Source organism: Ictalurus furcatus, chromosome 6 (genome assembly GCF_023375685.1).
Source record: "Ictalurus furcatus strain D&B chromosome 6, Billie_1.0, whole genome shotgun sequence".
NCBI classification, from domain to species: Eukaryota; Metazoa; Chordata; class Actinopteri; order Siluriformes; family Ictaluridae; genus Ictalurus; species Ictalurus furcatus.
Window position 1 is genome coordinate 33446422 of NC_071260.1, and position 54708 is coordinate 33501129.

General features: G+C 40.2%; 3 protein-coding genes across 6 annotated transcripts; all 3 read left to right on the forward strand.

Annotated features, from left to right (window-relative positions):
* The first annotated feature begins 2215 nt into the window (after nt 1–2215).
* Nucleotides 2216–17359, forward strand: LOC128609272 (histone-lysine N-methyltransferase PRDM9-like). Of its 4 annotated transcripts, none has more exons than XM_053627782.1 (8): nt 2216–2729; nt 3355–3433; nt 3639–3804; nt 4317–4588; nt 5694–5761; nt 5891–6081; nt 7264–7772; nt 7951–9296. In XM_053627782.1, exons 2-8 carry the CDS (start codon nt 3365–3367, stop codon nt 9091–9093), a joined length of 2418 nt encoding a protein of 805 aa, XP_053483757.1. In that variant the 5' UTR covers nt 2216–2729; nt 3355–3364; the 3' UTR covers nt 9094–9296. The 4 variants fall into 4 exon arrangements, with proteins under 4 accessions (XP_053483757.1, XP_053483758.1, XP_053483759.1 ...); XM_053627783.1 differs by having other exon boundaries at nt 7288–7772; nt 7951–9295; XM_053627784.1 differs by lacking the exons at nt 7264–7772; nt 7951–9296 and adding an exon at nt 13514–17359.
* A 5237-nt stretch (nt 17360–22596) lies between these two features.
* LOC128609278 (E3 ubiquitin-protein ligase TRIM35-like) lies at nt 22597–25777 on the forward strand. Its single transcript, XM_053627798.1, has 6 exons — nt 22597–23252; nt 23409–23504; nt 23597–23827; nt 23956–23978; nt 24065–24183; nt 24756–25777. Exons 1-6 carry the CDS (start codon nt 22857–22859, stop codon nt 25298–25300), a joined length of 1410 nt encoding a protein of 469 aa, XP_053483773.1. The 5' UTR covers nt 22597–22856; the 3' UTR covers nt 25301–25777.
* A 4648-nt stretch (nt 25778–30425) lies between these two features.
* On the forward strand, nt 30426–49499 carry LOC128609274 (zinc finger protein ZFP2-like). The gene is made up of 8 exons (XM_053627792.1): nt 30426–30967; nt 31405–31465; nt 32481–32592; nt 32724–32846; nt 37908–38179; nt 41980–42047; nt 42211–42401; nt 47788–49499. Exons 2-8 carry the CDS (start codon nt 31415–31417, stop codon nt 48876–48878), a joined length of 1908 nt encoding a protein of 635 aa, XP_053483767.1. The 5' UTR covers nt 30426–30967; nt 31405–31414; the 3' UTR covers nt 48879–49499.
* Nucleotides 49500–54708: the final 5209 nt, after the last annotated feature.

Below are 54708 nucleotides of genomic sequence, written 5' to 3' on the forward strand. Positions count from 1 at the left end.
CCATGAGGGGTATCAGTCTGAACAGTTTCATCTTGTCCAGTTCCTTGTTTTTTGTCATTGTTGTAGTGCTCATCAGGGTCACTTGTGATTGTTCTAGGATATGGTCCTGTATGTTTCCCTTGTCATAACCAGAATGTAGAATGTCGGAAATAGAAAGTAACACAGGTCAATGATGCCAGTGATCTCCAATGTCTCCCAACTTCACCAAGGCCATGTAGAAAATTAGTCTGACATCTTTGTAGAACCATCTGTGTTTCCATCCTCCTGAGATTTTCCTGGAAGCCTGCTTATCGGTGTTACTACACAGTATGTCCACAGCATCGGGAGATAAGAATAGCTGGAAAAGGTCCAAAGGAGTGTGGTTGTCTGTACTTAGTTGAACACCAGCTGGCTGTGCAAGCAGGAATCACATCTACATCATCCGTGTTCCAGGCCAAAGCAGGTTGACATCCTTCTACGGGCAATGAACAATGTCAATTTTTGGAAGGCTCAGAAGGCATGTGTGGTCTGCTCTTCAACACCATCAGATCAATGAAAAACTTATTATATACAGTAGTTCCTAACTGCTATTTGGTACTATACTTAGACACAAAAATAAAAAATAACCTTAGACATTACAGGCATACAGTCTTGGCACAATGAATTGCCTTTTTACACACACACACACAAATGCAGTGAGAACAATTCATGCATAAAATATAAATGGTAACCTAATGACTAGCAATATCTAATTCGTGACCTACTGTATGTATCTCCATTTACATCTGACCTAGGGAATTGGCTTACTGAGACACATAAGCAACTGTTGTTGGTCATAACAATTGAGATCTACATCCAGAAATGGCATGATGGTTATTATGAACATTTTTATAATACAAATTCATCCATGGTTTAAGTATGTAGATCCACATGTAACATACACATGCCATGAGACATCAGATACTTTGATCAGCCTTGAGATTAAGGAAATTTACCATGTGATACCCTTCAGTAGACTTTCCTTTAAAAACAAATTCACTGTTATCATTCCATGAAGAAACTTCACTGGATTTGGATATATTTTCTATAATATGAGAAGCATTTTGTTTGTTCCTTGAAGAAATGTTAGCAAGCACATCTTGTACAATTTCATCTTTGGGCAGTTGTGGACCTTCAATCACTGGTGCTTCTGTTTTGCTTTCTGGTATTTTAGGTAGGGACAGGGTCAGTCGAGGCATTTCCTGGTCTCCTAATTTGACCAAGTTTTAAAAAATTTTGCAGGGCCGATGTGTAGAGTTTTGCCTCATAATCTCATAATCTCACAATCATTCAGATCAGTCCTTGACAAAATGTGCTGTATTGCCTCATCTAAGTTGTTTTCAGCAGTGTTTTGATTCTGTTTAAGCTTTTACAAGTTGATCAAGCTGATGTTGCGGGACTAAATATATTTTCTCTGCAGTCTTGTTACAGTTGTTAATGGGATGTGATTAAGCTTCTTATAAAAGGAACGTTACACTGAACAAAGGCAGAATAAATCCTCCAGATTGATTAATAGTTTTCCTTTTTGTTTTAAAACCCAGTACTATTTTGTCATCAGTAATATATATTCCCTTTGAACATGTCTAAAGCTGGGTCATATGCTCAGTATGAAATCTGTGGGTGCATCACATAATGTGTACAATAATATCCATTCTCCTTCAATAATATCCATTCTCCTTCAAAAAGCACAACAATATCCATTCTCCTTCAAGGTGGAGACCAGTATAATAATTTCAACAAGATTTTTTTTTCAACTGAAGATGGTTGGCAGAAGAAGATAAACTGTAAAAAGTCAGTAGGATCGCTGGGCAAAGTTGTGTTCTCTCTGTCTGTTCTCTCAGTTTTCAATGGAGTTCTTCTGGCGTTTGCGCTTTCAGGTCAACAAGTAAATATGCATAAGGTCTAGCATTGTAATTGTACTTGCTGTTACACAGATATATTTGATGGGCTAGTACGCTGAGCTTGTCTCTCGGATTTTTTAGGGTTAAAGGTTAATGTCCTGCTTGCTTTTATTGGGAAAAAAAAAAACAGGCTCTGAATCAGAGAGATGATGCTGCAATTTATGTGGTGGGTGTATTTCCATCCTGGTGCCTATCCCCGGGAACTTGGGGCACAAGGCAGGGAACACCCTGGATGGGGTGCCAATCCATCACAGCTCACATCATCCACACATTCCAGACAATTTGGAAATGCCAATCAGCCTACAACGCATGTCTTTGGACTGGGGAGGAAACCAGAGAACCAGATAAAATCCCCAAAGCAAAGGGAGAACATGCAAGCTCCACACACACAGGGCAGAGGCAGGATTTGAGCCCTCCTCAAATCCTGGAGGTGTAAGACAAACGTGCTAACCATTAAGCCACTGTGACGCCTGGGGGAAAATTGTTTATGACACAAAGAAGTTAGAAAAGTCTACGTACTATACATTAAAAGGGCAGTTGAAACCTAGCATCGAAAGGCACCACCATTTTCCAGTCCAGGTGGTGGCGGTATCGCACCCAGTAGCTGCTTCACCAACCACCATTGACGAAGTAAAAGACGCTGCAGGTTTCTAGGCTGAACCGCTGAGTTACTCGACCGAGCCAATCATTTCTACATTAAATAATTTCTAACAGAGTTTTACAGTTAGATTGGATCCAGTCAGAAATCAAAGCTCGTCGTTGTGTCTGTGGTTGAGGATTTAAATCTCCGGCCTGCTTTAAAACCCCGAGGTAAGGTAAACAGAAGCTGTGTGTCCGAATCCCAAATGGATCTCTACTTCACTGGTTAAGTGCACTACATAGGGAATGAAATAATGACGTGTGCACCCTATCTAGTGCACTATTTATCTAACGAGGAGAGATTCTCTTTTATTCGGCCATAGCGAGGTGTTTTATTGTGTTTGTGCTAACCTGTTTATTTGTATAATTAAAGTATTTAAATAACCGTAACTTGTTCTACATAATCTTGGGTCAGTCTATCTAGTGATAAAGCAGTTAGTGTAAACTCTTTACTTTAGCTTACTGACATGGCAGTTAAAATTACTTTATTTCTGTGTGTGTGTGTGTCTGAATATATATATATATATATATATATATATATATATATATATATATATATATATATATATATATATTAGTGTGTGTGTGTGTACATACATTGTGTGTATGTATATATTTATATAAATGTACAATTAAGAACGGAAAAATGTGTGTGAATGGCTTTATTTTTTTCCCTTTAATTTCCTCTTTCATTAATCAAAAGATATTGTTTCCAATTGTATATTTAGTGTAGTTATTGTTATTATTATTATTATTATTATTATTATTATTATTATTATTATTGATCTCTTTCCAGACCTGTTATAATGAGTTCAGCAGGAGACAGACCGCACTCCTCCAGAACGTCTCAGGCTGATGATCCTGATCCTTCGCAGGTAAAACTCAACGATGTGTCTAACAGTCTCAGGATTTATGTGAGAAATCAAACTTTGCCTTTTATAGCTTTCTGCTTTGCATCATTGCTAGTCTGCAACCTGTCCTCCTTAATCACTCATAACTCATTAAATAAATCTAAGGCTAAGGTTTTCAGAGGATAAGTCATAGTATACGAATAAGTGTTCTTGCAATTGTTTCATCTAGCTGTGTAAGGATGTGAAAACAGAGAATTCAGATAGAGAGATGGAGGTCTGGGTGAAGAAAGAGGAAACGCTGGAGCTGAACATGTACAACCATGGAGACGATTTCGACAACACGCCTGAAGTTATCGCCATTAAAGAGGAAGACGCTGACAATGAAGACTACCTCTGTAAGATAATCGCACCACTCTGGAGCTGAGTAACACTCTCTGATTATTCTGCACTACACGTTATCTAGTGCACTAAATGTACATTAGAGAGCCATTTTGGATGTAGCCCCTGTGAATGGTGTTTAATGTGTAAAGACACGTTTTTATAGTGTACTGATGTATGAATTTGTTAGTTGATCAACGGTAAATACTTTTCACTACAGTTTATTAGCTTGTGCAGCTGATGGACTGGACTACAGACCTGACATCCTCATTTTGTAAAACAATTGTACAATAAAGTAATGAATCAGGAGAGGGTGTGAATTACAGTGGGTTTTATCACAGCAGGAAGTGCTCTCTGAACTCTGTGATAAAAGTCTTTATAACACATACCATTAAGTGGCTTATTGCTTTTATAAAATGTCCACAAAAACAACGTGATAAAATCCAGTGTCTAGTAAATAATATTAAACACTGGGTGTGGGGAACCATTTCGGGCATCATTTCTCTCCTCTCATTTTCTCTCCTTCCAGACTGTGAGGTTTGCAAGTCCTACTTCTTCAACAAGTGTGAGGTTCACGGTCCAGCGCTCTTCATCACTGATACCCCTGTTCCCATGGGGGTCCCTGACCGAGCCAGACAAACTCTTCCTCCTGGTCTAGAGATTCGTAAGTCTGGTATTTCTGACGCAGGCCTGGGAGTGTTTAATAAAGGAGAGACTATTCCAGTTGGTGCACACTTCGGACCCTACCAAGCAGAGCTGGTAGACGGAGAAGAAGCTATGAATAGTGGCTGCTCATGGGTGGTGAGTTTTTATAAATATTATAAGGTCAATTGTTTTGGGTAGTGTGCAGTAGATTACTGAAAACTTTGGGGACAATTTTGCTACATACTGTGCTTCTCTCGCCGGTTTACTTCAGCTGAGTGCATAGCGTGTCATGCTCCCCATTTTACTATTTAATCGTATAATCCATTTCATTGGAGCCACAAAAAAAAAATTTAAGCAGAAGAATCCCTTCACTAGGTGAACATAATTATTTATACATTAATATCAAGTTGATATTAATTTCTTAGTTTTACTGATACCTGGAGGCGATTATACACACGCCTCGAACTGCAAATAACTTACTTGCACTTGAATTATTTCTCTCTCAAATCACTTTAAACTCTATCTGGAGGAAGGAGCTGAAAATATTGATTTAGCTTGTTGATTGATTGGCTTATGCAATATAACAATTATACTGTCTCTGTGTATTATTATTATTATTATTAAGTTGCCATCCAGTGATGTTTGCTCTGATGATATATTACCAGACCTGCCAACATTTACACGTTTTGCACAGGAGCTCTGCAATTTAACATCAGAGTATGCAAGCATGAGTTACGGTGGATATAAAAAGTCTGCACACCCCTTTTAAAATGGCATGTTTTTGCAATTCTTTGTAAAAATAAATAAATAAAAAATTTAAACCAAGATCAATGTCCATTCTAAAAATACAGGAAGAGCCAATGAATTTTCAAGTTTTCAATTAAATTTTCAAGTTCATTGAATTTTAACAGACACAGAATTGACCACCGACAGGATTTCATTCCTATATTTAATTTTCATATTTTTCTTGAATTTTCATTGTTTTCCGGTGTATCTAGCTAACCTTCTGGAGTGGTTTAGGCTATCTCTTAGGTGAGGCAGGTCTACTGTTAATCCCAATGGCCATTTGGACCCCAGCCACTGGTTAATGTTTATCTTATATCATCCCTAAACTTGGAAGTGCCATTTTTAATGAACACAAGAAACATACCTTTTGATTTACACTCTCTTAGGTTGTAACAAGACAGGAGTGCTTAGACAGAACAAAGGTGGAAATATGTTTGAATTAAAGGATAAAATTTAAATGTGTAATTTTTTTCAGATATACAGAAGTGGTCAGTGTGAGGAATACATAGATGCCAAGAGAGAGATGCATGGTAACTGGATGAGGTGAGCTAGTGGTTTGGACTTTGTTTTTGCATTTCTTTATTTGTTGGAAATTTGTCACTGTTCTCTCACTCCATATCTTGGACTTCTGAGGTTAGCTGAACACATTCTTCCTCTTTGCCATTCTCTTAGGTATGTGAATTGTTCTCGTAATGGACAAGAGCAGAATCTCATGGCCTTTAAGTATCGAGGTGGGATTCTGTACCGTTGCTGTCGACCCATCAACCCAGGACAGGAGCTGTTGGTGTGGTATGAAGAGGAGTATGCCAAAGATTTTGGCCATACATTTGACTACCTCCGGAATAAACAATGCTCTACAAATGGTAAAGTCTAACAGTAGTGATTTTATGATAAATATTTTTGAGTTAAACAAACTTTATGATTTAAAATCTCAAAGAATTGTCAGGTCACTGTCTTTTTGAGCTGGGTTGTGGACCTGGGTGTTCTCTTGTGCATGTGCACATATGTCCAGACTTTTACCATGATTCTGGAGATGTAGTATTATGTACCCCATGTAAACATCTCTACAGTTCCTTTTCTCTACTTGTTCAGAGCTATCCCATGCAGCTCGTGACTTTGGTTGGAGCTACATCTTTCTGTTCTCCAAAGCTGTGATAGATTCTCATCACTTTTTCTCAACACTTTTGCAGTGTCCGAGATCATTATGCTGTTGTTTGGTATCTTATTAGTGGCTTGCTCATCACTACTGGCACTACAGAAATGGAGAGTTTGCTTCCATCCCTTGCGTGCCCTCCCACCGATCTACGCGCATGCAGCCACTGTTTGAACCTCCTAGTGCAAAAGGACCTCCATCAGATTTGTACCAATTATCTCATATTGACTCCCAGAACCCCATGGTGATAGCGAAGCTAAGCATATGCAAACTTGTCAACAAAGACTAGCAGGCCTAGACCTTGATGCTGAGGCTGCCCAAATCATAGCTCATTGCTGGTAAACACACAGAGGAAAAAAAGCCCAAGAAACATCTTGAAACTATGTCTGAGAGTGTATAAAAATTGACTACAGATAAGGCTAAACTCAAATCTGAGTAGAGTAAACACAAGGGAGTAAAGTAAGGACGATATACCGGCTTAGTCGTCTATGCCAAATACCCGTAAGGCCTATATAGCAGCTTTACAGTGTAAACGTAATCCCCGTAAGGCTGGTATACCAGCATTACTCTGCTATGATTCCTTACTTATTTAATTATTATTTTTTGACCCAGAAGGTTGATAACGTCATTACGCCGTCATTACGATGAAGCCGATCCAAGCATGAATGTTGTTGATAAACTTATGGTGTAATAGTAGAAGTTAACTAAAAATGCCAAAGCGAAAAGCTAAAGTTACACCTAAAGTGAACACAGGTACATCTAAAAGAGTGGAAAGAAAAGAAAAGGTACACAGTTACACAGGCGAGAGCAGGGATTCTAGATAGTGACAGTAGTGGAAGTTCAGGCGATGTTGAAACCGAAACTGATAGTGATGCAAACTCTCATGATTCAGACCCTGATCCGTCTTCATCTTCAGCATCAACCAGTGCGACTGACACGGCAGGGGTTTGGAGTCATACCGTGACCCTGATGGATTCAACTTTCAAACCAAATGAGGCACCTGGTCCTCGTGCTGCAGCCGCAAACTGTACCGCTGACACTACTGCACTGGAATACTTTACACTTTTCTGGGACGACGACATATGGCAGTTGATTGTTGACAAGACCAATTTGAATGCATTACATGTTGAGACTGTGAAACCTGTAGACTACTATGCCAGACAGTGGCAACCACTGACAGTACCAGAGCTGAAGGCTTTTGTTGGACTGCGATTGGCGATGGAATATGCTGTCATCAAGCGGCGTTACGAACAGTATTTTAGTTACAAGACTGGATATGTGTTCAAAACGCCAGGATTTCGCAACGTGATGTGCCGAGACCGCTTTCTTGCCATTTGGAAATTTCTCCATGTCGTTGATGAACATGATCCAAGCATCGACAAGCAGGACAAGTTGTACAAAGTAAGTAAACACCAGAAATAAGTGTTTCAGTGCATGTTTTTATAATAAAAGTAATTATGAAGTAATTATTACAGGAATAATAATAATAAATTACTTGTCAAAATAAAAAACTAGGGGTTTTTTTTATCCATTATTCATTTTTGTGGTCACTATATTGTATTCATCCATTATGTTTCAGATTCTTCCACTGTTGAACAACATAATCAAGAAGTCCCAGGAGAACTACAACCCAGCTCAGGATCTTTCACTCGATGAAGGTGTGATACCTGCAAAGAACCGACTTGCCATCAAGCAGTGCATTGCCAGTAAACCCGTCAAGTGGGGCATCAAGAGCTTTCTCCTGTGCGAGAGTAAAACTGGTTATGTTTACAACATCGAGATTTATTCCGGTAAGACACGGGGGACATTCATTACAGAACTTGGAGCCACTGGCAGCGTCGTTGCTCGGCTAGTCAGTTGTGTTGAGGGTCAAAACTATCAACTGTATATGGACCGTTTTTATAATTCACCAAGTCTGTCAAAATATCTGATGACCAAGAAGATTCACAGCTGTGGAACTATAGTGACCAAACGAAAGGGATTTCCAAAGGGTGTAATAAGAAAGAACAAAGATATGAAACGTGGTGACTACGACTACTTGAGTCTGGATGGATTGTCAGTTATTGTTTGGTGTGATCGCAAGCCATTGTATTTCATTACCACCTTCCATGATCCACAGCTAACTACAACTGTAAATCGGAAGAGTAAAGATGGAACGGTGCAGCATGTACCATGCCCGAAAATGGTTGCAAGTTACACACAGAACATGGGAGGCTGCGACAGAAATGACCAGATGACGAAACTCTACGGATCAATGAAGCACTATTGCTGGCCACGCAGAATGTTGCTCAAATGTCTTACTTGGGCATCATACAACGCGTATGTGATTCGCAGCTACTACAAACCGAATGCACCAGGCAAGAGACTTTACACGTTCTACGATTTCATTGATGAACTTGTCCTGGGTCTGATAGGTGACTACCGTTCGCCGACTCTCTTCAGGCGCCGTTCAGCAACTTCATCAAGTCTTCCACGCCTGCTCAATGTTGGCCAACATACACCAGAGCGCCCTACTGGAGCCACTGGCAACAACAGATGCATTGTGTGTCGTGAGAAGGCTAGACACTTCGCCAAGAAAAATCCTTCCGTTGAAAAGAAGAACAACCCCCACAAGGAATCAAAAACTGTTTTTCGTTGTCGGGAATGCGACCAATTTCTGTGCATTCGTGAAAACAGTACCTGCTGGTCTGATTATCACCAGAAAGTTGACTTTTGGTGCTAAAATGCATTTATTCAAAGGCATTGACCACGTTGATGCTTGTATTATTATAAGTTGTTTCAAGGCCTAAAAATGTTAAAATTAAAATGTTGATTTTGGGGCCAATTTTGGCCCGGGAGCTCAGGGTTGGCATGCTGTTTCTATGGGGAATATAGGGTTGTGGGACATAATACTGTGGTAACTAAGGGGTAAGAGGGTTAATCCATGGCAGCTAAAAACAAAACATTGTTTACCTTTAATTGTAAAAGCCCATTCAAACCAATGTTGAGAATAAAGGTGGATTGTGATGCTAAAGAAGGCATTTGCCAAATTGTTAAAAACAGTAAACCATGCCGCTTCAGATGGATCTTATAAAAGGATAGTGACTGGGTTTGATACAACAGGGGCAGGAGAATGTACAGTACTATTCTACTAATCTTAGATCTTGCACAATACATTAGCTTTTCTGGACTCTAGATGCATGGATGGTGTGAAGTGCTCAGGCATTGGTGTCGTCCGTGGGGCTGCAGAGGGCATGCTGGGGGCTTCCAGAGCAGCTTAGATCCCCTTCTGCAGTCAGGGAACTCCGTGGGTGCAGCCAGGGGGCGCAATCCTCCATCGCGTCCGAATCTTCTGAAAGAAACATGTCATCACAATGGGTACTAACCCATCCTCAGCTTCTTTGCTAAAGGGGTACTGAGCTTTGTACAGTGCCCTCCACTAATATTGGCACCTTTGGTAAATATGAGCAAAGACAGCTGTGAAAAATTGTCTTTATTGTTTAACCTTTTGATCTTTTGTTAAAAAAAAAATCACAAAATTGTTGGCACCCCTATGAAATTAATTTGGGAAAAATATATTTTAAGTATATTCCCATTAATATATATATATATATATATATATATATATATATATATATATATATATATATATATATATATATATAAAAATAATACACCTGGGTGACTAGGAATAGGAAATTGTTCGACCATGATTCCTTTTTCATAGGGGTATAAATATAAATAACAATGGGTAAGACCAAGTAATATGGCTGTGATGTACGGCAAAAGGTTGTTGAGCTTCACAAAATGGGAAATGGCTGTAAGAAAATAGCACAAGCATTGAAAATGCTCATGTCTGCTATCAGAGCAATAATTAAGAAGTTCCAGTCAACTGGAAATATTATGAATCAACCTGGAATTGGACGTGTGTCTATATCGTCTCAACGCACTGTGAAGAGGACGGTTCAAGTAGCCAAAAATTCTCCAAGGTTCACAGCTGGAGAATTGCAGAAGTTTTTTGTGTCTTGGGGTCAGAAAGTCTCCAAAACTACAATCAGAAGTCACCTACTTCAAAGTTTTTTGGAAGAGTTTCAAGAAAAAAGCCTCTACTCTCATCCAAAAACAAACTCAAGCGTCTTGCAAGACACTACTGGAACTTCAAATGGGATCGGGTTCTATTGTCACATGAAACCAAAAAAGAGCTTTTTGGCAGGAAACACCAGAGGTGGTTTTGGTGCACACAGAGAGGTAGCCATATGGAAATGTACCTTATGCCCACAGTTAAATGATGGTGGCTCTTTAATGTTTTGGGGCTGTTTTTCTGCCAGAGGACCTGGACATATTGTTAGGATACATGGCATACTGGACTCTACCAAATATCAACAAATATTAAATGAAAACCTGACTGCCTCTGCCAGAAAGCTTCAAATGGGCCGTGGTTGGATCTTCCAGCAGGATAATGATCCAAAACATCCATCAAAATCAACACAAATATAGTTCACTGACCACAAAATCAAGGTCTGCCATGTCCATCCCAGTCCCCTGACCTGAACCCCATAGAAAACCTGTGGGGTGAACTGAAGAGGAGAGTCCAGCGTGGACCTCGGAATTTGAAGGATCTGTATGGAGGAATGGTCTCGGATCCCTTGCTCATATTATTCAACCTCATCCGGCATTATAGGAGAAGACTCCGCTATTATCTTTGCAAAGGGAGCTAGCACAAAGTATTGACTAAAAGGGTGCCCCAAGGTAAGCCCACTGCACACTCAAAAAAAAAAAAAAATCTAGATATGTGGAACAGTGTGATTAACATACAAGGCTGTGCTTTATTGGTTGGGGGTCAGAGTGACTACAGCTGCTGCACTCTTGGGTCCTGATTACACATCATAGGTAGTTAAAACATCATGTGAGTGGAGTTCCATCCACAAACAATTCTACAATAGGACGTTGGTCATGTGTGATTGATAGTGGGAGCATTTGTTAGTCAGGTTGTGTGTAAGTGTGGGCTTCTACCTTTCCCACCTGAGTATCATCTGCAGGTGGATGGGGCCACATATACATTTGTGGCATTTGGCAGGCATCCTGAGGCCTTATCCAGAGCGACTTACATTTATCCCATTTATACAATTGAGCAGTTGCTGAAGCCCAGCAGTGGAAGCTTGTCTGTGTTGGGATTTGAACTTATGACCTTTTGATCAGTAGTCCACTGTATTAACCACTGAGCTACCACTGCCCGGTTGATTGTTTTGACTAGCGTGACAGAAAAGGGAATCATATCTAACTTGTTTGGCATACTTGTTCAGTTCCTCCTCGCCCCTTACCACCACAATGCTGCAGGCCACCTTATTAATTTAGTCTTCCCCTAATGTGATTCACTGGACCCACAGTAGGACCCCCTGTAGTATGCTGATGGTTGGACGCAGCCTGGTAATACATAATGCACTGCCAACACAACATAGGACTGGGTGGGAAAAAAAGTGGAAGGTTTTAGACTGGCCAAGTCAATCACCAGACCTTAACCCAATTAAGCATTTATTTCACATCCTGACCAGAAGACTGATGGGAAAAAACCCCCAAATCAAACAACTGAAAGATGCTACAGTACAAACCTTGCTTGCAATAAGTGTTAGGCAGAAGGCCCAATCCCATCTGGCTTGCCGCAACACATTCTTTGATTTCTTAAGTGCATTCAACACCATCCAAACTCTTTTGCTGAGTGAGAAGATGGGTAGAATGCAGGTTGACACTTCTATGATTTCCTGGGTCAGAGATAACCTCCTAGGCAGACCTCAGTTTGTGCAGCACAGGAGCTGCCTGCCTGAACTACTACTGAGCAGCACCGGAGCACCACTGTGCTATCCCCCTTCCTCTTCCCCTTGTACACCACAGACTTACAGAAAAAATCAGACCTCTGTCACCTGTAGAATTTCTCGATTGATTCTGAAGTGATTGGGTGCATCAGGGATGGACAGGAAGAAGAGTGTAGAGGGACCTGGTAGATAATTCTGGGTGCATGAAGACATGGTTTATGAAGGTTGAAGCCGAATGGCCTGCACAGAGCCCTGACCACAATCCTACCAAACATTTTTGGAATGAATTGGAACGCCAAAGGCACATCAGTTCCTGATCTCACAAATGCCCTTGTGGCTGAACGTGAGTGAGCTCAGGTGCCCACAAACCTTTGGCTATATAGTGTTCTTAATGCAAGGACTGAAGCATTACATTCTTCCGATTAAGTAAGAAAACATGACCGGGAAGCAATGTCTGGTAGCGACTGACGTAGGTGATTCACTGCTTCACTTGCTTCCATGCTAATTATTTGCCTGGGCTTGGTGATGACTGATTCATTCTCAAGGCGGTTCATGGTAGTGGGGACAGCTCCATGAACTGCACATATTCAAAAGATCTGTTCTTCAGCAAAGGCATGACCCACTGCCCCCTGCATTCTTTCCTGTCGCATCCATGCTGGTCATATTGAACAGATAGAGCATGATTAATGCTGCTGCTGTTTTGCAGTCACCAGAGCCTTCCCAGGTACTTCCTGTGACAGATCCCACTCAGGAAGGATACCCTGTCTCCGATGGCAAGTTAAGTGTGCTGTCAACACTCGGTTCACCTTTAACTATGCTGTTGGCTGTTGAGTCAGATATTGGCACAACAGAACCCTGTCAATGCATAGTTTTTATGTACACTTGTCATTGGCAAGTTTTCTGTCTGATTTGAAGCTAATCAGCTAAACACATTTATCTGTGGTCTTATTCACAGTATGGAACGTCAGGTTGGATTAGACTAGAAATGTCCATCACATTCCTCAGACCAGTTAAAGGCCTACATCAAGCATAATCACAGCGATAATGTTGCTCCACATTTTTCTCTTTGAGGATGTGAAGACTTCTTACGAGCGTTTGATCATCAGCCTGTTCATTATTACAGTTCTCCCAATTAAGTCTGGCCATGGAGTATGTTTGGTACTCTACCTGAGCTTAAAATACCTATAAGTAATAACTATAAGTGCTTCTTGTTCTTGATTTTGTTAATAACAACAATAATAATCATAATACATCTTGTTTTACTTTTTTACACTTATTTACAAAGGGATGGTTATATTTGTATAATTTGTTTCTAATGTTTTTCTATTTGTTTTTTTTCTTTCACTGCTCTAGAAGTAAACAAAGCTCCAGTTCAACTTTTCTCCTGCTCATTGTGTCCACTTTATTATACTTCTCAAACTTACCTCAACAAACACATCCAGAGCTACCACTACGAGGAGTACATGAGCAAGAAATCAGGAGAAAGTCGGATGCCAACAAACAGCCCCAGTAATCAGCAAACATCTGGTACTCTTAGTTCCAACACCTCTCAGAAAGAAATACAGAAGAAAATTCACATTTGCTCAGATGGTGGAAACGGTTTTACTCAGCAGAGTGCTCTTAAAACATATCAGTGCAGTCAAACCGGAGAGATGCTGTATCGCTGCTTGCAGTGTGACAAGAGTTTTAATAAAAAAAGTAATCTCAGAAAACACCAACGCATTCACACCGGAGAGAAGCCATATCACTGCTCACAATGTGAAAAGAGTTTTATTCAAAAAAGCGATCTCCGGCAACACCAGAGAATTCACACAGGAGAGAAGCCGTATCAGTGCTCACAGTGTGGGAAATGTTTTACTCATCAGAGTCATCTCCAACTACACCAGCGCATTCACACAGGAGAGAAACCGTATCACTGCTCACAGTGTGGAAAGCGTTTCAATCAAAAGAGCAACCTCCACGTCCATCAGCGTATTCACACGGGGGAGAAGCCGTATCACTGCTCACACTGTGGAAAGAGTTTTACTCTACAGAGTCATCTCCATGTTCACCAGCGTATTCACACGGGAGAGAAGCCGTATCACTGTTCACAGTGTGAGAAGAGCTTTACTCATCAGAGTCATCTCCAACGACATCAGCGCACTCACACAGGAGAGAAACCGTATCACTGCTCAGAGTGTGAGAAGAGTTTTAATCATCAGAGTCATCTCCAGCGACACCAGCGCACTCACACTGGAGAGAAGCCGTATCACTGTTCACAGTGTGGGAAGAGTTTCTCTCAACAAAGTACTCTCCAACTACACCAGCGCATTCACACTGGAGAGAAGCCGTATCACTGCTCACAATGTGGAAAGAGGTTTACTTATTCACTTACGTTTAAGACACACAAGTGCACTAACACAGACCCATTACATTATTTGAATTATGTGTCAAATTAAATATGACTATCATTACTTTTTTGGCTTAAAATGGTCCGTGTAAACTGTGTTTTTGCATTTTATTTATCTTCTTTCTGTGGAAGACAAAGCATATAATGTTATTTTAATGATTCATATTCTTATTTTAATATCTGCTTTTGATTTTAATTACCTTAACAAAAAAAGTATGAATTCTGTGACGGTAATTTAAGTCACTATAGTCCATAGTGCAGCATAACCCTGCATTCACACTAGCAAGGTACAGCATGTCAGGTGATGATTAATTTTCTGTGTATACATGTAACACGCAACCATGATTTGAGAAACAGTAGTGAATGACAAAGTGACAGCACAGCAAGTGCCATGTGAGTTGAGATTTTCTTAACTTGATGTAAATTACGTATGACAAATAAGTAACAAATTCAAATGTCTGATTGAATGATACCTCGGACCAAATGACGGACTCAAATGATTCCTTGGACCAATTGTATTGTGTGTGTGTGTGTGTGTGTGTGTGTGTGTGGGGCAGATTTTTTTTTACAACTGTTTTTACCTTATCATGTCATATATACCAGTCAACCATAACATTAAAACCACCTGCTTAATATTGTGTAGGTCCCCCTTGTGCTGCCAAAACATCTCTGACACATCGATGCATGGACTTCACAAGACCTCTGAAGGTGTGCTGTTGCATCTGGCACCAAGACGTTAGCAGCAGATCCTTTAGGTCCTGCAAGTTGTGAAGTTGGGCCTCAATGAATTGGATTTGTTTGTCCAGCTCATCCCACAGATGCTCAATCGGATTGAGATCTGGGGAATTTGGAGGCCGAGTCAACAACTTGGACTCTGTCATGTTCCTCAAACCGTTCCTGAACAATTTTTACAGTGTGTCGGGGAGCGTTATCCTGCTGAAAGATGATGCTGCCATTAGGGAATACTGTTACCATGAAGGGGTGTACTTGGTCTGCAACAATGTTTAGGTAGGTGATACGTGTCAAAGTAACATCGAAATGGAGACAGTATTTCGACAATGAATTGAAATTGGCATTTTATTTTCACAAATAATTGCAATTGTATGAAATATCAGAAGACAAGCAGTTGCTTGTTTTATAGGGCTCCATAACTGCCCTTATATTATTAAGCCCATGGGTCTGGGAGGTATTGGTGGAGAGACACTTCACAAAGTTTCTGGCTGCAGCATTTTAGAATGTCATGGCCCATGTTTGAGATGCTGTGTCAACTGATTGTCCTGATGTTGCACCCGGTTGTTCTTCCTTAGACCATTTTTGGTAAGTACTAACCACTGCATACTGGGTCGTTGGACCATTTTTGGTAAGTACTAACCACTGCATAATTCCCCACAAGACCTGTTGTTTTGGAGATGATCTGACCCAGTCATCTAGCCATCACAATTTGGCTCTTGTCAAAGTCGCTCAAATCCTTACACTTGCCCATTTTTCCTGCTTTCAGCACATCAACTTTGAGAATTGAATGCTCACTTACTGCCTAATATATCCCACCCCTGGACATGTGCCACTGCAGTGAGATACTTAGTGTTATTCACTTCACTTTTCAGCAGTTTTAATGTTATGGTTGATTGGTGTATGACTCATTAAATGAGTATAGAGAAAGCTTGGAAAGAAGTAGCAGAAATCATTGGTGACTCTGGAGTGTTTGTAGCTATGACTGTTAGATTGTGCTGCTAATAGCTAATACAAAGATTAGCATGTAACATATAAATCAAGCACCCAATATTCATATTGATTGTGTTATTTAATTTGTGTTTAATAAGTTAAAGATGTATAGATATATAGGCATATGGTAGTGCTTCTGGTAGCGAGTGGCTAGTACAGTTAGCTTGCATGGCTAACAATGCTATTATGAAGCCTGGAATATCAGACAACCTAAAAAGGTTTAACACTATTTTCACTTATCAGAGTTCTGTACAATTTAAAGACAAATACATTAGTAGTAAATCTTGTTCTGTAAGATATACATTTTGGCTACTACCCTATCTCCAAGAATGTGAACGCAGGGTAAGAATAAAGCAGAATCTCATACACCAGAAAGTTCCAATGTCACTAAACTGAAGATGCATGTGGGAATTTGCATAGATGTCAACTATATGCTGCCAATTCTGCTAGGTGTACAAGTGTAGGTGTGTCTGAATCATCCCAAACATTAGTCAAAAGGCTACCGAATTTTGGACATTGAAGTACATTTACTGGCCATGCATCAGGCCATCTGACTAAAAGTTCATTATGGTAATCTAAAGTTTATAATTGAAGTACATTCTTAAGAGAAAATATTCTGTTCTGTATTGGTATTTGTAACTGTGTATTGGTATCCTTAATGTGGTTTGCTAACATAGACACCTAGGTCAGGTCCTGTAATTGGATATGACCGTGTGTCCACTACGCAACAGTGGAAGTCAATGCTGAGTTGGAATTAAATGGTAATATTATGCTAGCCAACTTTTTGTTGGCTGGACATTTACTGTACTTAAGTACAATTACTGTACTTTTACTGTATTAACTGCACACTCATAATTGTATGTATATAGAGAATTGGTAATTGGGAGATAAAATGGGTGGAACCATGTAACCAACTGCCAATCGCTGAACCAGTAATAACCGTGACTTAACATCTCAAATTTAAACCCATCAGCACCAGTTGGAATTCCTTGGAGTTGCAATACTGGTTAGTTGAGCAGTCTAATCCAAAGCCATTTTACACATTAATTGTTATTTTGTCTTTGTACATTGTAAATAAACTAAGTATAAAGGTCTGGTTCTTTCCTTTCATTTCTAAAAGATGTTGCTTATAAGTTTAGCTAGCTAACTGGCACTACTTTCTTCAGCTAGCAGCTTTTTTGGCATGAAATGGCAGAAACTTTTGTCAACCTTATTTTAGAAAAGTCTTTTGATAATCATCAACAAGAGGGTACACCCAATTTAATTGGGTCCAGAAGACCTCAGAAAACAACTGTGATAGATGGCAGAAGAATTTCTCTGATGAAGAAAACCACTTCACAACAGTTTGCTGGATGAAGAATAAGTAGATGTAGCTGTGTCAAAGTTAGCATTCAAGAGAAGGCTTCACCAGAGTCAATACCACAAGATGTAATCTATGGGTAAGCCCCCAAAACAGGAAACCAGATTAGAGTCTTTTTAAAACATTTAAAAAATAATAATAAAAAAATGCCAGTCCAGTTTTGGATTAACATCTTGGGGCGGCTGTGGCTCAGGTGGTAGAGTGGGTCGTCCACCAGTCACAGGTTTGGTGGTTCGATTCCTGGTCCACATGCCGAGGTGTCCTTGGGCAAGACACTGAACCACAAGTTGCTCCCGATGGCAGGCTAGCGCCTTGCATGGCAGCTCTGCAACCATTAGTGTGACTGTGTGTGTGAATAGGAAAATCAGAAACAGTGCTGTATAAGTGCAGACAATTTACCATTTTTCTTATGGACACAATGAGACAAATATCAAATTGTACCTGAATGACACAAAGTATGGGAGATAAGCAGTTCCTACAGTCCATGCAGTTGAGGGCAACAGTTTATGTACACAGGATAAACATGCACTACATAGCCAAAAGTGAACACCAGAGTATCAACTCATAAGGCCCATTCCTTATGTAGTCCTCCCTTTGATGCTATCATATCCTTGACCCTCTGAATGCTTCCACAAGATTTTGGAAGTCCTCTTGCAGTGCTGTGCATTGTGGGTACAGTAATATCATGCAAGATGGCTGACCCAAAACGTGCTAACTTTCCTGTACATGTTTTTAAAATTACAAAAGAGAAATAGAGAACACAATAAAAAAAAAAAAAAGAAATCAAAGCACAACACAAACAAATGCAGTGGATAGGGAAAATAAAAATATGGTGAAAACAACTCCTGCAAAAGCAACATTGTTTATCTCTGGGACTTCACCGTATGATGATGGCTTCAGTGATGCTGAAGGCAGCTTTCCTCAAAGGTTAGTTTTCTCCCTCATATCACATGGTTTGATATACTTTTGAGCTATAAGATCAGCTACAATATATGTTAAGACATTTAAAGTTACATAAAATCAGGTACCCTCTGTAGAAACAAAACTAAAATTGTCTGGTCATGTGTGTTAGTAAGTGGATAAAGTATTTCTCTCAAGAACAAACAAAAACAACATCATGGAAAATTCAAGAGCTGTTCAAATCATGTAAGACAGAAGACAGTGTCACTACTGCTGGTACTCTGGGCTCTTTGACTAGTAACTGAAGCACTTGGTTGGTGTATTTCACTCAAATTACGATAAGATGGTTCTACATTTGGATGGGTTTGAGAGACCATTTCACTGGGGTAAAATGGTGTGTGCGTAGGTGGAATAGGGTGAGTTACAGCTGAGCTCATCACTTGACATAGTATCCTCATCATAACCTGTACACGGTGTCGCCTCTCTTCCATTTTGGAGCTTGTAATGCTCTCGTTCCAGCACCAATTCTCTCTGGTGCCGTAACTCTTCTTTCAGCAAAAAGGCTCATGGTCTTTCTTCTGCTGTTCGATGACTGATGAAATCACAGTGGTACTATAATTTACTGTAGAGAACTTTTCTTCTCTTCTTGGTTGGATTTGCTACCCTTTCTCTTTGCTTCAACTGGATGACTGCTTGTCTCATCATCGAGTTCTACTGCAGACACATGAATGCTTGAACTGGAACTTTCATCCATATTGCTGTTGTCATCATTCTCTAATGAAAGATGATAGGCACAACAGTTAGGGCAAAATACAGGTAATAAAATTTTAATTTGATAGAACTTTTTAATGTTACACATCTATTTCTAGGCTCCCTTTAAAGAATATTCCTGGTTAAAAAAGTTACATTTAATGGACACCATTTATGGCATATTATTACCACAAATTATTTTGATAGTTCATCCCCAAACTTTCATCCTCCTACTTCGTGGAGTGCCGACAGATGCGTCATGCTGCTCCTGATGTCTTCCAATGCCCAGGGTCTGTGAACTAGCATAGGGCCTCCTTCTCTGTCCACTTCTAGCATTGGGGCATTTACCACGGCGTGCATTGTCCCTTCTCTGTCCAGTTTTGTTGGTCTGAAGCCCTCAGGCAGCAATGTTGTTGGTATCTTCACTTGGGATCTTGTGTTTAATGCCACTGGTGAGGATAGGACAGCTGGAGCATAGTTCGGTGGGGGTTGGTGGCTCTGAAACTGCAGGTTCCTCCATCCTTACTGGCTGTGGGCGTCACGGTGGTGGTGGAGTCCAGGTCGGGATCGGCTTTCTGCAATTTAGAACACTGAGAAACAGATGAGGGCCCTGCCTGACATTGTTTCTCTCTTTTATGTGCCTCTCTCTTTTATGTGCCTCTCTCTGCCATTCAGCAAATGCCTTCCAGTCAGCCAAAAACTGCACTTCGCTCTTTGTTTTAGGGGTCCCCCCCATTCTTTAAAGCACATTCTTTAACCCATACATCAGATTGGTTCAAACATCCTTCCCCATAATTCACACGCGTAAATGTGATATTAGGATCAACATATGAGCACCCTGTACATACCATAGCATGTGTCACAGGATGTTGTTCCCATTTTTTTTTCTTTTTCTTTTTACAGCTTCTATAACTTTCAAAGTTTTATTCAATTTAACATGCTATGAAAATCAAGTGAATATGCATTCTCGTGCACAAACAGAAAAGGTTCAAATGTGTGCAAAATCTCTAGACATTCAATTAATCATATAACTTAGGTTCAATAGAGCAAACCTTAAGAATGTAAAAGTTTCTTTTGTAATGTAAAAGTTTACCTATGAGAGCGAGTCCACATACAGCAATTTGGTAGGACTTACAGTTTTCTCTTCCCTTATTTTTTTTATTATTATTTTTTTGTCTCAGTAGAATTTACTTATGCGTTAAATTTGCCAAATATATCATGTACCGCTGATATGATGGAATGAGTCAATGGAGCATGCCACTTGATAATAATCCGCTGTAAAAATACTGCTCCTCTTGCACGTCTTAATAAGTACTCTACTTATTTATTGCTCAAAAAGGACTCTTTCCTTTAACAAATATTTTTACCATTATTATCTCTCTCATATTCCAGTCACTATATATCTTAGTTTTGAAGCTGTGATCTAAGAAACACCAATCTCTTTGCCATCGCTGAGGCGAAGTTCCTGAAACTTCTTATAAGAAATCGCCTCCATGTAATTCTTCTCTCAATGTAATACATGCATTTCTAATATCATTGACTCCCTTCCATACAGACAGCAATACACAATGACTTTATAAAATTCTAATTTACCTTAAGGCTGTTTCTTGATGATTCCTACCGGTCAGTGGTAAGGCTGTGTCGGTCTTTCGCTCTGCACAATAAAGGGAGAACCGCCTGCGTGTCAACACTGACTTCAGGGTGAAACTTTTTCATGGCATCCTCCGGTTTACTTGTTGTCCAGAAAAGCTGAAATACTCGCGCAGCCCAGCCAGGAAATGCCAAATTGTCATGGAAATTAGACAACAGACTCGCAGACTCGTCCTCTGAAGGTAAAAAGGTTTATTACAGAAAGATGCTTAATACAGGATCGAATAAAGCAGGACAGAATAATGAGAGCGCTCTGAAGCCCTTGTACTAAACCACTACTATATATATGAAACCCAGAGCATGACAATTCTGTGTACCGATAAGAAGCAGTTTGAGGCAGTTCAAACAGGCTTTGTTTTAGGATCTTTGAAGCTGTTTAGTTGAACCTTGAACATAAGAACATGTTTGTGTCTCTGTAAGCAGATAAACATACTGTACTGATCTCAGTGACATGACGTGGCCTTCTTAGGTGTTATCCTCTTATGAGAATAAAACAGAACAAGAACAAAATTATTACAAAGTAAAAATGAGTAATTTTCCTCACACTTGTGAAGAACTTTTGGCCTCGACATTACCGAGCTAGCTAAGTTCCATTAGCCACTGACTGTCTGCACCTGTTAACCAGCATTAACTTTCACCAAATACATGAAGAAACACAGCTGTAACCCACCCTTCTAATGCTAATTACTACAGCTTGCCTTGTCCAAAACACTTGCTAAATGTAGTTAACGTTAACCCACTCTCTGTATTACATCATGATGAATAGTTGCAATGCTATGTTATTGTTAACTCTCAAAAATGGAATGGGAATATCTAAAGATACTTTGAGCTGTATGCTAAAGTAATATTACCTCAGGTGTGTCTAGGTTAGCATCACTCATCCCTACTGGTGACAGCATCCAGTTAGATAACCCTGATGCTGAGCCTCAGATAAGATACAGACCCAGAGAATTATAAAATAACCTCAGTCCATATTTTACAGCCAACATAAACACATGATACTAGTAGCGTAACACCAACACTGAGGAAGCAGTACATGATATTCAGGGGAAAGGGGTGCATTGATTCACCTGTCAGTGAAAATGACCAGCCACTATTCCAGCAGTTGGGTTACACAAAACTACCCAAAAACTAGCCAAGACTGAGAAAATAATCCAATTAAATGATCCAGAAGACTCAACCTAGCGTTTGGGTAGAAAAAATAACCAAAAATATTTTAGAGAGTAACAACAAACTAAATATAGTTAACTGGTGTTATATATTTATTTAATTGTCTTTAAGACAGACACACGTTGATAGATTTTATTTCAAATTTACTGTGAATTCGATTTTTTTTACATTGACTGTGACAGAAAGTGAGAAAGACCCATCAGCTCATCTTTCAAGAGGAGACTCAAACACCTTCACACCTGTCACATGACCATTGGCTTTTTATTCAGGGAAGAAAATTGCTCTTTTGGAATATTTTGCGTTCAAAATAGTACCAGAGAAAATCTTCATAATTAGAAAATTATTTATAATATTAACTTGTATTTTATATTAATATTATTACTAATAGCTAATTTAATTAGGCTACCTCTGCGTTTGAGGATAAGGTGCAGTAACCGGAAGAATGCCTTTAACAGGTGACTGTAACAGGTCATACCTGTCTCTCTAAAACTCCTCCCATTAAGGAAGTACAGAGTCCGAGAGGACTGCAGTCCTTTTGCAGTGTTCTGCTCTGGTGAGTTTAGTTTTATTCTCGGTTTATGGAGAATTCTGAGTCTCATTTTCAGCTCTGTGAAAGGAAGTGATTACTAACTGGACCTGCAAAGTCGTATATTAACTTTAAACAAACCTGAAATCAGGGTGTGATTACTTTTGATCAAAGTGAAAGTGAATCTGAACATTTGGACTGGAGAGAACAACAACAGCAGCAAAATAAAATGGCTTCTAAGTTTTCAGAGGAGGATTTCTCTTGTCCTGTGTGCCATGAAATCTTCACGGATCCTGTTCTCCTGCTCTGCAGTCACAGTGTGTGTAAAGTGTGTTTGCAGAAGTTTTGGGAGACCAAAGGATCCAGAGAATGTCCTGTTTGTAGGAGGAAGTCGTCTATGGATCCTCCCATAAATCTGGTCTTAAAGAACCTGTGTGAGACTTTCTTACAGGAGAGAAGTCAGAGATCTTCATCAGCGTCTGAAACAGTCTGCAGTCTGCACAGTGAGAAACTCAAACTCTTCTGTCTGGATGATCAACAGCCGGTGTGTGTGGTGTGTCAGACTTCAAAAATACACACCAACCATAAATTCTGCCCCATTGATGAGGCATTAACAGACTGTAAGGTAAATGTTCCTGTGAGGTCATGTGTCCCATGTGAACAAATGCTTTTATTCATAAGTATTACAATTATTTTGTAATTAATTTATTTCATTTATTTAATCTGATTTAAAATAATATCTAAACACAGAGTCTCCATGCAGTGTGTTGATTTGTTTCAGGAGGAGCTGAAAACTGCTCTGAAGACCCTACAGGAGAAACTGAAGATCTTTAAAGACTGTAAACTGAACTGGAGTCAGACTGCAGAACATATAAAGGTTAGAATCAATAAGATGGTTTTGATATTAGAATGATATTTTGCATCACTGCATAATCAGTTCTATTTCATTTGATTTCCTCTTCACTGCAGATTCAGGCCCAACACACAGAGCGGCAGATTAAGGAGGAGTTTGAGAAGCTTCACCAGGTTCTACGAGATGAAGAGGCAGCCAGGATAGCTGCACTGAGAGAGGAAGAGGAGCAGAAGAGTCAGATGATGAAGGAGAAGATTGAGAAGCTGAGCAGAGACATATCATCTCTTTCAGACACAATCAGAGGCGTAGAAGAGGAGATGAGAGCTGAAGACATCTCGTTCTTACAAGTGAGGATCATTTAGTCAGTGTTTATACTGTGAGAAAGTAAAACTTCTTTCCCTCATCAGAAACGTCACATTTCAGTGGTGTAAAAATGTCCATCAGATCCACTGATATTTGCTTTGTTGTTTTACAGAACTACAAGGCCACAGTGAAAAGGTGAGTGATGTGCTTCCTGTCTCTCTCGTTCTCTGTGTTTCTGACTCCAAACCCACAGCAGCACTGACTCCTGAATGTTTTTGCAGAGCTCAGTGCACACTGCAGCATCCAGAGGAGCTTTCAGGACCACTGATCCATGTGGCAAAACATCTGGACAACCTGAAGTTCAGAGTCTGGGAGAAGATGCAGGATGCTGTCCAATACAGTAAGAATCTTTCTTTCCCTCTTTCTGTGCTTTTGTTAATAACACTAAAGTGGTTTTTATAGTGATTTTGTGTTTGTTTTGGAATTATTATTATTATTATTATTATTATTATTATTATTAGACACATATGTGGTCACCTTTTGAACTTATGTAATGTAAGGGAACTTTTATTTTGAAAGGCTTCTGATGCGTCAGACTGTTCAGTGGTTGAAGCGCGAGTGTAAAAATGGATTGTTGCAGCGGCTTACAAAAGTTTTAGATTTACAATTCTTATAAAGATTGTTTACATTTGTAATTTAAATACACCCGGTTATATATGTTTATTCATTAATATTGCAATTACCGTTATCATTTCTTTTGTTTATGTTAATGTTAGTTAGTTTCATGCTAGTTCCATGCTAACGTAATGTTTAAGTTAGCTTAGCTTCATCAACACAAAATGTAAAAAGGGAATCTAATGAAATGGAAAAGCCACAACGTACAGTCACAATGGGTTTTCTTTTGTAGCTTTTTATTTCTTATTCGTGTGTGTGTGTGTGTGTGTGTGTGTGTGTGTGTGTGTGTGTTTTCAGCACCTGTAACTCTGGACCCCAACACTGCTCATCCTAAACTCATTGTATCTGATGATCTGACCAGTGTGAGATGCAGTGATGAGAAACAGAAGCTTCCTGATAATCCAGAGAGATTTGATGATTATTGCTGTATCCTGGGCTCTGAGGTCTTTAACTCAGGGACACACTGCTGGGACGTTGAAGTAGGAGACTGTACAGTGTGGGAAGTGGGTGTGATGACAGAATCTGCTCAGAGGAAGGGAGAGATAAACTCCAGAAGTGGAATCTGGTGTGTGTGGTATTTTGATGGTAAATATGGAGCATGTTCTACACTACAGTCAGAAACTCCTCTCTCAGTAACACAGAAGCTCCAGAGGATCAGAGTGCAGCTGGACTGGAACAGAGGAAAGCTGTCGTTCTCTGACCCTGTCACTAACACACACATACACACTTTCAAACACAGATTTACTGATAAATTACTGCCATATATAAGGGTTAGTTGTAATAAATCTCCTGTAAAGATCCTCCCACTTCAGTGCTCTGTAAGAGTGAATCAGATCAGTTAGCGCTGATAGTTTTATTCCAATTCATTAATGAAATATTGCTGATGAAAAGATTCATGTTCTTTGTGAAAGTGTTTTTACTGAAGCACTCAACACTTCATTATGGAATTTTTTTAAATGGTTATGACATGATTTCACCCTCACCTTATCAATTACATCAAAAATAATGTGAAAACTGGAAATTTATAATTGGATTTTCTTATTCTGAGTATTAATAATTAGACAATAAAGTAAATGCATTCGCATAAAAAAAACATAAGAATTTGACACAGCTACAGCAATTTGCTAGCTAGCTGACATTATCCAGCATTTCAATCAAAGTAATCACTGCACTCTATTCTTTCCATCTAGCTCTGAACCCTGCAGTGAGTTACCCGTCTAAATTGAGAAGTGCACTGTTTATGCTCCTCTTGCTCAGTAGATGGATAAGTGACTGGCTAACCTTACCAAGCTACTTAGAGTTTCCTGAAGTATTGATACTCTCGATACTGATGTTGTATCGAAAGAATCAATCCTCACATAAAAATATCGATACTAAGGTCTTTTCTTTTCCAGTGATTTTTTATTTATTTTGACAAAAATATTTAATATTACTATTTAATATTTATTTATTTCGTACAATTATTTATTTATTTATTTTTGCTTAAATGTACTTAAAATCTGTCCTAGATTTTAACACTCATGACTAATTACAGGCGTGTTGAGAACACAAATCACAAAATCTTTTAATTGTCATGAAAATGTATTCAGATTTAGCATATTAATGATGCATTCACCTCATAAATATTGATAGAATGAGTACTAATAATATGATAATCTCCAAATATTGATATATCTTAGTTATTAATTAAATTTGAAGTGGTTTTAAGTTAAAATGATGGCATACTGTTTTGAAATAATGAGTCATTTGCTTTTTCAACTAGTGTCTCCTTCACAGCTTTCTGATTTAATTTCTAGTATGAAATTCTCTTTCTGCTCTTCTGATGTTCTTCCTTCGCATATTTTTAAAGAGGCTTTTCCTGCTTTGAGTCCAGTCGTGACTGCTATTATTAATACCTCTCTAGTAAATGCGGTGGTGCAGGTCACTTTTAAACAAGCTATAGTACAACCGCTGTTAAAAATCATCATCTTGATCAGCATGTCATGAAAAACTACTGAGCCATTTCCAAACTATCTTCCATTTCAAAAGTCTGGGAAAAAGTGCCTTTAGTATTTTTGATTCATTTCGGTCCGGTTTCAGGGAACTTCACAGTACTGAATCTTACTCACTCTTGACTCTTGGCTCTTGCTGTATTTTAATCTTGCTTGATTTGAGAGCAGCATTTGACACAGTAAATCATGATATCCTTTTACAAAGACTTGGTCATGTAGTTGGTTTTCAGGGGTCTGTGCTGGAGTGGTTTGCCTCTTATCTCAAGGAGAGAACTTTTTCTGTTAATGTAGGGAAGTGTTTCTCATCCTGTGCTCAAATTTCCTATTGTGTTCCTCAGGGTTCCATTTTGGGTCCTCTGCTCTTTTCTCTATATTTGCTTCCTCTAGGTCATATATTATTGAGAGACACCACTTATCCTATTATTTCTATGCCAATGACACTCAGCTTAATATACCTGTGAAAAATAAGACCTGTTTGTTTGACTGCATGACATTAAGCGCTGGATGAACATGAACGTTTTACAGCTAAACAAAACCGAAATAACCGTCTTTGGTCCATCAGCTTTGTCCTCTGACAGGGTCAGACAGTTTGGTCCCCTCTCTTCTAATGTGTACGACTGTGCCAAGAACCTTGGTGTCATTTTTGACTCCACACTGTGCTTTGATAAGCAGATTAGTGCTGTAGTAAAAAGCAGTTTCTTTCAGTTAAGATCTGCTGCTAGAATCAAGATGATGCTCTCCAAGAGGGACCTCGAAACTGTTATTCATGCATTTATAACATCTAGGTTGGACTACTGTAATTCGCTCTATCTGGGTTTGCCTAGAACAACTGTTGATGGTTTGCAATTGGTACAAAATGCAGCAGCCAGATTACTGACTGTCAGTAAAAGACGTGAGCTCATTACACCTGTGCTCGCTTCTCTTCACTGGTTACCGGTCAAGTTCCGTGTTGATTTAAATATTTTGCTTTTTGCTTTTAAAGCTTTGCATGGACTTACTCTGCAGTATATTTGTGATCTTCTCACCCCTACACTGCTTCATGACCCCTTCAATCATCTAGTCAATTTCTACTCTCTCCTCACTCCCGTTCTCAGGCTAAAGGTGACCGGGCTTTCTCAGTGGCTGCTCCTGGGCTTTGGAATAGTCTTCCTCTTCACATTAGATCTTCCTCTTCTGTTTCTGTGTTTAAATCTTCTTTGAAGACTGTTTGTATTCTTTATGGTTTAATTGAGGGTGTAAATTTTTTGTTTACTCTTTTAATTTGTTTTAATTCTGTTTTATATTTCTTATACAACACTTTGGTTTCAACATCTGTTGTTTTAAATGTGCTTTATAGATCAATAAACTAAACTAAACTAATTAAATCAAAATAACGTGATAAAGTTCAAATATAACACTTTTCCCCCCCACTTTCAGTTCAGGTCCAGAAACAAATATACCATGGGATGAAATTAAAATCATAAACATCTGTTTAAATGTAGAATCTGGAATAGATTTAAATTTATTGATGTATTTTAAATAACTTTAAATAAAGTGAGACTTTGAAGACTGGTGTATTTACTGTATGCTGTTAATCCTGGGTGCAATGTTTAGCTGGATGTGTGTGTTGTATGTGAAACTGTGCAGTGGAGGAGAATACAAGCTCTAAATTTCCCCCCACCAGCAGTTTGTAGTTTTGAAAAGGTCAGATGGATTTACATGTTATTTGCAAAATTCAAAAACATTGAATGGCAGGAGGAGACTCATTAATATTCATGAGCGTATCTACTGTAGCTACGGAGCTCGTTCAACCATTAACTGGTGTGATAATTGAGAGAAACTGGGTGATGTGGAGAAGAGATACTGGAGCATCTTGATGTTTAGTTGAAACAGCTAAGCGTGAGAGTTAAACACAAGTGAGAATTATTGTTATAGTCTGACTGTGTATTAGCCATTTTTATATTTTGGATAATTGTAGAGGTTTATTTTTTTTCTCGTTTTTAAACAATATTCACTAAGATTGTGTGTTAAATCTGACTATTATCCCCACTATTATATCTCTCAGTAGCCCCATTATGTATAACAGGACTAGTCACATTGGGAGAATAATAAATGACTTAACATGGGGAAAAAAACCACACATTTTTGCAGGATAATCCACTGGAGAGATTTTTATCATCAATGTATTGTTATTTCATGTGCAGTGTGAATGACTTTATAAAGTGCTATCAAGTGATAAAGTGCTTGGTAAGTGAATAGTGATATCTGCCATTTGGCTCTGTGTTGAGGTTTCCATCATAGATATAAATACAGGCAAGGCAATCTACCTACTGGCATGTTTTTGGGAGGTGGGGGGTTTATTTGACTATATACACACTATAATTGTACACTTATTTTGATGTTAATTTAGTGTAATTATTCTAGCAGTTGTTATGTTATATTACTTCAGTGATACAGCAATCCAGTGCTATTTTACTGTGATGAGACTGTGATTTTGCAGTATTAAAATGTATTTGCTGCTGTAAAATTACTGTTTAAGTGCAGTAAATATTTTACAAAATAGTACTGTATATTTAATTAACTTTACTAGCAAATAAATTGCCTGTAACTTAGTATAACTTACTGTACATTTTACAGTACATGACTTTAGTGTAAACTCGCAGTAATCGCCTGTGTATTTATAGCAATACAGACATATTTTACATGTTTTAAATGGTCTGCACTTATATAGTGCCTTTTAACCTCAGCGGTTCTACAAAGCGCTTTACACTGTTTCTCATTCAATCATTCACACACCAATTACAGCAGAGCTGCCATGCAAGGCCCATCAGGAGCAACTTGGGGTTCAGTGTCTTGCCCAAGGACACTTCGGCATGTGGAGGTACGTGGGCCGGGAATCCTTGGCTCTAAAGATTCACCTGCTGACACAGTACAAAGTACACTACACTTTCACAACCTTCACCTTTTAGTGGTACATCAACAGTGGTACCAATATTATTTTGCGAGTACCAATCATCAGGTAAATACATTTGCATTAAAAAAACATAAGAATTTGACACCGCTACAGCTATTTGTTAGCTAGCTGACATTATCCAGCATTTGTATGAAAGTAATCACTGCTCTCTCTTCTTTCCATCTAGCTCTGAACCCTGCGGTGAGTTACCCGTCTAAATTGAGAAGTGCGCTGTTTATGCTCCTCTTGCTCTGTAGATGGAGTTTGTTTAAAAATAAGTGACTGGCTAACCTTACCAAGCTACTTGGAGTGTGAGCTAAGTGTTAGCACTAGGGGTGGGTGGATTGATCCTGAAATATCGATACTTTCGATACTGATGTTGTATCGAAAGGATCGATCCTCACATAAAAATATCAACACTAAGGTATGTTCTTTTCCAGTGATTTTATTTATTTAGATAAAAGTATTTAATATTAATATTTAATATTTGCTTATTTCATAAAAATATATATATATTTTATTTTTGCTTAAAATTGCTTAAAAAATCTGTCCTGGGTTCTACAGGCGTGTCAGGAACACAAAAATCACAATCTTTTAGTGGTCATGAAAATGTATTCAGATTTAGCATATTAATGATGCATTCACCTTATAAATCTTGACACACTGCTCTCCCCTATAGGAAAGTACATGTAAGTTCAAGTGCATGCTTTTAAAAGTATCAGTATACTGGTCCTGTATTTACTTGGTTTCGGATCGATACTAAATTTTGCTTTATCGCCCACACCTAGTTAGCACACAGTCAACAAATGGTTATGAAATTTAGCTGCTGTTAGCTGACTTGGTTTATTTCAACAGGGCATCTGTCCTATCTCTCTGTAGATCCTTCAAGGTGTCATGGAGGGGAGGGGTGTCTGAATCTGAGCAACTCACAACTTGAGTTCCCCATGCATCAGTTCTGGGTCCACTACTCTGCCTGCCTGTCTGACATCTCGAACTGGATGAAGCAACACCATCTTAAGCTCAATTTGGCAAAACTGGAGTTCCTCATAATCCCTGCCTGCTCCTCAATCAACCACAACCTCACCGTACAGCTAGGCTCAACCACACTCAAAACCTTGGGGTGACGTTCAATGACCACTTGAATTGTACAGACCATGTTTTAATAACTGCACGGTTCTGTAAGTTCATTCTCTATAACATCAATAAAATCAGACCATAACTCACTGATTACACCACAAAACTACTAGTCCAGGCTCATGTTATCTCAGATTTGGACTACTGCAACTCACTGAATAAAAGTATCTGCTAAATTAATACATGTAAACGTAAACTACCCTCCAGTCCACGTGGTGGCGGAAACGCGCCCAGTAGCTGCTTCTCCAACCGTCAGAAAATACCGAGGAATATAAAAGACACTGTAGGTTTTTCTCCTGAACAGCTGAGTTATTCTACTTGAGCTAATAATCTTCACATTAAATAATTTCTGACAGAGTTTTACAGTTAGATTGGATTCAGTCAGAAATCAAAGCTCGTCGTTGTGTCTGTGGTTGAGGATTTAAATCTCCGGCCTGCTTTAAAACCCCGAGGTAAGGTAAACAGTAGCTGTGTGTCCGAATCCCAAATGGATCTCTACTTCACTGGTTAAGTGCACTACATAGGGAATGAAATAATGACGTGTGCACCCTATCTAGTGCACTATTTATCTAACGAGGATAGATTTTTTTTACACTTAACGAGGTGTGTAAATGTAAGTTGCTAACCTATTTATTTGTGTGTTTAAAGTATTTTAATAACCTTATATTGTTCCAAATAAGTCACTCTGCTTACAATAAGATTACATAAAATTGCATAAACATGGTTTACTAAAATTTGATATATTAACCGAATTTCATGCATTTTTTTGAACAAAATACTTATAAGAACTTTCATTTTAATTACAATGTTTATCTTATTATTATTATTATTATTATTATTATTATTATTATTATTATTAGTATTAATGTTGTTATTGATTTATTTTTAGACCTGTTATAATGAGTTCAGCAGGAGACAGACAGCACTCCCTCAGAAAGTCTCACTCCCAGGTAATGCTTAATGATGTGTCTAACAGACTCAAGATTTAAATATTTAATGAAATTAAAATAGTTAATGAGGTAATTAAATATATCCATTGTTTTCACTGATGTCTATGCAATGTGCTTTTAAGTATGTGGCCATTTCTGATTCCCTAGCCTAGCTAAATACCTAATGGATCCGTCCAGTTATGAAGATGCACCTTCTTACCTGAAATTAAAAATATTTTATTTATTTAAAAAAAAAAAAATAAATTTCAAAGCCCAAAAGACTATCTTTTGGTTCAACTTTTTGGTTTTGATTTCCTCATGATTAACATCAGCCCTCCATAACCTACACCTTTCTTCAGCTAATATCTGCGTCTCAGTGACCTCAGAGCGTACTGTGTGTAGCCTAGTTTGTTTTTGTTTCGTGAAATCAGATATATTCTCAGTAGCCTCCATTTCCCTGTCTGTATTAAGCATTATATTTACAAGATGATCCACAGTTACAGCTCTCTCCATGTCAATGCATGAAGATGCACCAATCGTAAAACTGTATGAAAGCCCACCCTCTCGACTTTGATGGATGAAAGTGACAGTTCTCAGGGAGTATTTAATGATGGCTTGCTTGGCATCATTGAAACAAAATAAATATTTAAATAATTAAATAGCAAACAAACCATTTCAAGCCACGTTTAATCATTTATGCCCCAGTTTAAGTTTGATATTATTTATTAGTCACATTTAACTATGTATTTATTTATTTATTTTTAATTTTCAGTATTAATTGTTTAGTTAAGAAAGAAAAACCCCTTCGTAACTGGTAGTCTGCAAGCTGTCCTGCTAAACACGCAAGAATGTATGTTTAATGAGGAGTGAATAAGAAAGTGTAAAGCAATCCCCAGTCTACAAGGTTATAAACAAATTATAAACTGTGTTCCCACACCAACTAATGTATAGATAACTGTGAAATCTTCTTAGCTAATGATATTTATTCACTTTTTTATTCGATTATGTATAAGTGTTGCTGTTGTTTTATCTATAGCTGTGTGAGGACGTGAAAACAGAAACTTCAGATGGAGTGACATCAGTCTCCGTGGAACACGTCCCCGCTGTGGACCAGCAGAATGGAGGGGTCCATATGAAGCTCACACCTCGTCAGTCCAGTTGCCACACTGAGATATGAACTCTGTCTCATTTCTGATTGATATGTCAGTGTGTAAGAATCCGTGTGTGTGTGTGTGTGTGTGTGTGTGTGTGTGTGTGTGTGTGTGTGTGTGTGCTTTAGAAGTCTGTGTGAAGAAAGAGGAGATGCTGGAGCTGAACATCTGCGACAGTGGAAACGACCTGAACAACATTCCTGAAGTTTCCTCCATTAAAGAGGATGAAGCTGACGATAAAGACTACCTCTGTAAGACATGGGGCCACTCTGGAGCTCAGTAACACTCTCACTGATTATTCTACCCTACACACTATGTAGTTCACTAAATGTAGTTAGATACATAACTTTATTCATCCTAGAGGGAAATTCATCTATTACAGCAGCACATGGAGTTAGACGTATACTAAGAGTTATTTAACAATACATACACACACACATACATATGTGTGTGTGTGTGTGTGTGTGTGTGTGTGTGTGTGTATATATATATATATATATATATATATATATATATATATATATATATATATATATATATATATATATATATATATATATATATATATATATATATATATATATATATATATATATATATATCTCTCTCTCTCTCTCAAAATAAGAATAAATTTACATCGCTAGCCTGACGTCCCGGGGCTATTATGTTTTAAAGTCGGGCTACCAAAATGCATCACCGGGCTATCTGAAGTAGTGTAATCAAATTCACTCCTCGATTCACGTTATTCACTCTCTTGACTTGTTACTTTAAGGGAAAATACGATCGTGGAAGTTTTTGATCATGCTGATTTGTCCGCAGTGAAGTTTAGCTTCAAAACGTCTATCGAATACGCAGCGCAATTTCTCATAAATCTCCATGCCGGGGCTATTGTTTTAAGAGAAACACATTATCAATAAAAACAAAAACAAAGCCCCACTTTCATGTGAATGCTTCACCAGAATGTTTGAATCCATGTGCCAGCACACACACTGTCATATATTCTGCTATATAAACAGCACCATTGACACCATTTAATAAGTCTTTATTGGTCACAGCACAGTGAAATTCTTTTCTTCGCATACCCCAGCATGTTAATAAGTTGGGGTCAGACCACAGGGTCAGCCATGATACAGCACCCCTGGAACAGAGAGGTTTAAGGGCCTTGCTCAAGGACCCAGCAGTGGCAGCTTGGCAGTGCCGGGGCTTGAACTCCTGACCAGCATCAGTAACCAGAGCCTTATCCGCTAAGCCACTACTAGCCTCAAAAAACTCTATTATTATTATATTGAATTTATTGCCACACTTTAATATGTGTATTATTCCATCAGAGAATGAACACATTTAGTGTTGCCAGGCTTTTATTTGTGCTTAATGGATAAAACAACAAAGCTACTTTCTTGGGTTTATGGCTGCTATGAATTTGACCTGCCACAAGGTGACACTGTTTTCAACACTCCTAATGCTTAGAATATTTTACCTGAAAGATCAGAGAAAAGCTTCAAAGCTTGAAAAGTCTTTATTTTTCATCCCTCCTGCATCCAACTGCATGTTCTGATGTTTGGGAAAGACACTTGGTGCTGCCACCACCTGTAACGCCGTGTTGTTCTCACTTAATTTACTGCTGCTAAGTGATCGAGACTGCGTGCGCAGTGGAGAACATTGCGAAAATCGCTGACACTTTTGTGTGTGTGTGTGAGACAGTGTTAAGAGGAGCATGGATTTACGGTGGTATTTCAGTTCTTCTTGGCCTAAAAAAACAGGGCAGGGTGAAGAAGGAACAGACAAAGAAAAGCACACAGCCACAAAGTGAAAGAGAAAGAAAGCGTAGTTTTTTGGTGTCATGGACAAAAGAATTTCTGTGGCTGGAACATAAACAAGGTAAACGACACAATGTTCTGTCGAGTGTGTTGCCAATTCCCCACTATTTCTGACTCGACGAATGTCACTGGAACCAGTAATTTTAGGAACGACCTCGTCAGAACCCATGACAAATCCCTGCATCACAAAAAGTGCATTGGTGCCCAGTCTGCATCAGCATCTTTCCCAGAACGAATGCCAATTGCAAAAACATACTAAAACTGAACCAAGCACAACAAGAAGTCCTGAAAAAAAAATTCAGAACAGCATACTATGGTAATTACAGTTGGCAAAATTTATCAGTCTTTTTAAACTTCAAACAGCATATGGCCTAGACTTTGGTTCCATTTAAGACAATGACCATGCTTGCTGAGAGTTTATTGGAGAATAAACCTCAAGAGACCAGATTTAAAAGGAAGTTCAAGAAAGCAAGTTCTTATCCATTCTTGCAGATGGCGGTACAGACACTGGTATCATCGAACAGGAGTTGGTTCAGTCAGGTATGAGAGAAATAATAGTGACATTTCCACATACATGATCAAATTTCAGCCAGTCAAGAGCTCAAATGCTGCAGGTGTTTTAGAAGCTATCGATGATGCAGTGAACGCTGTGGGTATCGGGGAAGACACATGGAAGCAGAAAGTAGTGTGTGCAAATGTTGATGGAGCTGCAGTGATGATGGGTGAAAAAACAGGAGTAGCTGGGAGACTGAAACAGAGGATACTCCACATCATAAAAATCCACTCTGTGGCACACAAATTAGAGCTACTGGTTAGTGTGAAAGACTGTGAATACCTGGTCAAATTTGAGGATACACTGAAAACCACCTTTAAGATGTGTACTGCTGTTCCCCAAAGAAGCGAAGAGAACTGAGTGAAATAAGTGAAAAGCTTAATGAGAAAGTGGCACATTTCAGTGGTCTGAAAAGCATACGGTGGCTTCCAAGCAGGCTAACATGTCTGAAGGCTGTGGAAACAAATTACACTCCCACTGTGTTGCATATGGACAATATGGCACGAGGACGTGATACTAAGTCAGAGGATGCTGCAGAGGTGCAGGAGATGAAGACCGAGAAATTTGTTCGCTTCCTACATTTCATGTTGTACTACAGCACCATATTATCCAAGCGCAGTACTTGTTTTCAGCATGATAACTTATACCTCACGCGAACAAATCAGTTAGTTGAGAGCACCACATCACGCTTACTCAGCCTGAAAACAATACCAGGAGAATACCAGAAAGCCTTGGAAACAAAGTTCACAATGAAAGATGATGGTAGCATGTGCTACTGTGCAACTCGGCTCACAAAAATGCCAGCGACCTGCTAGAAGAGGTGAGGGCACAGACAAAGACACCATTGGTGCAGAGTTTCAGAGGATTATTGGCAACACAGTTAAGTACATGGACAGCAGATTTAAAAATCTGTCTGATTTTTTTACCCTTCCACTCTTCCTCATCCCAGAGAAGAGATGGCAAATTATGGGAATGAAGAGCTGGATTATCTTGTCTGCCATTTTGCCAGTTGCTGAATGAGGAAGAGAAGGAGAAAATTCCACAAGAATGGATGGATCTAAAAATGTGGCTTTCAGAGCACTGGTGTAGCAAGTTAGATTGCTTGTACCAAGATCTCCTCACTGACAATCCTGAACACCTCTCTAATATTTCCTTGTTGGTGAAATTAATGTTGACACCAAGTCCATCGACAGCCATCTGTGAGAGAGGATTCTCCTGCATGAACCGAGTGAAAACATCATGTCGTACTTCTCTACAGTCTGTAACACTGAATGACCTTGTGCAACTCTCCATAAATGTCGAATATTTTTGCCCTGACAAGGCAGTTAGTTCCTGGATGTTTTCTGGAAGAGGTTCAAGACACCTGGAACATAAAACTCCAGCAAGGACAAAGAGCAGAGAAGTGGTGCACAGGAGGAGAAAGCTGATGAAGGAGATCCTATGCCCTCAACATCGAGTGACAATTTCTCATCTGTGACTTCAGATGGTATCTCAGATTCAGAATCTGACACAAGCTGCTTCATTTTCCATACTGTTCACACAAGTTCATAGAAATTTCAGTTCAGTTAGAACCAGGTGCATATTTGTATTGATGATTTTAATTTGAGTTTTAGATCCGATTGTTGAGATTTGTGTTTTGAAAAAGTTTTTGATTGATGTTTTGACTCCTAGCCAATTTCCTACATCAAAATATTGTCTTTTTTTATTTGGGCTAGTAAAATGCCTTTTGTCTTACCAAAATCTGAAGAGTGCCTGTACGAAGGGCTACCAGAGATTTTGAAATTTTGCAAGCCCTGTATATGTATGCAAAAAGAAAATGAATACAATGTCAGAGTGTGATGTGATAATGCAGTAGGGTGTAAGCATTGTAGATACAGCAACACTTTGAGTGCCTATAAAAGTGCTATATAAATCTAAGTTATTATTATTATGATTATTATTATTATTATTATTATTATTGTTGTTGTTGTTATTAAAGTGGCAGTGCAAACATTGCCAACATTGTGAACCGTTTGGAAATACATTGAAGTAAATTGATGGTGCATATACATATGGATATGGATAATGGATGGTGGTAGTTATCAATAAGCTTATCCTAAGACTGGCTCAGTGCCAATTCTGTCCCAGTGCAGTGATGATCTGTTGTACAATGTTGGTACAAACGACCTTCTGTACCGCTATTTCCCACAGCGGAGCTGAGTCTTGTACTACAGGAGCTCCGCTGTTTAACTAGTATGGAGGAGATGCTGTTCATTATCCAGAATAGCTGTGAGTGTGTTGCGTGTCCTCTTTTCCACCAAAACCTCGAAACTATCCAGAGAGCAGCCCAAGATTGAGCCAGCCTTCTTGATCAGGTCTTTTTTTTATTTATTTTTTTATTTTTTTGGCATCTCCAGCTCTAATGCTGATTCCCCAACATACAGCTGCAAAGAATACTACACTGGTTACCACAGATTGGTAGAAGAGCACACGGACTTTTAGTACAGTATCACACATCCACACATACCCATGGCTCTCTCTAACTCTGGCGTCTACAGGAGGTAACTGAAAGCATAAAGAGACACAAACAAATCAACTGTCACTAATTACACACAGGTGAGAATCATCACGCGTTATCTGCTGTTTGACCTGCCTCCCCTTCGTCTACAGCTGCTGCTGCTACAGGTGCCACAGAGTACTTTGTGTTTCTGTGTCAACAGACCAGTTGTTCAGTGATAAAGGCACAGCATAAGATGTTCTGTCATTTGATCATGTAACATTCTTGAGAATTCAGGAAAAAATCAAACATAATTTGGCATGTATTTCTGAACATGTAGACAGCTCAAAAGTAATCTAGAGCTCAGACTGTAACTTCTCTTTTATTTTGATATATTCAAAAATGCAGTATATTCAAAAATTATTTTGGGCATAATTTTTTCCTGTTATGTTTTCTCTCTTTCCAGACTGTGAGCTCTGCAAATCCTTCTTCTTCAACAAGTGTGAGGTTCACGGTCCAGTGCTCTTCATCACTGATACCCCTGTTCCCATGGGAGTCGCTGACCGAGCGAGACAAACTCTTCCTCCCGGTCTAGAGATTCGGAAGTCCGGTATTTCTTCTGCAGGCCTGGGAGTGTTTAATAAAGGAGAGACTATTCCAGTTGGTGCACACTTCGGACCCTACCAGGGAGAGCTGGTAGATGGAGAGGAAGCTATAAACAGTGACTACTCTTGGGTGGTGAGTTATTATTCATTTATTATAAATGTTAAACGGTAGATATTCTGTTTTCAAATAGATTAAAGAGCCAGTTTTCACAGCAATAGTCAGCCTAAAGACATCCAAAACCTTGCTAGCTAACGAGTTTGCCCGAATTTTGAAAATTCTTTGCATCATTTAACACGCCTTAGAAAAACAAAATGATTCCAGTTTGTAAAGAGATACTGGCTGTCAAAAATGTTCCCAGTGCTCCTGCACTGTCACGTCATCAAACCAGAGAAAAGCACTTACATGATCTCATGTTAAGTCATGTCAAGCGGCTTTGTAATTTCAACCATATACAGCTGGTACCGTAGACAGTGAAATGAAACAATTTTCCTCCAGGACCATGCTGCTACATAAAACACCACACAAACCACATGAGACGACACAAATGTGTGCAAACAACACAAGACAGTGCAATAGCTACTAAAACAAGACAATAGGCACAGTAAGTGACAGTGTAGCACCTACCAGTACACAGTTCTATTGTGGAAGTGTCAGATATAACAGGTAGTGCAAAAGAGTTTATTATAACAATATAATAAAAATACTGTGACTGTAAACATAACGTACTATGACACAGTATTTAGCAAATTAGCTTATACCATATATGGATATAGCAGTTATTGTGGTAGTAGCCAGGTAAAGAGGATAGTGGTGACAAGAAATTAAATGATATTTTAATGAGTACATTAGCAGCAAAATTCCAGGTAGACAGTACAGAAATGTGTAAAAATTGCAAGGAGAGTAGGATGGTGTTTGATTCTGTGTGTGTGTGTCAGTCCAGTCTCTGAGTATTGAGGAGTCTGGTGGCTTTGGGGAAGAAACTGTTACACCGTCTGTCTGAAAGCTTCGGTACCTTTTTCAAGACAGCAGGAGGGTGAAGAGTTTGCTTGAGGGGTGTATGTGGCGTCATCCACAATGTTGGTGGCTTTGTGGATACAGGATGTGGTGTAAATGCCTATGATGGAGGGAAGAGAGACCCCAATTATCTTCTCAGCTGTCCTCACTATCTGCTGCAGGGTCTTGCAATCCAATACAGTGGACTTTCTGAACCACTCAGTGGTGCAGCTGCTCAGGATGCTCTCAATAGCCCTGCTGTGAGGATAAGGTGTGGGAGATGGGCTTTTTCAGACTTGTCAGAAAGTAGAGACGCTGCTGGGCTTTCTTAATTATGGAGCTGGTGTTGAAGGACCAGGTAAGGTTCTCCACCAGGTGAATACCAATGAATTTGGTGCTCTTGACGTTCTCCATGGAGGAGCTGTGAATTTTCAGCAGAGTGGTCGCTCCAAGCTCTCCTGAAGTCAACACCCATCTCTTGTATTTTGTCCCCATTCCGAGACAGGTTGTTGGCTCTGCACCAGTCCGTTAGCTGCTGTGTGTCCTCTCTGTATGTTGACTGATCGTTCTTGCTGATGAGACCCACCACAGTCATGTGATTATGAGATTCGGGCTGTGCATTGGTGCACAGTCATGAGTCAGCAGAGTGAACAGCAATAGACTGAGCACGGAGCCCTGGGGAGCTCCGTGCTCAGTGTGGTGGTGCTGGAGATGCTGTTCCTGATCCAGACTAACTGATTTCTCCCAGGCAGGAAGTCCAGGATCCAGTTGCAGAGGGAGGTGTTCAAGCACAGCAGGTTCAACTTTCCATTCAGGTGTTGAGGACTGATTGTGTTGAATGTTGAACTGAAGTCTATGAACAATGGTGGTGGCCTTGAAGCATGTTTGAACAATGGTGCTGCTCAGGGTGATGTCAGTGAAAACATCTGCCAGCTGATCTTTACATCTTCTGAGCACTTTGCCAGGAATGTTGTCTGATCCTGCAGCTTTCTGTGGGTTGACTCTGTATAAAGTTTTCCTCACTTCAGCCATGGTTAGACACAGTACCTGGTAGTTGGTAGGAGGTATGGTCTTCCTCGCCATCACATCATTCTGCACCTCAAACCATAGTTGTTCAGTGCATCTGGAAGGGAGGCATCACTGTCCTGACATAGGCAGATAATGTCCTGTAGTTGCTAATGGCCTGAATGCCCTGCCACATGCGCCGTGTGTCGCCGCTGTCCATGAAGTGACTGGATTTTCTGGGCATTTGCCCGCTTTGCCTATCTGATGGCCCGGGACAGTTGCACCTCTGCAGTTATCAGTTCATTGTGGTAAATAGTTCATTAATGGGATTAAGCAGGCATCTGATCTTCTCAGCAGTAAGGCTTACTCATTGTAATAGATTCTTGGACTGAAAAGAAAAGGAAGGGAACTACACAGTGATGCAGGATGTATGGATGTTCTCAATGATGGCCTTGTAAAACTAAACCATTATTGGCTGAGAGTTTCCTCAGCTGTATCAGGAAAAAAAACATCCATTGTTATGCCTTCTTGACCAGCCATGTAACATTCTCCTGCTTCTTATGGGTGTTCATAATAGTAGTGCCCAGAAAACTGAAAGATTCAACAGTGCTTACATTGGTGCTGATGACAAACAGATGTGGATGTGATAGTTCGTCTATGCAGAAAGCATTGCACATCTCACAGTTGAGAATGTTCAACTCCAGGTTATCTGTGCACCATGCTGCAAGTCATGCCACTTCCTTGCGGTAGGCGGACTCATCATTGATCTTTGAGATCCAATTCGACTGCAAACCTGATGGGTGTGCACAAATATACAGCAGTGGGAGAGTGGAATGTTACTAATAAAGAGCCTGCACCTTTGATCAAAATAGGTATAGTGGATCATAAAAGACCAAAAGTTCACGTAGGTGCTGCGGTGCAAGGCCATTCAGTGCTTTATAGGTCAGGTGGGGGATATGTGAAGAAATCTTCCGGTTCTAGTCAGGACTCTGAGCAACCACACAGCAAGACATTAAAATAGTCCAACCTAGAGGAAAGAAAAGTATTACCTTGTTTTCTGGTGTGTGTAGTGACATTTCTTTGTATCTTTATTTATGTTATATCTTGAGATTTTTTTTAGATAAAAAAAGGTGACTCTGGAAATATTATCTACATCAGCTTCAAATGCATGTTCACTGCTGCACATGATGTAACTGAAAGGCCATCCAGAGTCATTACGTAATCAGAAAGCTTACTTGTTGTTGTCTGTGTGCCCTACCACCTGGTAGCTACCATCATACCTACTAGGACCTGTTTTGACAGAATTAAGTAGGAGGATTCACCATCCAGTGTTTAATGTCCTTTACCCTTTTAAAAAAAAATAAAATTCCCCTCACTTTCGGGTGGAATAACTCTGTTGGGGACTAGATAGGAAACACAGAAATAAGTCCTCTTTGGTATCATTTTACTGCAATACAGTGACTCCCTTTCTTTTAAGCTGTAGTCACTTACTGCTTTTATCACAGGAAATACACCACCATTGCTCTGTTTAGGACACTGTTCATTTGTAAAACACCCAACTGAACATTATAATTCCATATTTGAATAAAATACAATCTATTCATGTTTAAACCAAGTGAAATAAAAAACAACTGATGGTTTTGCAATGCCAATACATAGAGGTAATCACTTATATATAATTTAAAAAATGGTCAAGTAACCAACTTTACAATTTTTGGACCACTTGAGATGGACTGACCCTTTAAAGCATTTAGGTTCATAGTCTGTGCTAGGGGAGGAGATGATTAACCTGTGCTATGGGAGATGTTTTTTAGTAAGTCATGTTTAGTAAATCAATATTTGCATGGAACATCATTCTTGTTCCTTTATAGCGCATTGAATTTAAAGACATGGGCTGATTTAATGCATAAAATGTCAAATAATTTTTTTTGCAGATATACAAGAGTGGCCAGTGTCAGGAATACATAGATGCTAAGAGAGAGATGTATGCTAACTGGATGAGGTGAGGAATACACTGTTTTTTACAGTTCCTTATTATTTAGAGATCTTTGCCTTTCTCCTTTCACTGATATCTTCCCCATACTTTCTCTCACTCGGTATCTCTGACTTCTGATGTTTTTTGTTCTTTTTTTAACCATTTCTCTCAATTCTCCTCATTCTCTTAGGTATGTAAATTGTGCTCGTAATTATGAAGAGCAGAATCTTGTAGCATTTCAGTATCAAGGAGGGATTCTGTACCGTTGCTGTCGACCCATAAACCTAGGAGAAGAGCTCTTGGTGTTATATGAAGAGGATTATAACAAAAATTGTGGCCCTACATTTGACTACCACTTGCAGAACACTTTTTCTTCCAGAGGTAAAGTCTAAGCATAGTTATTTAATTATAAATATTCGGTCTTACAATTAATGTCATGGTTTTAAAGCTAAAAATATTATGTCAGGTCACTGTCCTCTGAGTTGTGGATGAGATCAATGAAGTTCTGTACTTCAAGGCTTTCCAGAACAGGAACACACAATCACTGAGCTAGAACTCAGATTAGCTACATACACCCACCCACTAGTGCTTTAGCTTTAGACGCTAGGAATATATTTTTATCAGGCTGTAATTGACCCATTGCCTGGATTGTAGTGTAATACCGATGTCCTAGATAGATGTCCTAGCAGCACCACTGCTTCACAGCTTTCATTTCCCAATATTTACAACTATATGAGTTGAACAACTTAGAACATGGCATCTTTGTTGGCAGACCACCCAATGTTTTGGTAAATAAAAGTATATTTGGTTCTGGATGATTAAATTGTTTAGCACAGTTTTGTAAAATGGTAAATCGTGAACAGGGAAAATTTTGTATCACACAGGAGGAGTTCAAATAAAGATTTCAACCTTTATTGTCTTAAAATAAAGTGCAGAATGGTTTCAGAACAGCTTGAATTGTCCTAACTACAAAATAACAGATGTTAATGAACGTCTCATCAGCAGCACAAACTGTTGGGCTGTGATCAATCATAAAATGCATTTTAGCCTTGTAGTAGTACTGCTGGTATATTAACAAAAATGTTTTGGTTGTCTAGTCTTAAAAAGGCAAGTCAAGTGGCCTTTATTGTCGTTTCAACCTGGTACAGAACACAGTGAAACAAAACAATGTGCAAACGTGTACAAACAACATAGGACAGTTACAGTAGATACTAAAACAGAACAATAGGCAGAGTAAGTGACAGTGTAGCGCCGACCAATTCACAGTTATAATGTGGAAGTGTCAGATATAACAGGAGGTGCAAAAAGATGCAAATTAATAACAATATATTTTTTAAAATGCTGTGAATCTAAACATAACATACTTTGACATAGTATTCCGCAGATTAGGTTGTTGGCTCTGCACCAGTCTGTTAGCCACTGCACCTCCTCTCTGTATGCTGAATTGTTGTTCTTGTTGATGAGACCCACCATGGTTGTGTCACTGGCGAACTTGATGATGTGAGTCAAGCTGTGCATTGCTGCAGAGTTGTGAGTCAGCAGCGTGAACAGTGAGTACATAGCCGTGCGGGGTCCCAGTGCTCAGCGTGGTGGTGCTGGAGTTGATGTTCCCGATCCGGACTGACTGAGGTCTCCCGGTCAGGAAGTCCAGGATCCAGTTGCAGATGGAGGTGTTCAAGCCCTGCAGGTTCAGCTTTCCAGTCAGATGCTGAGGAATGATTGTGTTGAATGCTGAACTGGAGTCTATGAATAGCATTTGAATGTAGGTGTCCTTTTTGTCCAAGTGCGTGAGAGCCAGATGTAGGGTGGTGGCAATGGTATCATCTGTTGAGCAGTTGGGATGATATGCAAATTGCAGGGGATCCAGTGAGGGGGGTCAGCAGGGTCTTTATGTTCCTCATGACGAGCCTCTCGAAGCACTTCATGATGATGGGTGCGAGTGTCACTGGATGGTAGTAGTTGAGGCAGGACACTGACTACTTACTTGGGATGGGGACAATGATGGTGCCCTTGAAGACTACTGGAATGACGGCGCTGCTCAGGGAGCTGTTGAAGATGTCAGTGAGAACCTCCGCCAGCTGGTCTGCACATCCTCTGAGCACTCTGCCAGGAATGTTCTCTGGTCCAGCAGCTTTCTGTGGGTTGATCCTGTGTAGAGTTTTCCTCACATCCAGCCGTGGTTAGACACAGCACCTGGTCGTTGGTAGGAGGGGTGGTCTTCCTCAGCATAACATCATTTTGTGCCTCAAACTGAGCATAGAAGTTGTTCAGCGCATCTGGAAGGGAGGCATCACTGTCACAGGCAGGTGATGTTCTGTAGCTGGTGATAGCCTGGATGCCCTGCCACATGTGCCGTATGTCTCGGCTGTCCATGAAGTTTTTTGGCCATGCGTGCTTTGCCTCTATGATGTCCTGGGACAGTTTGGCTCTCGCTGACTCATTAAAAGAGTGGAGCATTTCCCCCGAACTCCAACAGATCTCAGCCTTTTTTTAAAATAGAGACGGCTCTGACCTTTTTTGTATGTCATCTCCATGATAGTGGCCCAGCTCAATTTGTTGTCCAGGTGCATCTTTATAGGAGGTGACTATCTGAATGTCTTCACCATTCATTCTGATGGGAGACTGCATATTTAGATCTCCTAAAATCAATCACCATCTCCTTAGTTTTGTTTGTGTTAAGCTGGAGATGGTTCTGCTTGCACCAGCCCATACAGCTTTCCACCAGGCTCCTATACTCCTCTTCCTTTCCTTCACTTATACATCCCATGACCACAGAGTCGTCTGAACATTTCTGGAGATGGCATGCCCTAGTATCATACTTAAAGTCAGAGGTGTAAAAAGTAAAAAGGAAAGGTGCCAAATCTGTCCCCCATGGCACACCCACATTACTGACTGTCAGTTGTGACCTACAGTTTTGTAGACGCACATACTGTGGTCTTTCTGTCAGGTAGTCCATGATCCATGTTACAATAGGGGCATCAGTGTGAGCTGATATTAACTTATCTCGGAGTAAGCCTGGCTGGATGGAACAAAAAGCGCTTGAGAAATCAAAGAACACAGAATACTGTGCTCCCAGCCTTCTCCAAGTGTGAATTACCCTTATGTAGGAGATAGATGATGGTGTCCTCCACTCCCACATGAGCTCGATATACAAACTGCAAAGGATCCATCATACTTCCATCCACATATCTAAGGCAAGGAAGAACTATCTTCTCTAATGCCTTCATCAGATGTGACATCAGTGCCAAAGGTCTAAAATCATTCAGTTCCTTACAGATCCCATTTTTGAGCACTTGCACCAAACAAGATGTCTTACAGAGAACAGGTATCTCCCCCATATTCAAGCTCATATTAAACATCTGTGCCACAACTTCACTTAGCTTTTCTGCATATACTTTCAAGACCCTTGGGCTAATTCTATCAGGGCCAACTGCTTTTCCCGTATTAATGCTGTTAAGTTCTTTTTCTACCTGGTCAGCTAAAATATGCAGGCCACCAGGAAAGTGGGGACTAGGGGGATGGATGAAGCAAGACTGAGGTATAGAAGACATGCCTGCTGAGGGAGAAGAGAGTTGCATGTCCGGCACCAATACCAGACTGGACCAATTAAAGAACATATTCAGCTCATATTTATCCTCCTCAGAACATATTTATCCTCATTCACTTTCACCTTTAGCTCCCTCTGAACTTTTGTCTGAGCCTACTTATCACCTGCTCCGAAGGCTCGCTTCTTCTCATTAAGCAGTGCCTTAAGTTGACTGCTGACCCATGGTTTGTTATTTGGAAAACAGCATATAGTCTTTGTTGGTATAACACTGTCCACACAGAAGTTTGTATTAGCATAATGGAGATCCACATAGATTAGGTGGGGGCGGGGCTCCACCCGGTACATGCCAGGGATGCTTGTGTAAACAAGATCCGGCATGTTCACCCCTCTCGTTGCAAAGTCCACATGTTGATGGAATTTCGGGAGCACTGATTTGAGATTCACATTGGTTGAAATCTCCAGCGATGATACAGTCCATAAGGTATGTGTTCTGCAGTTCTCTAATATCCCCATACAATTCACAGAGCACCTCCTTAGCATTAGAGATGGGGGGAATGTACACTTCGATTATAAGAACGGTGGTGAATTCTTGTGGTAAATAAAAAGGTCTGTATCTAGCAGTCACAAACTTCAACGATGAGCCGTAACTAGAAACTATCACCAAGTTCTTGCACCATTCAGTGTTGATGTATACACACAAGCCACCACCTCGAGCCTTACCGCACAGAGCTGTATTTTGGTTGGCATGAAATGAGGCAAGGCTGTCTAGCTGAATGGCAGCATCCGGAACTCTGTCACTGAGCCACGACTGCAGCTCACGCCATGTTGCCTGCCGGAGTAGGCTGTAGTTAAATTTATTGTCCAGGGAGCAGACTTTGGAGAGCAGGATGCACAGGAGAGCCAGCCAACTATGGTTTGTTTTTAGCCTAGCATGGACCCCTAGCCTTTTGCTATGTTTCCACTTCCTTGCCCACCGCTTATGACGTCCCCTCCCCCGGGCACCGGCATCAGGCGATGCCGTGGACTGGAGGCCTGGTCCCCGCAACATGCCGAGATTGCATAGCTTCTCCAGCAGATCACCATGCAGGTTGGTTGTTGCATAATTTCTGTATTTTCGCAGTGTCTGGCAATGGTAGACACAAACACAGGTTGCTCCGATGTCCATGTCCTGTAAAAACCCGAGCTAAGAAACAAAAATAGCACCATTTTGGATGTGGAGAGGCTGCTGCGTACTACTGCTATGCCACCATCTTGGATCGAGTTTGACTAAGCTATTTTTTTGTTCAGACTACGAACTTCATAGACACTTCCCATGTAAAAATATACAGTGAAAATTAGATTGTCTGAGAAACCTTGTTTAACTTTCTAAATTTGTTACAGAACTGAAGAATCTTGACAGGCTTTGAAATCGATGCTTTGTTGTTTTTACAATTACTGTCCTTCATCACTCTTCAACAGTTGTGAGTTAAGCTGCTAGCACATGCCATGGGCCAGACTGTGGTGTGCATCTTATCTGGGTGACATCACCGCCTGGATATGTTGTGTCCTGCCAGACAGGACTTTCTTACAACCTAGTTTGGTATGCTGGGTTGTAAGCATGCTTGTTAACGTAGTTGGTTGCCAATGGCTCATTATGCAGGGAAGGGTTCCTGTACTCTGTATTTGAAATGCACTGTCAGTGGCTTTGTACTGAGTCCCTCTTTCTGGGATGGAGAGCTGGCACTTGACTGTGGCTTGGGTGGTCTCGGTGAGCTGCATGGTCACTAGGGGTCACATGGTCACTTGTTTGTTGACGATTGGCCCTAATTTAGCTAGGTGCAAGTGAATGAAGCTGTCCAGTTTCGCCCATCTTCATGAAATACACTGCCATCAATAGTTTATGGCTGACTCCAGAAGCAAACCATAAACAGGAGCTGGCTAAACTGCTGTAATGGTGGGCTGGCTTCAGGGGAGAACACAGTGATACCCTTTACTCACATGGATCTAGTCACATATAGTAGAATGCTTCCCCCTCATGCATCAGAATATGGAGCCTACTTAGGACTGTATTTCTTCTCATCAGAAATTCAGAAAATATATGATATTTTTGTTCAGTTTTGCATTTTTTTAATAATAATAATAATAATAATAATAATATTTTGCTCCTCAAACAATGTTAGTGTCTTTCCATTGGGATAGTACCTAAAAACAGTTCTGATATTATTTCTTTCACTGCTCCAGATGTAAACAATGCTCCGTTGCAAGTCTTCTCCTGCTCCTTGTGTCCACGTTCCTATAAGTCAGAGATGAACCTTAACAAACACATAAGAAGATGCCACTATGAGGAGATTGTGACAGTCCAGAAATCAGGAGAGATTAAATATGAGATTCAGACCCACAGAATAGGAGAGAAGCCATATCATTGCACACAGTGTGGTAAGAGCTTTACTTACCAGAGTAATCTCCAAGTCCACCAGCGTATTCACACAGGAGAGAAGCCGTATCTCTGCTTGCAGTGTGGGAAGACTTTTACTCAAAAGGGTAATCTCCAAATTCATCAGCTCATTCACACAGGAGAGAAGCCGTATCGCTGCTCACAGTGTGGGAAAAGTTTTACTCATCAGAAAACTCTCCAGCAACACCAGCGTATTCACACAGGAGAGAAGCCGTATCACTGCTCACACTGTGGAAAGCATTTTACTCAAAAGCGTAATCTCCAAATCCACCAGCTCAGTCATACAGGAGAGAAGCCGTATCAGTGCTCACAGTGTGGGAAAAGTTTTACTCTTCAGCGTCATCTCCAAATCCACCAGCGCAGTCACACAGGAGAGAAACCGTATCACTGCTCACAGTGTGGAAAGAGTTTCTCTCAACAGAGTAATCTCCTAGTCCACCGGCGCATTCACACAAGAGAGACGCTGTACCACTGCTCACAATGTGAGAGGAGTTTTACCAACCAAAGTACTCTCCAGCTACATCAGCGCAGTCACACAGGAGAGAAGCCGTACCTCTGCTCACAGTGTGGAAAGAGTTTCTCTCACCAGAGTAATCTCCATGTCCACCAGCGCATTCACACAGGAGAGAAGCCATATCACTGCCCACAGTGTGGAAAAGGTTTCTCTCAACAGAGTAATCTCCATGTCCACCAGCGCATTCACACAGGAGAGAAGCCGTATCACTGCTCACAGTGTGGAAAGCATTTTACTCAAAAGGGTAATCTCCAACTACACCAGTGCATTCACACAGGAGAGAAGCCGCATCACTGCTCACAGTGTGGAAAGAGTTTTACTTATTCACTCAGATTTAAGACCCACAAGTGCACTAAAACATAACCATTACATGAATTATTTATCAAATTCAGTATGATTTTTGTCATCACTCGTTTGACTTAAAATGATCTGTGTAGATTGTATTTTTGTGCAGGGCAAAGTATGTAATGTTATTGCATTGATTAATATACTTAATTTAATGTTTGCTTTTGACATTAAATACCATAAAATACCTATTGCTTACTCATAAATGTATGCATATAAGCTATATTTTGACGTGTGTGATAAGATGCCCACATTTTATTCTGTTAGGTACAATTAATGAATTTCTATAAACAGTACAAAATCTCAAATAATTATTTGCAGTTGTTTTTTTCCTTAATATTTCATAGAGCAATTTGTAGTAGTAAAATGTTCATGTCTGTCTTTATAAACTTGTTTTAATGTGCATAAAGGTTTGTTTAGAACTTGATAAAATTAAATTTGCTATGTGCAAGTGTACTTGAACATTAAACTGTGGGGCTGAGCCAGCTATTCATCTGTTTCTAAATCTAAATCAGTTTTTATTTCCGTTTCTTTTTAATCTTCTCATGATTGCATGGTTTTCCTGATTCACATAGATCATGAATTTTGTATGCCTATCCCATTCTCCAAAGCAAACCAAAACTTTTTGCACCATGTAAAAACTGTATTCTGCTGCTTATTATTGTTGTTGTTGTTATTATTATTATTATTATTATTATTATTATTATTATTATTATTAGGCTATTCAGTGGCAGTGACAAAAATCTAGATTATCGCAATGGTATTGTATATGCCTCCAATCAATTTGATACACTAATAGCATCACAGAACCTTACATTGTACTAATAGCATCACAGAACCTTACATTGTAGCAAAGTGTCATTTCTTCAGTGTTGTCACATGAAAAGATATAATCAAATATTTACAAAAATGTGAGGGGTGTACTCACTTTTGTGAGATACTGTATATTCTTGATATACTTTATATACTGTGATATACTTGAACAAAAGCATAAGGAAAATATATTTTTCAATCATTTGTTCAACAGAAATATCAATAGATGTGATATTCTTCTGTGGAAAAAGTAAGTACACCCTTGGCCTCAGAAGCTAGTATTGCCCCCTTTAGCTGAAATTACTTCTTGTAGGCATTTTGCATAATTTTCCACCAGGCTTTCTAGAATTTTTGACCACTCTTCCATGCAATATTCTTTCAGTTGCAAGATGTTTGTTGGTTTTCTTGCACGTTCTGCCCATTTCAAATCCCCCACAACATTTCAATTTTCAATACCCACTCCGTCATACTGAGGGTACGGCCTGTTCAAAAAGACCCGAGCCCGAGAGTCACTGCAAGACACTCGAGCCTGGGCCAGAATGTATATCCAGGCTGTAAAATCAAATGAATGTGTGCGGCGTAGACCACCCCGCCACAGCACACACATCCTGTAAGGATACCCCTTTGGACAAAGCCTTTGAGGAGGCAAACCCCCTAGTGGAATGAGCCCTTATGCCCAGAGGCGTAGCAAGACCGCGCGCCTTATAAGCAATAAAGATAGCTTCCACTATCCAATTAGAGATGCACTGTTTCCTCCCAGCATCACCTCTGCTGTCACCGCCAAAGCCGACCAGCAGCTGCTCTGACTTACACCAGCAGGTGCATTCTCTCTTGTTCCGATAGGAGGACCAGAGCAGGGCAGAAAGCCTGCAACACTACTGGCTGGGCAGCAGATGTAGGCACTTTAGGAATACAATCCAGCCTAGGATTCAGGAAGGCCTTGGCTAATCCAGGGGTAAAGTCAAGGCAGGAAGGCGTAACAGTGAGCTTGTAGATCTACTACTCGCTTGAGAGACGTCAGGGCCAGCAGAAGAGCTACCTATAGAGTCAGAAGCTTCACAGAGGCTGACACTAAGGGCTCAAATGCGGCACCTGACAGACCTTCCAGGACCACAGAAAAGTCTGCAGATGTGCCTAAGCCACCTGACACCACGCATATCCCTCAAAGTTAGAGGATGTTGCTGTCCAGAGGCTCCATCAATAGGGGCATGGCTGGCCGAAATGGTGGCCACGTAGACCCTGATTGTAGGAGGAGCCAACCCTGCTGAGAAATGTCCTGTACGAACTCCAGGACTGTAGCTATTATGCAGTTCACTGGGTCTAGTTGACGTTCCTCACACCACGAGACAAAAAGTTGCCACTTGAGCACATACAATTTTGTCATAGTTTCCACACTGCCAGACGGTCTTTTAGTGACGTTAACTTTTCCACATTTTATTGGAGGGAAAGCATCAGATTTTCATTGCCCTGTGACAGCTCGCTGACCAGAGAACACTGAAAACTTGGGACAGCCATGGCTAGGTGAGGCCCCACAGTCGCACTGGGGGCTAACTGCCCTAACAACCTCATGTCCCCTGATACATCCCTCCACAACCCCTCAGGACCACTCCTCTTTTGTCTGCTTGGCCTTTATGACCATTCTCATATCAGGCCTAGTAGCAGGCTGTGCGTCGCCCTCGCACTAGCGCTGGCCTTGGCTCCACTCGTGGATGCCTGGGTGAACTGAACACAACAGGGAAGGAACTGGCTGAATGCCACCATATGTCGAGCTCACTTAGCAGGTGTGCTTGGTAGGCTTGCAACACTGCCATTGTATGTAGCGACCCACAAGCAAGAGTAACCCGTTGCCGCATAGGCTTTGCCCACCAAACTAACACAGCTTGGATGGCAAAGCTGCCCCCCCCCCAAATTACCTGCAGTCGATGTAGAGAGGTAGCTCACAAGTGCCTCCTCACCTTCAGCATAGCTAAATAGCCATGCCGTTCATTCCCCGTGATGGCCAAATAATCCGACATTGCGGGGTTATAAATACTGCTTATGCATGCTCTCCCCCAGAAGCCTGATATTCTGTCATGCACTTCTGAAAAAAATGGGGAGTTTTCTGCAATGTGAGGGATTTATTTCACTGGGGAGAAAAAAAGCTCATCCAGCCTTAGTAATCACTTCAAGCAGCTCTTCAAATGCTGCTCTCAGTTTTTAACACACCCTTCAGGCTACTTGGAGTCAGAGAGGAATTATCTTTTATTTTTGTGTGTGTGGGGTTTTTTTGTTTGTTTGTTTGTTTTTTGGCTTTGCATAGCGGAAGGAGGAGTCACAGTGCGAGGTCCAAAATCCAGTGGAGAGCCAGACCCCGAAGACAGATCAAGAGAGAGAGCAGCGCTCGTCTCCGGCTCCTTTCCCAGATCCATATGAGATCCTCCGGACCTGAGACGGCTAGCTGCCTCGGCAGCGGCCGAACAGATCTGCGAGGCTCTGAAACCCAACTCCCTTCAGCCGAGAAGAGCGCGAGTCGCAAGCGGAGCTGCCTAATGTAAGGCGTTCACAGTGCGCACAGTCAGACCTCTCCAGGGCTGGCGTGGTGTGCTCCACCCCTAAACACTTCACACAGAAAGTGTGTTCCCCCGTGATGAAACAGGAGTAAGGCGTAACACACATCCTGATTTCTCTCATTGATACTTTCTCTCTTTCTCATTCTTTTTTTTCCTTCTCTTTTTTTAAAGGGATAGAAAAGTCCAGAGATTTTGAGAAAAAAGGAAATTAAGAGTCTTTTTGTTTACGTTACACACACAACCGACATGCAGTCTCACTGAAGATAATAAGGCTGACAGCGCGGTTCACAGGTGTCGTTTATATATCACACGACGCGCTTAATTGCCACGTCACCTGATCATGGCAGGCCTATAAATAGGCATGATTTTACGCAAGCTTCAGATACCGGTCATGCACGAGGGCACCTGCCACCGGTAAACCGCCAAACCACATTCTGCCCAGATTACAAGCGCATGGTTGCATAAGCAGTGTCACGTCTCGAGACGTAACGCAGATAGGGACGGATGCAAGTGCGCTTCAACAGTTTTATTAAAGAGAGACACAGGCAGGTAAATCCAAATCGTAATCCATAAACGTAATCCAAAACATGCAAAAGGTCAGGCAATCGGCAAACAGGCATAAATGGGGCAAAGCAGGAATCAAGGTCGCGGTCACAGAAAACAGGGTCGAGAAACAAAACAAGAAACATATACAATGACTAGGAACTGGGAGCAGAAAAACCAGCAATGAACTAAACCAGTGGTTTTCAAAGTGGGGGCTGCCAGGGGGTGCCCGGGGGGCCTCAACAATTTGGTGTGAAAAATAAATTAATACATGATTCTCACTCTCAGACAGCCACACACGAACACACACACAATCAATTCCTAATGTAATGTAAAGATGAAAGAGGTAATTATTAATAATAAAAAAAAGGGGGATCTATTCAGAAGTCTGTATTTCTAATGTGTTTTAAAGACATCTTGCAAAAGGGGGGCCTCGGTCAAATGTTAATGCCATTTGGGGGGCCTTGCGCTGGAAAAGTTTGGGAACCCCTGAACTAAACTAACATGGAACATAACATGGACTATGACTATGACTGAGGTAAACTATCGTAAGGAATCTAAACTAAGTATCTTAACTATTCTAATCTACTATAATATTCCGCGCCGTGTGCTGGAAGGCGCGCGATATATATACGAACATAATCAGCGTGTTTAATTGCTGACGGCTGACACCAATCTAGACACACCTTAAACAATAGCCAATGACAGAACAGGGAGGAGACATAACAGAAACATAAACACACGTGTCCAATCAACACAATGTCATGAGTGTCAACAAACGAGAAGCAGGTGCTCGTGCACCTTGCTCATGCACGCGCGCCCACATGCTCTCCAGCGCGCTGCTTAAAGGGGAAACTGTGACAAGCAGAGAGTGCGGGTGCTAGCATGGCCTGCTGCAGTCCTGACCTGTCTCCAATTGAGAATATGTGGTGCATTATGAAGTGTAAAATAAGGCAATGAAGACACTGTACAGTTGTGCAGTTGAAGAAATGCTTAATGGATGAATGGGGGGAAAATTCCGCTTGCTAAACCTAACCAACAGGTTTCTTCACTCAGCGCCCAAACGCTTAGTGAGTGCTATTAAAAGAAAGGTGATATTACACAGCAGTCGACTGTCCCAACTTTTTTTTTGAGTGTGTTGCAGTCATCAGATTTGAAATGAGTGTATATTTTCACAAATAAAGTAAATTCACAAAGTAAACATCAAATAATGTGTAAATAATGTGTTTTCAATAAAGTACAGTTAAAAATCTTAACCAAGCAACCACAAAGCTGACTGGAGTTTTCATTCTGAGAGTTTGGAGTAGACAATGGTGACAATGGTGACTTTGTAGAACCTGGAGAAGGTACAAGGTGATGCCCCAGTAGCTGCAGCAGAGATGTTCTGGAGCCAGAACCTGCTTAGTAATGCCCATGAGGATGAAACACTCATCGTAGAATGACATGATTGTAAGGGCTAACAGAATGGGAAGATCCCATTATTGAGAGTAGCTGTGGCAAGCATGTGGGACACCCAGTCCAGTACCCCCTGTGCCTGGCTGAATTTTGCTCAGATCTGCTGCACCACCTCTGGGTGCACGCACACATTTGCTAGGTATATGCATTCCATTGACAGTGTGTCTGCTGTCCCTCTGCGCTGACCTGGAAAAAGTTGTTCCTGCTTCAGGAGTTTCCATGTAAGGTGGAATGCTTTTTTAACTTATGATTTTCAAGCCAGTTATTATTCTAACCATTACTCCACTGTCCAAATGGATCATGGATATGCTGAACCATAATAACTGCATATAGGATACTTGGTCATGAGAAGCATTAATGCCTAACAGTGTTTTTTTTTTGTTTGTTTGTTTGTTTTTTTAAAGTTTATTTAATTGTTTGTGTAGACTGGTTATTCAGCTTCTTTCTTTATATTGATATTTTTTGTATCGTACAAGTTGTTTAATCCC

Bases quoted from the DNA above. Each gene is read 5' to 3' on its own strand.
- LOC128609272 (XM_053627782.1), top strand. From the start codon at position 3,365: ATGAGTTCAGCAGGAGACAGACCGCACTCCTCCAGAACGTCTCAGGCT. The intron at 4,589-5,693 runs GTGAGTTTTTAT...AATTTTTTTCAG, and splicing joins ATAGTGGCTGCTCATGGGTG to ATATACAGAAGTGGTCAGTG. The intron at 6,082-7,263 runs GTAAAGTCTAAC...CTCATGATTCAG, and splicing joins TAAACAATGCTCTACAAATG to ACCCTGATCCGTCTTCATCT.
- LOC128609274 (XM_053627792.1), top strand. From the start codon at position 31,415: ATGAGTTCAGCAGGAGACAGACAGCACTCCCTCAGAAAGTCTCACTCC. The intron at 38,180-41,979 runs GTGAGTTATTAT...TTTTTTTTGCAG, and splicing joins ACAGTGACTACTCTTGGGTG to ATATACAAGAGTGGCCAGTG. The intron at 42,048-42,210 runs GTGAGGAATACA...TCATTCTCTTAG, and splicing joins ATGTATGCTAACTGGATGAG to GTATGTAAATTGTGCTCGTA.
- LOC128609278 (XM_053627798.1), top strand. From the start codon at position 22,857: ATGGCTTCTAAGTTTTCAGAGGAGGATTTCTCTTGTCCTGTGTGCCAT. The intron at 23,979-24,064 runs GTGAGTGATGTG...ATGTTTTTGCAG, and splicing joins TACAAGGCCACAGTGAAAAG to AGCTCAGTGCACACTGCAGC. The intron at 24,184-24,755 runs GTAAGAATCTTT...GTGTGTTTTCAG, and splicing joins GCAGGATGCTGTCCAATACA to CACCTGTAACTCTGGACCCC.